We start from the raw sequence: 72,089 nt of genomic DNA, 5'->3' as shown, positions 1-72,089 counted from the left end.
TTTTCCCTCTAGAAAATTATACAAGTTCCTCTTGTTGATGTATGTTTAACAATTTCCTGCTTGTAGATCATACCCGAAAAGTTCATGAGTCGATTTAGGGAAACTTTATCTGAAGTCATCAGCTTGAAGGGGCCTAGTGGTAAAATATGGCAAGTAGGAAGGGTGAAGAGGGCAGGAAGACATTTCCTTCAGTGTGGCTGGAAGGCATTTGCAGAAGCGCATAGCTTAGAGGACAATGATATCCTCATTTTTAAGTATGAAGGAGATTCATGTTTTAGTGTCCTGATCTTCGATTCCAACAATTGTGAGAGGGAGTCTACGTATTTTGCCGAGAATGATCACAGTGTGGAACAAGTCGATAAAGAGGACTCCTCTCAGAAAACTCTAGAACCAAGTGCAGAAGCAGATGATGATGACTTTGATTGTAGTTTTACCAGTAGCCCTAATTGTCAGAGGGGAGACCCAAGCTGTTCCAGGAGGGAAACTAAAAAAAGTAAGCATTTTGATCTTCTTTTTCTTTAAAATGAATAAAAATTGACAACTGCTCTTGAAAACTATTAGTGACATCTTTAACCCTACCTAAAATCTTGCCCACATCAAAGTACTTTGATTGTTGTTTATAATTTATATCTAGTCAAATGTTGTTTATATCTAGATTTCTTATGTTGCTTCTGTTAAATATTAATCAGGGAAAGATATTCCGTCTCCAAAACAGGAACAGTTTGGTGCAAGTTTGCATGGAAACTGTTCAGAAAACAGGAATCCAGCACGGAGGGCTGCAACTCGTGAAGAAAGGAGAGCTGCAGTGGAGCAGGCTAATACATTTGAGACTAATAGCCCATCGTTTTTAACGGTGATGAAAAGTTATAATGTCGGCAGTCAATTCCAATTGGTAAGTCCTACAGCAAATGCATGACCTTTCTAGTGAATTATTATGATGGGTGTCTAGGATTTCTATTTGTTACTTGATTTCTTCAGTACTATTTCTTTTGGACTATATTAGGTGAGCATAGACCTTAATGTTGATAGATAAACGACGTTAGCCAAGCAAATCCTGTATAACTTGTGCTTATTAATTTGAATCCTTATGTGAACATCTCCTTTGTGGTTTTATATTGAGAGTTGAGTAAAGCTTCATCCAAAAATTATAAGTTTACTATTTGACATACTAAAAAATGAACGAATGCACACTCGAACATACCCAACAGCTAAAATTTAATAAGAAATGCACAAACAACTCTAATCTGTATTATGAATTCACATTGTTACCTATTTTCTATATATCTCAAAACAGAAAAGATCCAATTTTGTGAAATGTGGATAATTTTGAAATGCAAGTCTCATTTCTGCGTCTATCATTTTCGTCCAATTTCGCGAAATGTGGATAATTGAGAAACATGGATGTCATTGCCACATCTTTCATTTTCTGGAATCTGTCACAATTAACCATAACTTCAATGTGCAGACAAGAATCCTCCAAGCAATTGCAATCGTAGGGATTATATATCAAGTTTAACAGTGTGATTTACTAACTTAGATAGCCTGTTATTATGATCGTTTTGTTTCAGGCGTACTTGATATCATACCCTACTTATTTTAGCTTTCTTTTGACCAATAGTGGTCTCGAATTAACTGATTCATGTAAAGATGCTCGCAAAGTCCTTTGTTTCTTGTCCTGAAATTACTGATTCGTGTAAATTTTATTATGACTCTATGAGAAAGAAAGAGTGAGCATAGATCACATGGGGGATAACTTGTACAGAGAGGTATGCGAGAAACCAAATTTCAGGAAGTCATACCGAGTTTTGGATAATTTTTGTTGAACGCCAACTTTTAGTTCGTTGAAGATTCTATTTATGAGATTGCAATTGATTTATGACATCTATGCCTGTATGCAGTTAATGCCCCCAGATTTTGCTATGGAGTTTCTCCCTCGAGAAAACCAAGAGATCATTCTCCGTATCCCAGGGATGAAGAAAGAGTGGAAGGTTAACTACTGTGTCACTGAAACTTCATCCCGTATCATTGGAAGGTGGCGGAATTTTGTCCGCGACAATAGTTTGGACGAGGGAGATGCGTGTGTCTTCGAGCTTCTAAAGGACAGAAAAAGGATAGCAATGAAAGTTCATATCTTTCGAGCAGCGAACAGAGGGGCATCATCCTTATCAGCCTAGGTTTCTATGGCTTGTTTAGTGAAGTGAAGAAGAAACTGAATAGATGACAGCGAGGAGATATGGCTTGTTTAGTGAAAGTGAAGAAACTGAATAGATGATTGTGAGGAGATATTATTGTAGGACAATCTCTCATAAACAGTTTAGATATGTAATTGTGCTCTGCTTGCTTTCTGGATGACTTTAATTTTCTATGCTTGTTTTGTGATTGAGGTGATGAGTGTCAAACAGTCATTTTATCTATCAATTTGCTAAAATTTTAAGAATAGGACAGGGTTAAAATGTTGATTTCATCATAATTTCAAGGAAATTCGTAATTATGATGATTGCCAAATGATACATCTTTTACTGATTGAAGCTTCACGTATCAAACTTCCTACACATTATTCACAAAAATAATTCTTGTTTACAAAACCTTGTAAACAATGCTACTAGACAATTTTAAAAAATCATATAAAAATACCAAAAGAAATCTATTGTTGTCTACAATTCGATTTAAAATAAATCTAAAACTCTTTTGCGATTTTTTATCCCTAAAAGAAAACTAATTTCAAAATTATTATATAGCCACGTCCATATGAAAATTCCATCACTAGCATATGTTACAAAACACTTTCCAATTTGAACTCTATATACGTCTGATCATTCCCATAAATTGCAAGCAACACCCTTCTCGTCCACGAGTTGAGAGGAGCCAAGTGGTAATAAATGATCCGAGGGTATGTAGTATAATTGAAATATAGAGAAGTGGGTAATGAGTAATTTACTCTATTCTATATTAATTTTTTCTTTCCTGTGCATAATTTCCCGTAATTTCTTCTCTTTTTTTTCGTTTTTCCCCCCTGATTTGATCTCTAATGGAAGACCAAGAATCAGTGAGATTAATGGAGGTACAGATGTCTTGAGTTGTTCCGACGATTCCGCTTCTTCTTATTAGAGTAGAAAATAGGAAGGAAAATGAGCAATTCACTTAAAATCATATCCCTCCTCTTCTAATTCGTCCACTTTAGGAAGGCTAAGAAAGTGAAGAAATTTACAATTTTTTTAACTCTCTCAATACTTCCCCCTCACTTATTAAAAGAATCTAAACGACCACAATTTTAGGATGGTTAGGATAGTAACCTCCCCAATCCTTCCCCCTCACTTACTAAACTGTATTTGCTCCTCACGGATAGTTGTAGAGAAGATAAGTATTTCTAAAACTCAAAGTCCTCTTGGAAGGGGGATGGAGTTTGTTGGCCTCGACTAAAAGGACAAGAGTAATGTAGCGCGGAAGTGATAACCTCGGAATCCACCAATGAGTGTTCTCTGAACCCACAAAGAACAATCTCCAAATCCACGAAGAATTTCAAAACCACGAAGAAAATATTAAAAGAGAAATTTTATTAATAAAAAGTTATGCTTCTAGGGCTTACAATACTATGCTTAAATAGAAAATAAACAAGACTCCTATTATGACTCAAATTTTATCAAAAATAAAAATAACAAAACTCTTCCTAAAAGACTCCTTAGGATTAGGGAAGTAAATCTGTTAACTTTAGAATCAAACTGGATTCGCTTCCTAATCAAAACAGACTCCTAAAATATTACCTAAAATAGTAAAAAAACTGATAAAAATACTAATATCTCTCAATCCGGAGGAAATTTGGCGAAACAGATGGTGACAAACCAAACATCAGTTGGTTTGATTGACCCCATCTCGAAAAATATGTGATTTACATATATAATTCGTCTAATTCCAACTTACGGTTTGAGAGATATGACCCGTTCTTCGTTGCAAGTTATTTTCCTTGACCGAGTTTGTGTTTGGGCTTGTGTCAGTCCTACTTCTCCATAAATATATCCGTAGTGTGTTCTACATCAGTCTTCCCTGCTTAATAAGAGCTCAACCCCGAGCTTATATTTGCATGAAGAGTTGTTCCTTCTGGCGGGTAATACTCAAACAAATCTGCAACATTGAAACTAGGAGAAATAGCTAAATTTGTTAGAAGGTCAATGACATAAGCATTGTCGCTAATCTTCTTTAGTATTTTGCATAGGCCATGCTTTTTATTCTTTAGCTTGTTATAGGTTCCCACTAGAAAATGCTCTTTTCGCAGAAACACCATCACCATGTCTCCCTCCTCAAACATCTTCTTCCTCCCGTGTCGATCAACATCCACCTTATATTTAGCATTAGTCTTCTCTATCTTCTCCACTTCCTGTTGGATAGCACGTATCTTCTCGGCCATGTGATCTGTAGGAATACTTTGTCCTGGAAGCTTAGGCTGTGGAACTAGATCAAGATAATGGTTCAGAAGCCTTCCATATATAATCACAAGCCTGTAGTTCAATTCTCTATACAATTATAAACAAATTCATTATGTGCCAGAGCAAGATCTCATTGTTTCCAATGATCGCCAAAGATGGACCTGAGAAGGTTACTATAAAACCCTGTAAATTTGAATATTTTGTGATAAATAATGATAAATATGTTATATGGTAAAAATAATATATTTTAATGTTTGAGTATGATAAGAATTGATTTGAGATCAATTTAATATATATTTGTAAAAATATGAGTGTAAATGCACAAAACATGCACAAAGGCCAAAAGAGTGAAAATCTGAGAATAATGACCAGTTGAGAGTTTCTACGTTTTACATATCGATGCAGTCAGAATCTAAAAAAGTATAAAAGACCAAAGTTGTAGGTCTCTTCAATATCTTTTCAACAAATCTTAGATCACCTCGTTTAGAGATCGGATGAGAAAGTTAGTCTTTTTACCAAACCCTAGTCTGAGCACGGCCCAGAAACCTGCGCAGTGGACCGCTGGGCGAATCTGTTTCTGCCAGGTTTGTTTTGGGTTGGGTTTTGTTTATACCGAACCCAGTTATTAACCTATATATATACTCATTTTAAAACTCTTTTAACCCTCTTTCATGTGAGATTAACAAACCCTAATCCTAATTGTGAATTTTGGGAAAGATCTCGGGGTGTTTGTCGAAGGAAAGGCAAGGAATTGTGTTGTTTGGCGTCCAGAGATCATTTGTTGTTCGTTTCAGAGGTTTGTTACGTGAAAAGACAAGATCACTTGCATACAAACCCATCCCCATAGTTAAATAACTAGCTTAGAAGTTTAATTTGTGTTTACATGCTTAAATCTTAATCTAATGTGAAAAAGATTAGATTTTTATTGTTAGATCTGAAACAAATGTTAGATCTATATATTTTTCTTGTTGTTTATAATAGAAACATGATCATGATCATTAGGGTTCTTTAAATTTTTATTTTTATCTTGTTAATCATGTTCTAATCATGTTTAAGCCCTAATTTGATATTTAATTAAGTTTGTATGTGGATTAAAGATGAGAAAACCTTAGGTTTGTGATACCTAAGTGTTAAAAATATGATTAAATGAATGTTTATCTTTTCTAAGTTGTTTGATAATCATGTTTATGTTTAATATGTTAAAAGTTCATGCTTTAGATTGAAGAATTTGGTTAATTAGGTTGAGTAACCCTAATTTGATTAACACAATAGTTTATTTTATGTTTTATGCAAGTTTAAGGGTAAGTATGTTTCTTGTTGCAAATAATCATGTTAAATATGTGATATGATTCCTAGAGATGATGATTTGATGTTTACAACATTTTATATATGTTTCAGTATGGGTTGAACAAGTTTGAATCCTAAATTACAACACGAACTGAACACTATGCAGAATCCTGCACGTTCTGAAATTTTCGGGCACGGTCAACCGCGATGTGAGCGGCGGTCGACCGCGTGCAGGATAGAGGCCTGGGTAGGCCCTGGAACCCATCGCGGTCGACCGCCTCGACCGCCGTACATGTGCGGTCGACCGCCACTCAGTCTTTAGCCTGTACATGTTTGTTTGGATTTGTTTTGATTTTCGAGAGAGTTTCTCGATCTTGTATTGATATATTATGATGCTTAAGTGTTGTTTAACATCTGGGATGATGGTGAACACCAGTTATGGATACGCACACCAAGATATGTGTACGTGCACTTAGTTTATGTGTGTTAACATGCACTGTTGAGATTTTTGATACACGTTGAGTTGATGAAAGTATAATAACATATAATAAAGTATTGTTCATCAGTTATGGATGCTCGGTATGGATATTTTCCCACAATGAGACCATGGCTGTACCACACTAGGAGTATTGGATGTTTCCCGCAATGACTGCGGCTGTACCAATACTTGAAGATGATCGGGGTTTTTCCGAATTTGGCTGATATGTCTATACTCCGCTGTACGATCATCTAGATGCATCCTTCGAAAATAGGGAGATAAAACATATTTGCCACAGAACGATTGAGTAATAGTATTACAATAGTATCGTTATTCATGTATTAGAATAGGAAGATAAAACCTATTTTCTCAGAATGATTGAATAAGAGTATTATAAAAGTATCGTCATTTCATGTATCCGGAATAGGAAGACAAAATCTATTACCGCAGAGCGATTGAGTAAGAATATTACAAGAGTATCGCTATAGCACAAGGAGATGAAAACATATATATATTATTAGTTGTAGTTACTCCTATGTTAGATTACCCATGAGTAGGGTACATTCTTTGGCTTGTGGCATACATGATATGGCCTATGGTGATTTTTGTATTGAATGATATTCTCTTATAATTACACCAACTACTTGAGAAGTAGTTCAAGATTGTGATATTGGTTCTATATGGTTGAGGCTTGGAGTATTTCTTTTGAGTACTGTTTTTATTCATAGAGTTGGAATTGGTATTTAGGGATTTATAGTTTGAGACATATGGTATATATATGAGGGTTTTCTTATTTGAATTATTTCGCTCGACGTACTATGTCTCATCTTATAGGTGTCTAAATATTAACTCTATTAGATACGGAAAAATGATATAGGTAGACTATGCTTAATAGATAGAGCTTCCACTTTATCTAGCAGCCCTTCCCTCGGGGCGGATGGAGGTAATCTTACTGTAGCGCTCTGACGCTCTTGTTGTTATTCTTTTTATTTAAATTGTCTTTTTCAGGCTGATCAGAGTTTCGAAGAGCCGTGGGATGACGAAGTTCTAGCATAGTCGTCATCGTACAGTCTTAGTAGCTGAAGCTCCACTGTATAGTTATATTTATTGTTCAGACTTTAGAGTTATATTTATTTTGTAGAGGCTGAGTGCACTAGTGAGGTTTCATTTGACTCATTGTATTGAGATGTATTTTATACTCAGAGATATTTTTATTCTATTTCAGTTGGGCTCATTTATTAATATATTTCTTCTGTGCATATTTGATTTTGTACTACTTCTATTATTTGCCTATTTTGTACCATGACATATTTGTTGATTTTACTAGAGAGATAGTAATTGTGATGATGAAACATGTCATAGCATGGTGTTTGGTGTTTGGCAGGTTTGATAATCCAGGTTTTACCTTAGACTGTAGCCTTGTGTGAACCATGGGGCGTCACAGTTACCGCGAGTGCGATTTACCATTTTAGTTTAGCCATCCATTTGAGGGTGGTAAGCAGTACTGAGTTTAAGTGATGTGTTGAATCGTTGCCGGGAGGTCTTCCGAAAGTGGGATAAGAACTTAGAATCACGATCATAGGTGATGGACTTTGGCACACCATGAAGAAGTACTATCTCCTGGAAGAAAAGGCTGGCAACGTTGCTAGCATCTGCTATTTTGTTACATGGAATAAAATGTGACATCTTTAAAAATCTGTCAACCGCAACAAAAACAAAATCTAAACCTCGTTGGGTTCTAGGGAGTCCTAACACAAAATCCATTGAAATATCATGTTATGGCATATCAGGAATAAGTAAGGGTGTATACAATCCCGTATTTTAGGACTGTCGCTTATCAACTTAACAAATTGGACAACACCACACATATTTTTTTATCCATTTCTTCAGCTTAGGCTAGTAATATCTCTCTTCAATGGAAGCAATCATCTTATCATGCCCCAAATGTCCTCCAAACCCGCAAGCATGAAGGTCTTGTATTATATGCTCTCTTAGTGAACTCTGGGATATGCACAACTGATTTCCATGAAATAAATAAGCATCTTGGATATGAAAGCCTCTGACTAGCTGATTTTATTGGCAATCATTCCAAATCTCTTGGAAGTCTTCGTCTTTCGCATATAGCCCTTTTAGATATTCAAATCCAGTCACTTTTGCCTGTAAAGTCACCAATAGACTAGCTCTTCGACTGAGTGCATCTGCAACCTTATTCTGTTATCCAGACTTGTGCTTCAAAACAAAGGTGAAACATTGTAGAAACATGATCTAATGAGCATTCATACGATTGATGGTAGTCTGGCTATTGATGGATTTCAAAGCCTGATGGTTAGTATTAAGCAGAAACTCTCACAAGATCAAATAGTGTTCCCAATGCTTCAAAGAATGGACTATGACATACAACTCTAGCTTATACGTGGTCCACTTCTGTCGAGCTTTGTTGAGTTTCTTGCTATAGAAAGCAACTGAACACCCTTCTTGGGATAGAACTGATAATCACATTTTATTATAATTTTATACCCTCATTATCTATTTTATATGAATAAATATACCATTAATAATTGTTTTTTATCTTTAAATGTAGGTTAATAAAGAATAAATCTCAAACTCCTATCTCTCAACAAAGGCCCCTTGATTTAATGAAGAAAAGCTCAAGCCCAAAAGCCAAAAGAGGAATTGCAAAATTATCCAAAAGCCCAAGCTAATAAAAGAAGAAGAAAAGCCAAAAAGAGCCCAAGCCCAAGAGAAGAAGAGAAGCCCGGACAACAAAAGGAAAGCAGCTCACATCGATAGGTATATCAATGGGTGCATCGATGGATGCATCGATGCACTTATTGATGCCCTTATCGATAAGTCTATTGATGCCATTATCGATAGCTCCGGCATGTAGTTACGAATCTAAGACTAAAATTTGATATTTTTGGATAAGATTTCAATCTAATGGCTCTCATTCACTGATATTTACTATAAATAGGGATAGAGAGTGAAGGGTTAAAGGTGTAAAAATTTTTGTAACTCTATTTGGAGAGGAGGGTTACTCTTAATTGAGAAGACCTTCCAAATTTATAACTTTTATTGTAATTAATAAAAGAATTTTTCTCCACTTTAAATTTTTCTTTTCTTCTCTTTGTTGGATGATGAAGATGAAGATGAAGAGCAATTTGAAGGTTTGCTTTTCTTTTATTTCTCTCTTTTATTTCTTTTTACTAATTTTTTTATTATTGCTTATTAGTTAGATTTACATTCATGCTTGTAGTATAAATTTATTTTCTTATCTTTTTATTTCTTTTTACACTTTAATTTGTAGAGTAGATTTTTTTTTTTTTTTTGCATTTTAATTTTTACAATTTAATTTGTAGTTTAGATTTTAATTCTTTGTAGTTAGATTTATTTCTTGTTCATAGTTTAGATTTTTATTTTTTTTATTTTTATAATTAGTTATTTTTCTTCTTGCTTTTATTTTTTAAGATGTGAAATTAATTCTCGTAGTAATCTTAGAATTGTATGAAACTAGTCTAATTTCCTTTATATTGTACGAATTATTCTCTTACACTTAAAATGATCATGTTTAGGATAACCAACTAGAGAACTAATTGATAGAAGAAGAATTTGATAATCTATGATTATCTTAAATGGTTTGATAGGTTATACTTATGAATTCTAGGATTACTATCTTGTTGTTGTTCTTATCATGATTTTTATTTTGACTTAGATGATAATTTGATAGGTTATATTTTTCTTAAATGGTTTGATAGTCTATACTTAATAAATCTAAATTGAAATATGACAAAAAGAGAATAGTTTGTACTTAATAATTGAGATTATCTAGTAGATTCAATTCTAGATTTCTCATATCTTTAATTGAACCATCTATCTTTTGTTTTCTTAATTTTTCTCTTTCTTGCTTTTTATTCTATTCTTTGATTCTTACTTCTCTTTGCTCAAATTCAATTTATTGTTACTTGTATATATTCAAAACAATCACTCTCATTCATCATAACTCTCACACTTATTCTTTAATTCTATTTTGTCACGCACACAATATAAGAATCAATTCTAATAATCTCTTAAAATCACCTTCCTCGTAGGATCGATAACTTTTTTTACTATAACTTGATCAATTGTGCACTTGTAATTTTGGTACATAATTATGACGCATCAAGTTTTTGGCGTTGTTGCCGGGGAACGGTGCTACGTAGGATTTTATTATTTTAATTCTTTAACTTGTGTGTTTTTATATGAAGGAACCGCTTGGAGCTTGAAAATCTTGGATTGAAGATCAAGAACTTGGAGAATTGCTTTTAGGTAACTCTTCTTTCTAGCGTTTTCAATTCCATCCTTTTTAGTTAGCTTCACAATTAGAGACAATTAGGATTTTTTAAAAAAAAATCATTTTTGTTGACCATAATAAAATCCACCTTCCATTTGAACAAATACTAACAAGATAATAAATTCAAACAATAGATATCTTCTCACATTTGATTGTTGTTAACCATAATTAAAAAAAGTTTTTTTTCATCCTTTTTAGTTGCTTTTAATTCATAGGGTTGCATTGCATATAGTTAGTGGGAATTCACCAAAATGATTTGAGCATCTTGGTTTGACACACACTTAAAAATATTTTTAAGGGCAAAACCCCATAATCAAGATAATGTGAGTGATTTCATCACCATTTCCTTAGCCCAAAATCATTAATTCCTCACTACACAAACCCAAGCCTTCTTAAAACTCATTAGACGTTAGCCCCTAAGGACTCGAGCTCAATAAGGAACAAGAAATCATTAAGTAAACCTGTTCAAGTTTTCTTGGATTAGTTGGTGTCTAAGGCAAGTTTTAGGGGTTACGTAAAGCGCTCCGTAAGGAACGAGATACTTAATTAATCTTTGATCACCCTCTAGTACTATTCTTACCTGGCTAACTACCCGGGTAAAACTTTAACCTTTTTACTTTAGGAGTTTTTGGTTAGGAGCTGGTCTAGTTGAGTTAGGCTAAACCCTAGAATTAGAGTGATTGAAAAGTGATTGCTTTGATTTGTTTTAGTTAGTATTTTTCTTTATCCTTTTCTTCTCATAAAAAAAACTAATTTTCTTTCTTTCCTTTAAAAAAATTATTATAAAAAAAAGTTGTTTTGGTGTATGCAAACGTGGGTTAGGGATAATTCTCATTGTTTAATCCGTATTGCAGCAATCCAAGAAATGACAAATCAACCCGTTCTTCAGGATATGTGTTACCCCACCAGAAATGCAATTCCATCTTACATAAGGCTCCCCGAAGCAAATGGACCAAATTTTAAGCTTAGACTGAATTACATAAACATGCTTCCCAAATTCCTTGGAAATAAAACTAAAGATGCATATATTTTTATCTCGGAATTTGAGGAAGTGTGTATTATAATTAAAATGAGAGAATTAACCGAAGATATGATCAAGCTCAGATTTATTCTATTTGCTCTTAAGGATAAAGCTAAAAAATGGTTGTACAACTTATCAATAAATTCTATCTTAACTTGGGAGGAATTTGTCACCGTTTTTCTCAAAAAAAATCCAATTCATAAAACGGTAAAGCTTAGGAACAGTATTCAAAACTTCAAAATTATCCCAGGGGAGCCATTCTGAAAATATTTTGACCGATTTAAAGATCTTCCTGCACGTTGAGAAAATCCTCGAAACGTTTAAATAGGTCAAGATCAACATCCCTCTCCTAGATGCAATTGAACAAATCCCCTCTTATGCAAAGTTCTATAGGTCAAGATCAACATCCCTCTCCTAGATGCAATTGAACAAATCCCCTCTTATGCAAAGTTCTTGAAAGACTTATGCACTAAGAAAAGAACCACCAATGTCCCCAAAAAAGTCTTCTTAGCTGCCAACCTCAGTGAATTTTTTTCGAAACACATGTTGTTAAAATATAAGGACCCTAGTTGTCCCATAATTCCATGCGTTATAGGTAACACTCACATTGATAAGACACTTCTAGACTTGGGAGCATGTGTCAACCTCCTTCCTTATTCAGTCTATCAACAACTAGGTGTAGGAGAACTTAAAATGACAAGATGCACTCTATAATTAGCTGATAGATCCGTAAAAAATCCCAAAGGAGAGGTAGAGGATGTTTTGATCAAGGTTGAAGAGTTCATTTTCCCTATTGATTTTATTGTATTAGAAACGCAGCCCGTTTTGAATCTCAAAAGTCAAATCCCAGTCATTCTAGGAAGACCATTCTTAGCCACCTCAAATACTCTGATCAATTATAGAACCAGGCAAATGAAACTATCTTTTGGGAACATGACTGTTGACCTTAATATTTTCAACCTAAGGAGGCAGCCTAGTGATCCATTTGATCAACCCATGAAAGTGAATTTCATTAAGGGAATATCCAGTGAGCAACAAGAGGGAGAGTGTGAGTCAGATTCAAGTGCATCTGACTTAATGTTTGTGGAGTCTTCTGATAACGAACTAGAGTTAGATCCGTTAGTCAATCATGTTTCTACTGTTGGCTGGCAACGAGAACCTTTGGAGATAGAACCACGAATCTAGCTTCGCCCATCTGTGGAGGAATCCCCTAAGTTAGAGCTCAAACCTCTACCTGAAAATCTAGAGTATGCCTACTTAGGGGAGAACGAGTCTTTACCAGTCATTATTTCTTATGACTTAACTACCAGTCAAAAGGAAGCTCTCTTAGATGTTTTAAGAGAGAATAGGGAAGCCATTGGATGGACCATGGCTGATATCAAAGGGATTAGTCCAACCATTATTCAACACCGAATCCATTTGATAGATGACGCCAAACCTACTAGAGATCCTCAACGTAGGTTAAACCCAGTGATGAAAGAAGCTGTTAGGAAAGACATTCTAAAATATCTCGATCATAGGATCATTTATCCTATTTCTGATAGTTCATGGGTGAGTCCGGTCCAAGTTGTTCCAAAGAAATTCGGGATCACCGTGATCCAAAATGAGGGTAATGAGCTGATTCCCACTTGGATCCAAACTGGATGGCGAGTTTGCATTGACTATCGAAAACTCAACTTAGCCACTCGGAAAGATCACTTGGATGGCGAGTTTGCATTGACTATCGAAAACTCAACTTAGCCACTCGGAAAGATCACTTCCCTCTTCCATTCATTGACCAAATGTTAGAGCGCTAGATCACTTCCCTCTTCCATTCATTGACCAAATGTTAGAGCGCTTAGCAGGACATGAGTTCTATTGTTTTCTGGATGGATATTCAGGTTACAATCAAATCCTTATCGCTCCAGAAGATTAGGAGAAAACTACCTTCACTTGCCCGTATGGAACATTCGCATATCGACGCATGCCTTTTGGGCTGTGTAACGCACCGGCTACATTCTAACGTTACATGATCAATATTTTTTCCGACATGGTAGAGAGATTCAACCCCGTCTATTTTAACTATCTTCTAACTAAAAGGTGTTGCAAACACGAATTAACTAGAAAACAATGTTCTTCTAAAAAGTGACCCAATTTTAACTAACTCAACTGACGTGGCTGAAATTAGATCGAATTTTGTAAATAAAAATGGGTTAGGCCGATTTTTAGAAATAAATTGTCAAATGCATCTATTTTAAAAATTTCTCCTTTCTTTTACTCATTGAAGGTTCACACACCAAGCTTCTTACAAACAATTCACAAAAATAATTCTTGTTTACGAAAACCTTCTAACAATGTTATTAAATAATTTTCAAAATTCATACACAAAAATGAAAGCATTCTAATGTTGTTTACAATTCTATTTAAAAAAAAAATCCAAAAGTCTTTTACATTTTTATCCCTAAAATAAAAATAAATTTCAAGGTTTATAATATAGCCACATTTATATCTATACTACTTATAAAAGAGGATTGGGGTGTTAAAACTTTTGTTGCCTCTTTTATCTTTCCAAAATTTAATTCCCAATAATGTCTCAAAATTTATTTAATTCATTATATTTACTACACTATAATTATTCTTGCAATAAACATGAGAACTAATATTAAAAACTAAATATATATTATACATTTTAATCATATTCCTTAAATTTTATCCAAGTCATTCTATTTATTGTACTATAATTATTCTTGCACTAAACATAAGAACTAATATATATTATAAATTTTAACCATATTAGTTTTGCGTTAAATAAGATAAATATTCCACTTTACAATATTAGATATTATACAATAAATATAAAATTTTAATATATAAGATAATAATATCATAACTTATATTTATAAATTATATCATAATTTAAGATAATCTAATATCTAATTAAAAAACTAGCATCTAATCTAATACTATAATATATTGATATGTGCATCTGATGTATAAAAACATATCAATGGAGAGGAATACTAATATAAATGTTAACCTCTTGGTGTCGTCTAGAAAAAGCATATAAATTATCATAATATATGTTAATAACTATTGCAATATACTCATCATAGTATTTGGATACAGGGTAACTTTAAGCATGCTAAATTCCAAGAGGTGTGTGAAGTTATTACATTTGCTCTTGACACTAGATGTGGGAAGGTAATTTTTGAAGAAGATGTAGAGGCAGTAACTAGAGATATCCATAATGGAGTGGAGTAACGCTATGACTTTTGGACACTTTTGTGGATGATGTTCAGCATTGTAGCACATGACTCTAGGAATGAGATTTTTAGGTATTTCGTCAAATGAAAAATATAATGGCTCACGTGTTGGTCTGAAGAACTAAGGAAATTAATGATTTTATGGTATGGCTCGAAGACCCACAATCAAGTTTACACAGTGTTTTGTAGTCTAATAAGAAACATTGTTAATCCACATTCTTTTGTTGTGCTTCGGGATTTTTAGTTTAGTTTGGATGTGTCTTAACATTTTTAATTAAAAAACTAATGCAATATAATAATTAAATCCCAGCTAACAAAGTAATTTATGATATCTCCCCTTCTGAACCTACTAATAATGTATTAATATGTTAGTGAGATAACGAACCCATAATTAAAGCATTCATGTATCTTCTCTTACTGACTAATCAAATTCTCTTTATTAATTATGCACTAATTATTTCACGACTAATCTACTTCCAGAAACAATCCGCTTGGATCTTAATAGTTGCATAAAATCATGCTATAATAACCATGATACCTCGCAGGCAATAAGATTTAACAGGCGATAATTAAGAGACAAGAGTGCATTGCTTTTCTTTGGAGAAATGAACAAGTCTATGATCAATTTCACCTTTAATTTACGAAAAAACATCAATCTATTAGTTGTACAAGTATGAAAATTCATGGAGAGAAAAACTAATATAAATGTTAATAAATTCATAGCGAGTGGGTGGCTCAGGGCTTTGTTTGAGTCCTCGTCGTTGTTCTAAAAAAGAAGTCATGACGAGTGCAATGTTAGATGACCTTCGAATGTTTTAGTCTTATATCATTACTTAATATGCAAAGCACATGTTACATATTAGTTATATAAAATTTCCATTTTGAATATATGCTAAAACACACTTTTCAATTTGAACTTTGTATATGACCTTTTTTTCATGAGTTGAGGGGAGGAAAAATTTTCAAAATAGCCTCATTCCCAAATTTAATTCTAAAAATCGACCCAATCTACGATTATTTATTGAAACTGACATAGTTTCTGGTCACGTCAGCATCGTGGCCAGAAACTGGGTCGTTTTTAAAAAAATAAAACTTTTAATTAGTCGAGGTTGGCAACCTCGAGTAATTAGAAGCTTTTCCAATATGAACGGGTTTAGCAAAGATAAACCCCCACCAAAGTGATCGGGGTTGCCAACTCTGACCAAAATGGTCGCGGTTGTCAACCCCGTTCATTTGGGAGCTCAATGAAGAGCTTGCATTAGCAAATCACTTCATATTATTGGGATTAACAAACGTACATATTATTGAAAATGTACATATTACTAGGAAAGGACGAATAACATGAATCTTGAGCTAACTTCCAAGCAAGATTAAAATAAGTTTACAAATAAATATGATAAATACTTGGGCATAATTTATTCAGAATTTCTCACAAAATTAAAGTTGGAAGTGACCGTAGAGAAAAGAGCCTCCTCATCATTCATGAATGAAAATAAAAATTAACTCAAAAGTATCTTTTGAAAGGTTAATGCCAAGCTCTTCATGGAGCTCCTGCTTGAGAAAGCATTGAATTATTAAGTAAAAGCTTAAGAGAAAGGAAATAATTTGTTAGCTCTTCATGGTTGCCAAATGAACGGGGTTGGCAACCCGACCATTTTGGTTGAGGTTGGCAACCCTGATCACTTTGGTCGGGGTTTAGCTTTGCGAATGCCGCTCGTAGTGGAAGAGCTTCTAATTAGTCGGGATTGCTAACCCTGACTAATTAGAAGTTTGATTTTTTTAAAAGACCCAGTTTCTGGCCATGCTATTGACGTGGCCAGAAACTGGGTCGGTTTCACTAAATAACCTAGATTGGATCGATTTTTAGAATTAAATTTGGGAATGAGGGTATTTTAAAAATTTCTCCGTGAGGGGAGCTGAGTGCCAATAATGAGTTGATGGTGTTTAGTGCAATTAAAGGTTAAGTTGAGGAGGTTATGTGTAATTTACTCCATTTTATGTTGCTTACACGTGCTACCAACTATGCATTGTGTCCTTTTTATTTCTTTTGTTCTTTCCTGTTCTCAATTTCTCGTAAAATTTCTCCCTTTTTCAATTAATCTCTAGTATGGGAGACGAAGAAGCAGTGAGATCGGAGGAGTTCGTGAATGGAGGTACGGATGTCTTGAGTTCTTCGAGACATTCCGCTTCTTCTTCTGATCATCTCGTTGTCATGGTCCACGGGATTCTTGGGAGGTAACAAATTTGAGATTTTCTACGATTTAAATTGCTAAATTTTATGGGGGGTATTGAAGTTCAGGATGATTAGGGATTGAATTTGAGATGGATTTTGGGTATTGGGGTTTAGTTCTTAATTGGAACGTAAATTGCCAGAAGATTAGATTTCATTAAGGAAATGGCATTGTATGAGAGTATCTACATTGTTGCGTTGTTTGTGAAACTCAGAATGTAGCTTAATCTTTATTTATTTAGATTTTTATAATATCACTGAAACGGCTGGATTTAGTGGCATGAGTTGTTGATATCTATTTGCTGGATTACTTGGTATTGTGGTTTTTGGATTGTGTATGAGACTTAGGGAACAAAAATCTCTTAAAACCCAAAATTAACAATATGGGACTAAATGGATCCAAACATTTGATCTTTCAAAAGATCGGAAATTTCTGATAAAAAATTGAGGTTTTAGTTGTGAGACTATGATTCCGTTTGGTATCTCATGTCAGCTGGAATAATAATTAACCATTAAAATATATTATTCTATAAAAAATAGTTAAATCATCATAAATTTCCTGTTTCTCAGAATGTTAGTTAAGACCCCCATTTAGCTAGCATATTACCCATCCCTTTACTTTATATAAACAGCTTTATTTCATACGGACACATGTAGAAGTTTTAACTCGAGAAATGTTGTTGAGGTCTATGATACCTAATTGTTAATTCGAAAATGATTTCCTCAGTAGTATTACTCTATGCCTCCATTATTTTTCTAAGGATTTCAAGTGCGATTCCTCTAGAACTCATCCTTTGAACCTACATGAAAACTGTAATGTTGTTGCTTGCAAGTTCTTTTTGCATATACTAAGTTGCTTGCTCCTCATTGTTTGATGTTCTTACCTTTACTGATTTTAAGTTCTATATATGTCATCCTCCTTGTTGCAGTACTGCTGACTGGCAATATGGAGCTGACCAGTTTGTTAAAGCACTTCCTGACAAAGTGATAATCCATTGTAAGTTATGCTCAAGATATCAATTTAATTCTTCTCCTGCTTATTGATTCACCTTCTTCCTGTATTATTTTCTGCCTCCCTGGTGATATGCTTTTAGAGTGTTAGTACATTAATGCTGTTTTTTTTATGACCAATGTTTTAAAAAGTTGAAGCCCAAGGCGAAGAGTCAGACCCTTTAATGAAGCAAGGCTTAGGGTTCAAAGCGTCAGGTGGCTGCCTCACAACTTGATACGAGTTGCCGTGCGAGCACTCTTGATCGCGGAATTATCAAGAGTGGGTAAAGAAGAAGAACGACAGAAGAACACAAGAGTTGAATTAGGGCGAAGGAAAATACCTTCTCTAGATTATGAGAATCAATTGGATTTTACAAATCTCTCTCTCACAATCTCTCTAGATCAAAGAACAACCTCCCTGATCTCTTTTCTGATTACAAACTGAGTTCTCCACCCTAGAAAAGTCGTGTTTCTATTTATACTAAACAGAAATCCCAACTGGAGCAGGAAACAGACCCAGGCCCGGATCCGCGACGCGGTCGACCGCAGTGCCCAAGTCGGTCGACCGGTCAGAACGACGAAATCTGGAAAATCGATTACAGGGTTCTCCGGTCGACCGCAGTGCCACCATCGGTCGACCGATCTCAGTCCCGAGACACAGTTGGGGTCCGTGCACGATGCGGTCGACCGCCGTGACCACGCCGGTCGACCGGACAGAGCCCAACTGTAATTTCTGCAGTTTTGATGAATCCTTTCGACTTCGTTGCTTCCAATGGCCTCGTCCACGACTCCTCTACTCTATTCTCAAGATACCATGAGAATCATCTATCCTCAAGCTCCCATGAGGATCGCTAAGCTTTCGAAGAGAAGATACACCCGTATCATGGGTCCCCCCTTTAGGAACTTGAAGTCTCATTCAAGTTAGAACTTCAGCTGAGGGAACTCGCGAGCCCCTCCTTCTCTGTTGAACCACTTGGCCTTGCTAGGTACCTGACCTTGACGTCCAATGAGAAACGACTCCTTCGTCCCCCGCCTCGTCGTGGTCGTCTTCCGTCCCAAAATGCAATCTTCCTTCAGTGGCTCCTCTCTATCAAACCACAAGTCTTCAACATGCGGTAAGATCAACTTGTCATCACCTTCATCATCCAATAACGGAGGTTCAAACAACTTCAAGTACTCGGCATTGATCACCGAATACATGCCTAAGTAAGGTGGTAAATCTAAACGAAAAGCGTTGTCACCAATCTGATCGATAATCCGAAACGGACCATAACGAATAGGCTTCAACTTCTTCCCTTCTCCTTTGAGCCTCTCCTTACTCAATTTTAGCCATACCATATCGCCTTTACCAAAGTTACAAGGAACCCGATGTTGATCATGCTTCGCCTTGTACTTAGCTTGCGATTTCTTCAATTGAGCTTCAACCGTGGCATGAATATTTGCAATCTTCTCAAGAAATCGCTGAGCACGTTGTCTCTCACTCCCCTCCTTGCCGTCCACTGTGGCTTCACTTGAAAACACAAGATCGAACGGGCTCGGCGGTAAAAATCCATAACAAGTCTCAAACGGTGACTTCCCTGAAGATCCATGAATCGCCCGATTGAAAGCAAACTGCAAATATGGTAAACTCTCATCCCAAGTCTTAGGATGCCTAGAATTATACCCCCGCAACATGTGCACCATAGTCCGGTTGACTACCTCCGTTTGTCCGTCTGTTTGTGGGTGAAATGCCGTGCTCTTCTTCAATTTGGTGTCCATCAAACTCCACAAAGAATCCCAAAAATGCCCGAGAAAACGGCTATCCCGATCCGAAATAATCGAACTCGGCAACCCAAAGTGCTTCCACACATGTTCGAAGAACAATTGTGCTGCACCCGCTCCCGTCACGGTCTTCTTACAAGGAATCAATATCACCATCTTGCTGAATCGGTCCACCACAACGTACAAATAGTCATGCCCGCGCTTCGTAGTTGGCAACCCTCCTAGAAAATCCATAGAAATGCTCTCCCACGGCCTAGAAGGAACCGGTAATGGTAGGTACAATCCCCTCTTTCTGTTAGAAGGCTTCGAAATACAACATAACTTACACCCTCCAACATACTTGGTCACATCATCAAGCATCCGTGGCCAAAACACATGTCGCCGTAGATTGAGAAGCGTTTTCTGAATGCCAAAATGCCCTTGCACACGCGAGGTATGTGCTTCCCGAATCCACTGCAACCTATCACCATCCTCCGGAATGCATAGTGATGCCCCACGATACAATAAGCCATCATCTCCAAGTGCATACTCCCCCCTTCGACCAGCCTTCGCCTGCTCAAACACACTACCGAAGTCTCTACTGGATGCATACAACTGAACATACTCAAAAGGAACCAAGGGCTGAATACGCGTCGCCACCAACAACGACCTTATCGGTGGGCGAGATAACATATCGGCCAACTTGTTCGTCGCCCCCTTCTTGTACCTAATAATGATGTTGAAAGCCATCAAATAAGACATCCACTTCATGTGCCGCGCCTGCTGTAGCTTCGTCTGGGCATGTAAGAACTCCAACGGCTTATGATCCGAATGCACGACCACCTCCTTCCCTAACAAGTACACCCTCCAATGCTTAATTGCTTGATATAGCGCATAGAACTCCTTGTCGTAGGTTGGGTAGTTCGCAACAGCACCCGAAAACTTCTCAGAATAGTATTCCACCGGTTTCCCATCCTGAATCAACACCGCGCCCATCGCATAATTAGACGCGTCGGTCTCTACCTCGAAAGTCCGCTGCAAATTCGGCAACGCCAACACTGGTGCCTCCGAGATCTTCCTTTTTAGCAACTGAAAAGCCTCCTCATGCGTCTTTCCCCACTCAAACTGAACTTTAGCCTTTGTGAGGCCATGTAACGGTGCCGCATAAGTCGAAAAATGTCGAATGAACTTGCGCAAATACTGGCAAGCTCCCATGAAGCTCCTCACCTCAGTCACTGTCTTCGGCGTCGGCCACTTTGTGATCACCTCCACCTTGCCTGGATCTATCCTCCGCTGGCCCTTCCCTACGATGAAGCCGAGATACACCAACTCGTCCTTCCCGAACTCGCACTTTTTCCCGTTGAGCTTCAGCTGTCCGTCCTGCAACACTTCAAATACCTTCTCAACATGAACAAGATGCTCCTCCCAGGTCCTGCTGTACACCAAGATATCATCAAGGTAAACTATCACAAAATCCTCTATAAATGGTCGCAACAAATCATTCATAAGCCTCATAAAGGTAGCCGGAGCATTGCACAATCCAAACGGCATCACCAACCACTCGAACAAGCCTTGCTTGGTCTTGAACGCAGTCTTACAAGTGTCTTCCTCCCGAATCCTCACTTGATGGTAACCAGACTTCAAATCCAGCTTCGTGAAAAACCTCGCTCCCTCCAACTGGTCCATAAGATCATCGATCCGCGGTAATGGGTAGCGATTCTTGATTGTGATCTTGTTGAGTGCCCGATAATCTACGCACATGCGCCAACCTCCATCCTTTTTGGGCACCAACAACACTGGTGACCCGCAAGGCGAACAACTTGGCACAATCACTCCTGTCTCCAAGAGCTCCTGAACTTGCTTCTTGATCTCCTCGGACTCTAGTACTGATGTGCGGTATAGGCCTATGTTAGGTAAGGAACTCTCCCCTGTCAACATAATCTCATGCTCTACACCTCGACGTGGTGGTAGTCCCGTGATCTCCGAAAACAAGTCCGCATACTTTGCTTTTAACCTTTCAAGATCTCCCTCCTGAAGCTTGCTCAAGACGGACAAGCACATCCTACTCAGTTGCTCTTCATACAGCCGAATGAACAATAAAACGAACTTCCTGCCCGCATTCACCAACCTCTTAGCCTGAGTCACTGTCACCAAGCTCGTCTCCTGTGGAAGAGACGCCGAACGAAAAACGAATTGCTCGCCATCCTTGGTGAACGTATACTTTTGGGCTCGCCGATCATATACTGCGTATCTATCCCACAAATAAGGATTGCCCAAAATAACTTGGCAAACATCTAACGGAACCACGTCGCATGTGACCTCGTCAATATACGACTCGTGGAGTGCAAATCTGAATGAACACTGGTTCACTACACTCAATCCCGCCTCCTTCTGAATCCACCCTAATGGATAGGGCTTTGGATGCTTCACCGTCTTCAATCCCAGCTTCTGTACTAATGCCTCAGATATCAGATTTTTCTGACTCCCTGGATCTACAATAGCATCCACTAAGCTGGTCTTGACCTGCAATTTCAGAACAAAGAGCTGCTCCCTCGGGTCGTCATCTTCCTTGGTAGCCTGCTTCCCCGCCATAAGGTTGAGACTGCTATTGGGTTCGGTCATCCCGGGAACCTCCTTCGGACCCTGTGCTATCACGTACGCCTTCTTCTCCTCCTTCTTCTTCAATCCTTTTGGCTTCAGATGAGGATACTTATCCCAGCAACGATCGGCCACATGCCCTGTCTGTTTGCAGTGATTGCATGTCAATCCTGCTTTCCCCGAGTCAACCTTCTTCTTCTCATCCTTAGACTGAGAGCCACCCGTCTTGCTCCCCGATGGTTTGGAATCCCCCTTTGTCTCATTGCCCTTCTTCTGCCTGCCCTCAATGGCAATGGCCTTCACGCTCGCCTCTGCGATTGTCTCCACTGAAAACAGCTTCATCTCCTTCCGGATGTATTCATTCAGACCCGTCATGTACTTCATGAAGATGGGATACTCGTCTGTTGCGATGTTTAGAACCATCGCCTGCTGCTGGAACTCCGTCGTATACTCCTGAACGGTCTGATTAAACTTTTGGCGCAAGCCATACCACTTGTACCAACGCTCCTCAAGGAACCCTACTGGATAGAACTGTTTACGAAGTAGTTCCTTGAACTTGTTCCACGACGCCGCTTTCCTCTCCTGTTTGCAATAGGATTTCCACTACGTCAACGCGTGCCCGGAAAGCTTCAGTGTCGCGAACACTATCTTCTCCTTGGACGAATATCCGTAGAGAGTGAAGTACATCTCCATACGTTCGATCCAATCATCAAGCTTCTCCACGTTGATACTCCCATCATAAACAGGAATCTCAACCTTGAAGTCAATCTTCAGATTTTGGTAATTGTTCTTACCCCTTTGATGTCCAGCAGTCTTGACAATCTCAGTCTCCCCCTCTGAATCAGATTCCTCGCTCTCTTCGTCGGATTCGACGAGTTTCTTCTTACCCTTCGAAGAAGATTCCTCCTTTTTGTCACCTCCGTTGATTAGACCCACGAGTTGGGTAAGAGTCGTCCCGATCGTCTCAATCTGTCTCTCCATGGCATCAAGTCTCGCTGAATTATCTGCTTCAGTCATCTTCTCCTTCCTTAATTTCTGGATTCCTTTTAAAGAAATAAGGATCTCGCCAAGCTTCTTGTATTGTGAGCGAGTAAGGACCATACACAGGTTCCCCCTTCACAGGATCTAGGTGCTCTGATACCAACTTGATACGAGTTGCCGTGCGAGCACTCTTGATCGCGGAATTATCAAGAGTGGGTAAAGAAGAAGAACGACAGAAGAACACAAGAGTTGAATTAGGGCGAAGAAAAATACCTTCTCTAGATTATGAGAATCAATTGGATTTTACAAATCTCTCTCTCACAATCTCTCTAGATCAAAGAACAACCTCCCTGATCTCTTTTCTGATTACAAACTGAGTTCTCCACCCTAGAAAAGTCGTGTTTCTATTTATACTAAACAGAAATCCCAACTAGAGCAGGAAACAGACCCAGGCCCGGATCCGCGACGCGGTCGACCGCAGTGCCCAAGTCGGTCGACCGGTCAGAACGACGAAATCTGGAAAATCGATTACAGGGTTCTCCGGTCGACCGCAGTGCCACCATCGGTCGACCGATCTCAGTCCCGAGACACAGTTGGGGTCCGTGCACGATGCGGGCGACCGCCGTGACCACGCCGGTCGACCGGACAGAGTCCAACTGTAATTTCTGCAGTTTTGATGAATCCTTTCGACTTCGTTGCTTCCAATGGTCTCGTCCACGACTCCTCTACTCTATTCTCAAGATACCATGAGAATCATCTATCCTCAAGCTCCCATGAGGATCGCTAAGCTCGCGAAGAGAAGATACACCCGTATCACAACTTTAAGCATTTTAATTTTAAAATCTGTAAAACTTATGAACATACAATATGTAGTGGTATAATAATTTACAATTAGATACAATCATGTCTTGGTTAGTAAACAAGAATTAAATATGTGAAGTATAGGTGCAAATCACGATAAATTAAGCTACATATCTACATACATATGTACGTTATTTATACTCACATGGTCATATTAAAGATACATAGAGGCACTTTAATGTTAGTCAAAAATACTTTTATATCCTCTTGTCGTGTTTAAAGCACGCGCTTTAAAAGAGAAGTGCTTTATGAAGCACGAAGAGCTCACTTCAGCTATGCTTTAAGCTTTGAGGCATAAGCTTCAAGGGAACAAATAGCTTCACTCTTTGAGTTTTGAAGCATTTATCCTTCAAAAAGGTTTGAAGCGAATTTTGAAATGAGTTTCAAAAAAGCTTTTTCAAACATTGTTTATGACCTATCGCGATTTATGTCCTTTAAAATATCTCATGCATTAGAAGTATCTGTACTTGTACTTTCCTTATTAAGAAATGTTGCAACAAGCTCCATTAGTTTGAAAAGGAACCATCTCTACCACTTCTCTAAATATAAGAGTACACATGTAAACTACTGTGTCTTTTTCATTTTAAGATTTTATCACTAACATTTACCAATATGGATAGGACTTGACACTAACCATGTCTTAGGAAAGCTACCATACACTTCTACCTCCCTTTTTTGGAGCTTATAATTATCCAGGACTTTTGTCACTCTTATAATTCCCTAAAGATATTCGGTATATTTATTTCCTCTACACATATTAGTTAGCAATCCAGAGTATCTTAAAGGTCTTAGTATCATCATAAAACAATTGTGCTGACACTTCTCTAGAAAATAATGTGCTTACCAGTTAAAAGTTTAAATACTTTGGATAAATACCCTGCCAGATCTCGTCTTTCATGATCCCAACCACTATAACGAAGAAAGTCTCATCCTTCATTTCTTTACAGGGCTCGTAACATAAAATATGTTCCCTAAATTTGACACTATCTTGAAAGATGATGTCCAGATAATTGGTGAGCAACAGTACATAACCTAGATCATTAGATTGATTCATATCAAAGTAGATTCTCTAAAATCACCTGTCACTCATCCATACGTATTTCGATTTGTGAAGCAAATCTGGATGGTTTCTAATAGTTCCCACAAATAGCTCATGAACCTGGAGATGATATATTACAACTAGATGTAAATTTTGTGAAGTTCCTATGGAGTTTTCTCATTGGAGCATTTCATACCCAATCTCATTTAAGTGAGGAAAGGCTCGGATGATAATGAAGATCGACTGTCCTCATGTCACTTCTCAGGAATGTCTTATTAGCTCACATATAAAACCTAATATGTGAGATATTTATTGCTTCATTTATCTTTTCCCTAAGATCTGTATAAAATTATTTAATTTACATCATTTATTATTTCCCTTTAGTCTCTTTCATTTCAAAATGTTGTATATTTCTTATACTATAAGAGTAGTAACACGATTTTGATGCTACTTTAAACCATATGGCCATTAACATATGTGATGCTTTTAGGTAGTGAATGCAACGGGTACACACTGACATTGGATGGTGTTGATGTTATGGGTGAGCGCTTGGCAGAAGAGGTAGATTAATCATCAGATAATCTGTCCAGTTATAAGAAATGACAATTTTTCTTCCTTTTGGTTTTTGGTGGTAGATTCGTCTCCCACTGTTGGCCATCTATTTTTTATTTTCTTGCCCATTGGCATATATTGACAGGTCATTGGAGTCATCAACAGAAGACCCGGGCTGAAAAAAATTTCTTTCATTGCGCACTCTATGGGTGGACTTGCTGCAAGATATGCAATTGGTCGACTTTACAGAACTTCAAGTGGAAAACTCGTAGGGAACCCATCAGATGGCGTCTGTGCTGGTGACAATACCACAGGAACCATATATGGTCTAGAAGCAATGAATTTTATTACTGTAGCTACACCTCATCTTGGTTCGAGAGGTAATGGGCAGGTATTGTTCTTTTTGTCTTTCTTTGTTTTTAGCTGAAAGGTATTCTTGTTTAGAACTAGCAAAAATTTTGAAGTTAAGTATACGTTTAGTATGACCTAATATATAATAAATTAGAGCCTGTTTTCTTTCTTCTGTTTCAGCTTCTTCTTCCTTTCTTACTGTTTCTTAAAATTGAGATTTCATGTATGCATACAATTATTGTTTTTTTCATTTTTGTTCATGTTACTTTCATTAGACTGTTCACCAAGGCAGTGGATAGAGTTGGAGACGAGAACTGAGAGATTTTGAAGATTTTCAAATATTCAGAAAGAAAACTCTTATAATAGGATCTAGTGGATTGTAGAAAAGAAACAAGTATCTATAGTTATATAGATGTACTTAAATGTACATATGATGAAGTCCTAGTATGAAGACAATAGGAAGGGGGCTGTTTTTGGCATATTGAATCAAAAGGGAAGTTAAAGAAAGTTAGGGAAATCTTCACCTGAATTTGCATAGTTTCCATATTCACATGGAATTTGGAAAAATGGTTGAAAATATAAATTTCCAAAGGATCAAGATGCTCATTGGACAGCTTTCGAGAAAACAGCTTTTCGCCTCAAGAGGAGGAAAGTCTACAAAGAAGGATCTCGATATTACTTAATTATTTGGTTAGGTTTTCTCACACATTTTTGGCTGAATCCAGGAGAGAATAATTACATTCAGTGTCAAATGCTTTTGCAAACATCAACTTTCTCCTTTAAGTTCGTATGCCAATGAAAGAAAGTAGTATGAGATTTTCACTTTTCTAGTTCCCGTAACCAGGAGAGGATAATCTCTACCTTCTCTGTCATGCCCCAAGTTAGTCTTCTTTTGTAGAATCTAGTCCGGGGATCAAGTCAGTGCAATTTCAAATGAAGATGACTCAACATAGACGACCAGCTCCTTTACACTGCTGTTTTACGTACATATTATACTTACATGTTATTATTTGTCAAGTACATTTAAAAGACACATTTTCAACTACTCTCTGCAGATCATTCTTTCTAAGTTTCCTCTTGATCTAAAAAGGTTGATTAATAAACAAATGAGCTACATATTGGTGAAATCACTAGCGCAGTGAGATCAACAGTATCTGTGTTGTGTATTTATCGTGTAATAAAATAACATAATCAGTAATGAAGGCAATAAAATCATTTGATCGTTCAATAGTACGAATAGTTACGATGCGTGAAATACAATTTCCTTAGCGACCACTTTACATGCCGATATCACTTTATGTCTCTGTCCACGATAAACGATAATGATTATAACTTTAGGCTCGAGGCCTTGTATAATTCAGATATATGCCAATAGATCAATTAATAAATGCAATTAACAGTAAAGGTTCCTTTGGTATTGAGGTTGTATGCTGTTTGTATCTACAAACGAAAGAAATAGTATAATAAAATCAGGTAGCAATTTGATCAACATGTATTATACAGATAATACAGGCAATAATATCAACATGTATTATGGCAAAAACTGAGTTTATTTTAGACTTAAATGCACTTGAATACCCTATAGTTTTCCCTACTTTGCACTTATATAGCCTAACTTGTTTTTGGCAGCACTTGTATACCCTAAAGTCTTTGAAAATTTCACTTTAATACCTCATTTATGCAAACATGAGAATTTTCCCAAAAAATTCGCATGCGACACACATGCTAATTTTAGAACATTTTAAAGCTTAAATGTTTATAAAATTTTCTGTTAAACCTATCAAAATTCTATTTTAAAATAAAATTAAGGAGGTTTGAAATAGAATTATTGTAGTTTTAACTGTAAGTTTAACAAAAGTTAAGGGTTAAGAGCTCTAAAATTAGCATGTGAGTGTCCCATGAGAATTTGTAGAAGGAAATTCTCACGTTTGCATAAATGATGGTATTTAAGAGCAAGTTTTAAGGGTATATAAGTGCTGCCAAAAACAAGTTAGGGTATATTAGTGCAAAGTAGGGGAAAATATAGGGTATCTAAATGCAATTAAGCCTTTATTTTATCATTGTAGAAATGAATGTAATTAAGACCTAAGATTTTAATCTCAGTAACTTATAACATGATAAAGTTAGCTAATCAAAATATTGCTTGTGTTGCACCAAATGTAATTATAATCGGTATGGGTCATCTCAGATTCAATATTATAACTATCTATACAAGTAGCTTATGTAAGTTAGCTAGAATTTTTCAAGTTGTTAGTTAGAACACAAATATTTCTGTGTGTGCGTGTGTATATGATTCTAAGGAGCCATCTTAGATTGAATCTGCTTATAATAACAACTCTCAAGCTACTATTAGAATTGTACCTTTCGAAACATTGTATGGTCAGAGATGCAAGTCACCTATTTAGTGGGATAAAGTAAGTGACAGAAAAGAGTTAAAAGCCGCATCTTTTTCCTATGCTTGAAGAAGCAATTGTAAATGTTTATACCTTTAGAAAGAATGTTAGCAGCTCAGAGCTAACTAAAGATATCGGTTGACAAGCGACGAAAGGATTTGGAATTTCAAGTGCATGATAATGTATCGTTTGCGAAGGGAAGTAGTCAATTACGGAGAAGGCAATAAACACGGTCCAAGGTACATTGGACCCTTTGAAATTTCAGAGAGAATAAGAAATGTGGCCTATAGGCTTGATTTACGGCCTAGCTTAGATAACTGATATATTCCACATTTTACTGCTTAAGGAAGACCTTCTAGACTCTTCGCATATGCTCTACTACAAACTTTTGAAATTGAGAGCAATTATCTGTATGAAGAAAGGCTAGCGCGAATCTTAGACTAGAAAGTTCACGAACTGCAAAATAGGAGTATTTCGCTTGTTAAAGTGTTATGGGATCACCACGACATGGAATAAGCAATTTGGAAAAATAAAGATGGAATGCAACAACAATATGTATTTCTATTTCATGATCCATAAAAATTTCGAGGAGGAAATTTTTATAAGGGGATAGAGTGACACTACACATATATTCTTTAAATTAATTTTTGTAACATTAGATTACATAATTAAAAATTAAACGATAAGACTTTTTGACCTGATGTTTCCTATGATTTGGCCTTACTTTTATTTAATATTTATAAAGGAAGTAGTATGTTTAGCACATACGCATTGTTAAAATAAATTGCTAAATAGACAACAAACATGTGAGCTCAGGGAAACAAAAGATTAAGGAGATATTACGAAAGTATACCATTGTCTAGACTTAAGCACATGTTGGCTAAAAATATGTCAACAAAACACATAGCTCACTAGGTAGAGTCATGAAGTTCTATCCATAAAATAAGTTATATCGTTTTTAGCCAATAGAATGAAAAATTAAGACTACAAGTTTCTTCAGTATATGGGAGAAACATCTATGAATTCTAACTCACAACTTGCACTTAAAATCCTCAAGCTAGTTTATGTAAATTAACTTGTAAACATAGTTATTTAAGAACTCTAGAAGGGATGAATAGGGTTATTGGGAGTATGAGGATAATTTTTAAAATTTTGCCTGAGATATGGAATAATAAGTTTAACTTGAAGGGTCTTTCTATTTTTAAATTGTTTGCAGAGAAGATAATAAGCAAGCAGCTCCAGCACAATATATATATATATGGTGGTTCACCCTTCAATCAAGCTAAATCCACCTACCAAGCATCACAACTAGGATTTCCAAGAACTATTAAGGAACTTCAGGCGAAAGCTCCTATTAGATTACAACACACTCAGTCTTACTTGACAACCTCAAGCAGGCAAGAGTTGACTTGTCTTCCCATTTGAAGTGTTCATAGCTTACAATCACATAATAGAGTTGTTGTCACAACACAATAGTTACGTGAGAACTCATATTTGACTACGTATACCAACAAGCTTTCTTGATTACAAAGTGAGGCTCTAATAGCTTATTAAACTTAAGGTAAGCACAAGTTAGTGACACAAGCATGGATTGGGATTTGAAGAATGCTTTGGAGAGGAGGATGAATATTTTCAATCTTAGCAATAAAGAATCTTATTAGATAGGTGGTTGATTTCAGATAAATTTTCAATAACGAGCTCTCAATAGAGAATGGATCATCTCAAACAACGGTTACAAAACAACTCCGCTTGAGGTCTAGAGGCTAGTCATGAATAAAGTTTGATTAAGGGACAAAGAGTTGATAGAATATATAAAAGGCATAAGGCAACATTTTACTTGCAAAGATCTGAGAAGAGCATAGTCTTTCTAGGAGATAAGGAGTTGTAGATGAAATATTTTAGGTCCAGTGAAAAGCTCTATTGTTGATAGATCAAGAGGATAAAATTATTCTTTTCGGCGTCGTTTGACAAGAGGATAAAGTTATTCTTTTTGCCGTCGTTTGACACGGGGTTAAGGAAGGTCAAGTAGAAAGATTAAAATTTAAGAGGCATGACGAGTTGGGTATTGCATTCTTAAAATATGTTTCTGATGAAACACTATTAAAATATTAAAATAGCTACCCTTATCAAACACTGACTCTTACAATTAATAATTAAAATATTAAATTAGACATTACACACTACTCTAGCTTATATAGCTATGGTGAATCAAAAATATTAACATAACTACTCAGCGCACAAACTATAGAGCAACTATTGATAGCTCCTACACTTTATAACTAAGGTAATAAATGAGACACTACCCTTGACTGAGAGATGGGGTTAAGTATTGAACCGTATTAATTGGCAGAATTGTAAATCCGTCAAAATGATGGGTTTTGATAGGTTAAGTGTTCTTAACCACTTATCAAGGGTTAACAAACCCCTTATCAATAAATTAGTGTTTCACAGTTTAGTGAAGGTTTAAACTCCTTATACCCTCCACTAACCTTTTGCCAAACGCAACCTTCAAATTCAATGTCAAAGATATCGTTTTGGACAAAAAATAACACTTTACGTAAAATAGATGTAAAATTAGCTAACTAAGAAAGAAAATTGCGACCGAATCTACGTGGACGGTGGATCTATTAAGATCCTTGAGAATAATCAATCCTCAATTGGTGGCGGTAATGTTACATTAAACGTTAGGCGCTTCTAGACGTCGGACTTGGCGCCCAACGCTTAGTCGTCTAGGCGGACGTCTAAGCAGTTTCTTGGCGTTCTTTTTATTTTTTATTTTTTTAATTGTGATACTTGAAGATAAATATATATATATATATATATATTCAATCAAAGATGCATAAATACTAAAATACCAACATATATGCTATCTAAAACTATAATAGTCAATCAACGATGCATATATATATATACTCAATCAAAAATACATAAATACTAAAATACCAACACTATTAACTAAATTGTTTGGTTTACCAATTACAATAGCTCTTTGTATGTTTATACTCCTCAACTCAAATTTTAAGTTCATCTCAACAGTGAAAAACTCATTATCAACTCAAATTACTGTTAACTTGTAAGTTATTGTTAAGTTTAAGTTAACAATAGATTTAAACTTAAGTTTACTGTTAACTAAAATATTATTAACTTAAGTTTACTGTTTACTTAAACTTAAGTTTACTGTTTACTTAAACTTAAGGTTACCATCAACAAAAAACTTAATATTAACTTAAACTTAAACTTAAACTTAAGTTTACTGTTAGCTTAAACTTAAGTTTAACTTAAACTTAAGTTTACTGTTAACTTACACTTCTTAAGTTTAAGTTACTGCTGTTAACTAACTTAAATAGATATTTAAGAAATATTCTTTACCTTGTTAGTAGTTACAGAGATCGAAGGAGTTCGATAATTTTACAGAATGTGCTAGATAGACTAGACGTTTGAGCGAGCGCCTAGCGCCTAGACCCCTAGGCGTATGCCTAGGCAACGCCTTGGCATTTGACTATTTTTAAAATATTTAATTATAATAATTGATAAAAATATATATTAAATTTATTTAAATTTTTAAAAAAAGATAGCAATCTTAGTTTCGTAATAAACCATGCGTACTTAGATACTAAATAGCCAAAATAATAATTAACAAGGCTAGAACCTAAGATGTTTTCTTTTTTTATTTTTAGTTACAATAATTGATAGTTAATGTTTATGTTATAGAAAGCTTAGATGCTGGACTGATGTCTAGGCGGATTTCTTTCTTCATTTAAGTGGTGATCGATGAGGTTTTGCTGAAGGTCGGAGGAGATAGTAGAGGTGCTCATATTTGGAGGTTAATGGAGTTTGGAGGACGTGTAGGCTATAACACATAAAACACAACCAAAGCCTACATGGTGCAATCCACGTAAGCAGACAATGCTCCCCTAAATGCTTGTAAAATCTAGACGGGTAGCTTAAATACCGCTTAGACGCTAGGCGCTAGTTAGGCGGCCTAGGTACCGCCTAGGTCTAGGTGTATGCCTAAGCGGACTAGACGGAGGTTTTTTAAAACAGTGGGTGCGAGTGCAACTTTCAATTAAAAATGTTCTCTAGTAGGTAGAGAAGCAGAGAGATCGGAAGATTGAAGGAAAGTTCTAATGGGAATTTCCAGAACTGAGACATAACTATTCATATCTAAGATTGTTATTTATCTTTCTTTATGTTTAGTAAACTTTACAAAATATTATCTGCATTGTTTTAAATATCGGCCGATAATCGATATTATCGGCCGAGTTATCGGATTTGGGAGCTCTCCTCTAGGATAAATTGAATTTTTAATCGGTTATCGTTTTTGTAGGTTTATCGGCGATTTATCGACGTTATCGACACTTATCGGCCGATAAGTAAGACTTTTTTATCGGGATTATCGGGATTATCGGCCCATTTTGACTAACATTATATTTTTTCAAGGCTATGATGCAAGTTTCGCTTTCTACAATTTGTTAGTGATTCTAAACATGATGATTTATATTTTTGTATGTTTATATTTCATTAAACATGATTAGATTACATTTTTTAATTGTTATATTATATATACACATCATCCAGTATATCACTCCGATAAATACTACTTATCCCCGATATATCCTCGATTTTCGCTATCTGATAAGGATTTTGGCTGTCCGATAAATCCTGGATAACCGATATTTAAAACCTTGATTATCTGACTCAGAGACACCAAAACCGCAAGCTCCAACTCCATTCGAAATCTTTTAAAGCTTCGTGTTAGTCATTGGGTCTTTAAATCCAATTCAGCATTTGAAACAATGCTTTGCTTGCTTTCTTCTTATAGTTGATTTCTCTAGCTTGATTTTGCAATTCATGATTTAAGAGCTTCATTATGTACTCTATGAAACATACATAATCCAAGACCAGATATTAATTCAATTTCATTGGTCAGTAACTTAGGATTCACAGTTTCCCTCTTTTTAATAATGACAACTAACTAATTATGATGATAATCATATACTTTGAGAAGATAACAAATAGAGAAAAATTACCAATATTCCGCCTTAATAAGAGCCTAGATATTTACAATTTGCTTTTCCTGATTTTATACTTAGGAAGTTTCTAGGAAGAAGCCAGGAAAGTTCCAAGAACTAGCTGTAAAGTCCTATGGGAAGACAAATCAAAGCTAATAGGAATTTCCTTCAAAGATCCATATTAGATCAGATTACCCAACGAATTAGTACCATATTTCTTCCCTTTCGGAACTATAAAAAAGAATGTAGGGAAGATTCTAAGAACCCGCTTGATTAGTGAAATATACATCATATATTTAAAGAAGCCAAAGCAAGATCCTATCGACATATATGAACACCACATAGGATTTAATACAAAATATTAGCAAAAGCACATAGTTAACCTACTTAAGCAGGGTTTGAAACTAGCAACAAAAGATGGATGTGTGAATCCTGTATTTTGACTAATGAAACTAAGTTAATGCATACTAATATTATGTTTGTCGCACTCGGATAATACGTAGATGACAAATAAATGCCCATGAGACCCACAATGCAAAATCAATCTTGGAACAAAATTATAAAGCAAGAAAGCAAATGTTTACCTAAGTTCAAGATCAAGAAATCTTGCATGAAGTCTTAGAATATGAGCTGGAGTAGAAGCTAATAAAGTCTCTTGGTCTTTCCATTATTCTTTAGACTGAACATTCCCCTGACCTTTCCATTGATCTTCCCACAAAGCTTCACGTAGGTTCTCCTATAGGTCTTTCTTTTGCAAAATCTATTTACACGCAATAATTGACCAAACAATCTTTAGATTCAAATCTGTAAACAACTTTTGTGAGAGAATTTTTTATTTAAAAATCTACGACCCACATGGGTTTTGTTGCAGCTCTTTAAATAAATTATTTGATTGAAATAGTTGTTTTTCCACATTCAACTCGTTTTATCTCTTGATTGAAACTATTGTAGAAAAAACACGTTTCCAAACCCGTTTTAAACTGTTTCAACACCTAACAGAACAAAAGTGTTATAAAACTCAGGGAGAGTCCATGTTGCATTTAATGCAGAAAATAACACAACATAAAAAAAGCGTTTTATCCGCATTACGTTAACCGTTTTAACCTTGTTAAATCTATACTACTATAAAAAGAGGATTGAAGTGTTAAAACTTTTAATTTTCTTTTTTGACCTCTCAAATTTAGATAAATTCTAACTATACGATTATCTCTAGTTTATTTATCATTGAATAAATACAACCCCTTATTAATAATGAACCTCCTCAAGTTCCTAAATAATTATAATTATCAATAAAAATATAAGTATTAATTGTTTAAAACTAATATAATAAAATAATTTATAAAATAAGTATACACAATTATTAGTAGTAACCAATTAAATTATTATAATAACTATTTATGAAATATAATAAAACAATTAAAATAATAGTATAAATAGAATAACATTTTACTAAATACTACTAAGAATTATATTGTAATTCTATGATCAATAAAATAAATATAATAAATATTTAACCGCATAAATAGTGCAATTATTTTAGTGATATCATATAAATTATGAATTACACTATTTATTTAGTATTATATTATTACATAAATCGAGTAAATAATTTAATATTATTTTTTAAGTATTTACTCAAAGATTATTACATGATACTGAATAATCTATACTTGGTAATGATTGAAAATTAATCTTTAAAAAGAATTATTTAATATTAATAATAGTACTATTAATTATTAATGGTAATATAATAAAAATATATAAAATATTTATAGTAATAAATTATTTAAGTGCATAATTAAAAAAATTAAATTAGATAAATATTTTATAGCATAAAAATAGTATACTTATTTTAGTAATATTACTTGAACTAAGAATTATAATATTAAATAAGGTAAATTACAATAAACCCCATAAACTTTCGATATTTTGTAGTAAATAGACCCTATGAACTTTCAAAATCACACTAAACCCATAATAACTTTGTGGAAAGCTCCCAATATCTTTTAGATAAATTACGCCAAACCACCAATAACTCTCAAAATGCCTTTTTATGCCATTTTTTTGTTCTAATTCATGGGGGTTATTTGCAAATTTTAGAAAGTTATTAGGGGGTTTTCTTTGAAACAGAAAAGTAGTTAGGGGTTTAGTATGATTTTGATAGTTCATAGGGGCTAAAAGTTCATAAAGGCTTAATATAATTTACTCTATTAAATAATTATAATGAGAAGTAATTACTGCAATATGTTAAAGGTATTAAGTTTATTATATAGGAAACATCATGAAAAAGCTAGCAAGATTAATGTAGTTTAGTTAATTCAGAATTAAGTTAATTTTCAAGTTGGAGGGACGTATTTAAGAGAACTTATAAAATTGGCATTATATAAGAATAATATTAGATTTGGGGGACTTATTTAAAAAAAGTTAGCATTGGGCGAATCATGATAAGAAAAAAAGTTAATTATAATAATTACACAATAATAATTAATTCATACATTTTTTAAAGCAATCTTATTATAAAAATTTATTTATTAACACAGTTTAATTATTCAATAAAATTTTAAAACTTAAAACATGTACGTTCATGTGCAAAGCACGTGCATTATACTAATTGAGTTAAATTGATGATCATATTTGGATGCATGGCGATGTCTTCACTATCCAAATTAGTATCACGGTAACCAAAGTAAGTTCCCAATTGAATTCCCCAACCCCAATTTCATTCACATGAAAAACCCAAGTGATCCTCTGGCCCCATCTCCAGTGCCTCCCTCATTTCCTCTTCCTCCACCTCAAACCTTTAACAAAGAAACCTCTCGATCTCTTCTTACTCTCGCGCCTTCAATGAAGATGAAGCCTCTCGCTGACGACAAGGCTCTTCTCATCCTCTTTCATCGCCGACGACAAGACTACTTTGTGGTCCCTTCTTGGCTCCCATATCTCCTCTCATTGACGAAGAAAATCCTAATCGTATCTTCACCTCCGACGCCTCTCCAGCTTCTAGATCCTAACTCCTTTGACGAAGATGAAGCCTTCTAAATCCTTACTTCTGTAACTCTTTCAGTTCTCCTTCATGTTTGAAATTTTTGATTATATTAATTATTAAAGTCATTATGAATAGTTTGTATTTATAAAATATCTAAATAATTAATAAGCAAAATAACCTACATTGTGCGTTACCTTTTTTCCTTTTTTTGCATTTTACCCTTAACCCTTAATAGAATGTAGAGTGTTACATAATGCGTAGTTACATAATGCATTACCGTTATTTTCAACATTGGTTGAAACTTTGGCAAAATGTAAAATTTCATCTTGTCACTTTCGTATCATATCTTCATCAAAAGAGTTCATGATCATTATGTTGGATCTCACATTTTATTACATCCTTTATCAGCCAATGCATGAGCCCCATATATACTACTTTATTGTATGAAGTATTATATTCCAAAAAAAGCTTTGTTTCCTACTCTCACTGCACAAGCTCTTCTCCTCTTGGAACATTTTATTCCAATGGATTTGTTTATTCTAATAGATAGTGGCCTTTCTTATGGTGTGAACTTAAAAGACCTTTGAGCAAATCTTGTAAACATTGTTTATTCTAGATTGTGCTCATTTTTCCATTTGTGGTGGCTCTGGCTGCTCAAAATTTAATCAAGATAAATGATAGCTCTTATCTTCTTTCGACTACATTTCATTTCATGTCCTTGACAGCGATATCCTATTGCAGATCACTCTAACAAACTTGTCTAGGTCTCGTTAGAGAATTTGGCTATTTAAAGTCATTTCATTGTCATGTTCAAGCATTCCAACAATATTGCATAGCCATTGCAAATAAGCCTATCATTTTATTCTATCTGCAAAGCAATCTCTTCCTATGCTAAGTATCTTAAGTACCACTAAATCACATCTTACTTTAAACTTAACAACCTATTAGAGCCTCAAACTGTAATCGAGTGAGCTTGCTATGCTATTAACCGTATTTGAGTTCTCAATTGTTGTATTGAGAATACATCTGGAAGCCCTTTTGTAACAGAGTAAACTCTTCAGGGTGTGAAGAGTGGTGTTGCCAGTTTGTGGTGTCAAGTGCGGCAGTGTGTTGTAGTTCAGGAACTTCAGATGGAAGTTCGCATATAGTGGATTTGAAAAATCATATTTGAGGTACTAGGTAGGTGGACCTAGCCCAATTAAGAGGTGAACCACCTTATATATCTTGTTTATGCTCTATGTGATGTTTACTCTTGTAGTGATCCTTGGAACTTCTCTATTATCTTTCCAGATCTATCTTAGTGTAAATCTTTGATATCCTGTATTAAGACATTCCTTGGAAGTTGGAACATTCCACCAGCCACCTTCGAAAAGATCTATCCTTGTCACTGTATATGCTATATTCCCATTAACCTTCCTATTCATCTGTTTAGCTATCTCTCCAAACGAAACATCTTCAAGCCTTAACTGTGCTTCATATCTATGAGAAAATTTTAAAAAATACCCATTTACCTCCATAACTCTACCCCTCGCCCCCCCCCTCCAAAAAAAAAAAACCCGTGGTTCTTACAGAATGATGTTGAGAGTAAGAGATGATAAATTCAAAAGAAATGAGGAATGAGGAAGGAAAGGATGACTCAGTTAAGTCCAGTGGTCCTCCTTGAGGGATCCTTCACTTTGGTCACAACTTCTTTAGTGTTCCTTGACTTTATCAACAGGCTGAGGGGTCCATTATTCTTCTCAGGCTCTTCTGCAGCAATCTCCTTGTTCTTGGCAATCTTATGCTGATCCTACATGCCACTTGGTGCTTCATTTGTGCCAACTGCAACCCTACAATAATAGGAGTGTAGATAATGAGAGCTTTTTTTTACCTTAGGAGTAGTATCGGTGGTAGGTTCCTTTGTTCTTCTATTTCTTGCCATCTAAGTTGCATGGAAATGAGTATGAGTACCGGCACGGTGTGGGTACTGACAGAGACGAGTCTAGGATTGTTCGGCTGGTGAGGGTGCAACACGAATGAGCAAATAAGTGCATACTTGTTTATCAAATGAAAAATCATTGTTTCATTTTATTGATTTCGAAAAGATTGTCCTATAAATTTGATAATACAAATGCTGTTATGTAACCCAATGCAACTATTCCAATGAGTTAAGAACAATTTCAAAGCTAATTAGTTAAAAACAACTAATTTAAAAGCTAGCAAGTTAGCAAATAATTAATCAAAAGATATGGAGACTCTAATACTAAGGGTGTGTTTGGTAATCAATGTGATTTTCTTCTTGTGTTTTTGTAGAAAAACACCTTGCCACGGTATTTTTTTCAAGTGTGTTAAAAACAACATTTTGAAAGTTATTCGTCAAGCTAGTTTGACCATTTATGTAGCACATGATACCAATCAACAAGTATTAGACACACCCAACCACTGACCTTACTCTCGCCCGTTGCAGCTCCTCGTCGTTGGCCACCTGCCGACAGTCAATCATCACCGGTCACCGTTGGCAACCGTCGGCCGACAACCAACCACCATTCGGGAGCTTTTTTTTAATGCCTATAATTTAAAATTTAAATTTTTTTTAATATGCCACCATCATCATGAAACAATGATGAATAATTGTTTAACATATCCTAATGACATTGATAATACATATGCATCAGGCTCAAAAGGTATTTTAGTGATATTACAATATAATACACATCAATTTCAAAACACATTCCATTGATATTGCGCACCACGATCATTCCTCATCCTTTGGGCCAAACAATCTTGAAACCTTGACATTTGACGAAGGTGCTCTGGGCCAACATTGACCGGTATGATATGTTGTTCTTGTGCAGTCATGTCATCTTCTTCAAGCTCCACATCTTCATTTTCGAACTCGATAAATAATGGATCTCCAGAATCATGCATTCGAATCACATTATCAAGAACGCAACTTGCTAATGCAATATATTTTTGTTTTCTTCCTAGTATTTTCTCCCATCGAGGTTAAAGCTTCAACCATTGTTAATTGGACTTGCTGGTTCAATGGTACACGTTTGTTCGTGACTTTTGTCTTTTTCTTAGCTCGAGATGATTCAACCTCTTCCTTATCTTCATCTTCTTCTTCCTTATCATCTTCACTTATGGTAGGACTTCTAGTAGAGGGATGAGCATGATCACCAATAGCAGTTATATCACCAAAAATGATGCACAACTTATCATAACATTTGCACCTTTTTCTTCTAAAATATCTTGTATAATTGTTCGTCTTTGTAAAACAAAAAGAAAGAGTGAATCCAAACTCACATAAGGTATCTAATAAAAATTGTAATTAATCATCAAGTATTACCACATATAACTTAGTCCACACATCCTCCGTTGCATATATTTGACCGGTGCTCACAGTATACCCAACAACCGTATCCGTCAATAGACTTTTCAAATTTCTCCATCTTTATTTTAATTGGTTTAACTTATTTTTCATTTGGTCATGAGTGTATTCTCTCCCAATCTTCTTTTTGAGCTCATGCTCCATGAATTTCCAAGTGATTCCAGTAAACGTAGTTTTATGTCTATTGCCCTTTTTCACTTCTTCCTCCATCAAATCTATGAAATAAAGCTCCACTTTTTTTGGCCAAGTTCTTGCTCCTTGTGAAGGGAAAATCTCCACCACTTAGTTGACATCAGGATTTTTGCTTGACATCTATTATATTCACAAGAATCACAACAACATGAAACCAAAAAGGCAAATCAAATAGGGGAGTAACCATGCTTAACCAAAGATTTTTATTAACAACTACACATTTTGCCAAAAGTTTACAATTGCATAATCAAAGAAGCATAATTATAGTTAAATAGTCTTCATATTTACCATCACCAAAAATTCATTTGATAATATTTTTGCATAGAAAGTTAACAAATGCATGTAACAACTTGATGAATCCATCATGATTCCTAAATTGATATATTGAAAGATCAAAATTTTTTAACTGTTAATTTTTTAACTGTCATTCATTATAACCAGACTCGAATCACATATGAGATCAAATTTCATTGTCTAACATTCACATATTTTGCCAAAAGTTTACAATTGCATAATCAAAGAAGCATAATTATAGTTAAATAAGAGTCTTCATATTTACCATCACCAAAAATTCATTTGATAATATTTTTGCATAGAAAGTTAACAAATGCATGTAACAAATTGATGAATCCATCATGATTCCTAAATTGATATATTGAAAGATCAAAATTTTTTAACTGTCATTCATTATAACCAGACTCGAAATTCATTATAACCAGACTCGAATCACATATGAGATCAAATTTCATTGTCTAACATTCACATACTTTGCAAAATCAATTTTTATCTGGGTAGAATATGTGTTTTTTAAATCCTGGTACATGGTTTAATATGCAGTAAGCTTGTACCAAACTCGCAGCCTTCAAATCTTTAGGGCCTGTTTCAAAGAGATGTACAGAAGAAATTTTGGATGCAGGAATTGTGTGTGATACCTATTTTTTGAAGAGTTTGTTTCTTTTATGATTGTCATGTATCATATTTTCTTTAGTTTGCTTTCACGTTTTTAGGTGGTGACTATGGTTCCTGAATTTTCTTATAATATGTTTAATAAAAGTATGCATAGGATTTGAAGATTCCATAGACAGATTGAATGCATCATCAAGTGTATCTTAAATGAATATTATGACATTCGAGATAAATTGAATAAAGAAAGCACTGCAAATGAAATCTCTAAACGTGATATAATAAAAATAAGAATTACTATCATAAATTAATTGAAATGACAATTTTAGGATAAAATTAGAAAAAATTACAGAAGAAAACTCTAGAATAGAGCAGGATGTGAGGGAAGGAATAAAATTAGGGCAAAGATGAAATTGTTACAAATTAGGGCAAAAGTAAAATCAACAAAATTAGGGCAAAAATCAAATGAAAATATATGGATTATAGTGATAAAACAATGCAAAGTTGAGAAGGGAGTGAGAGGAAGAAGAAAGTCTGTTAGAAGATAAAGTGAGACAAAGATCAGAGTGTTGAAGAAAATAGATGGATACCTTGATTGAAGATCTGGATGGAAGTTGGACGAGAACAACTTTCCCGACGGTGGCGGCAAGTCAAAAAGTGGTGGTGGCGAGTTGGAGGCATTGTTTTAAATATCGGCCGATAATCGATATTATCGGCCGAGTTATCGGATTTTTGAGCTCTCCGTTAGGATAAGTTGGTTTTGTAATCGGTTATCGTTTTGGAGAGATTATCGGCGAGTTATCAGCATTATCGCCCGATAAGTAAGGCTAAATTATCGGGATTATCGGGATTATCGGCCAAGCATTTCGAGTTGAGTTGTTGAGTTTTTAAAACCCGACCCGTTTTGTTAATAATATGAAACTTAAAACCCGAAACTTTGTGAATCCAACCTTCAAACCCTAACTTCGTCTCTGGCGCCTGCTCCTTTTCTTGTTGGGCGCTTCCTCCATTATCTCCATCTCATGTTCTCTACGCCTCTTCGTCACTCGCCTTCGTGAACTTCAACCTTGAACTTCGTCGCTCGCCTACCCTCTGTCAACCATGTTTTTTTTGTCCGGAAACATGGCTATATACATATGTTGCGAGCTTTCCTTCTCTTGTAATTCCTTCACGCACACACTTTCTCTTTTGAGTAATATCAGTTCTATAACTATTCTTTTATCATACTTTTCTTTTTTGTTTTTCCTGTAACAGAGACTTATATAAGAAATTAGTGAATAAACTGTACATACTTTGCTTTTCTGTTTTGGTATGTTTATATTTCATTAAGCACGGTTAGATTACATTTTTTAGTTGTTATATTATATATATACACCATCCAGTATATTGCTCCGATAAATACTAATTATCCCCGATATATCCCCGATTTTCGCTATCCGATAAAGATTTTGGCCATCCGATAAATCCCCGATAACCGATATTTAAAACCTTGGTTGGAGGTAGAAGTGGAGTTGTTAGGGAGAAAGTTTGAGATCGATTTGGGGAAAAAAAGACCATGGTGAACTCGAAACACCTTTTTGGTGTGTCTCGAGAAACCCGTTTATTTTTGGGCTTTTTGATGGGCCAGCCAAAAAAAAACATCTCCCAAACACGTTTTTTTTTCGAAAAAATGGAAAAGCTAAAAACGCTCCAGTTGCCAAACGTTTCTTAAGTTAAAAGCTAAGAAGTTGAGAAAACCCATTCAAATGTTACAATAACATAATATATTATTAACTAAAGATAATATCTAAATATCATATGAAGTTTTTCACATATGTATTAATTACATGGATGCATGAATAAACATTTTAACTGAAACGTCTAGTGAATAGTGTGCAGTTTTAACTAAATTAATTGGAGGGTCTATTTTGACTATTTTGTAACACATATAACTGACGTGTGTGTGTGTTTGTGTGTGTGTGTGTATAAATTAAGGATTTTTCTACATTAGCCCCTTTCATATTTTGAAATTAGTCCCTCAAATAATTGAAATTGCTATAGGGTTCCCCATTTCTCATAATTTGTTTCAAGGTAATCTCTCCAGTAATTGCCACTTCTACTCTTGATTAAAGAGACTAATTTTATATAAATTAAGAATTAAGGAAACCGTAGGCAATTTAACGATTTGAGGGACTACTTCAAAATATAAAAGATTTAAGGACTAGTATTAATAAAGGTAAACATATAGCACACCATGCTGTCCTTGAGATTACTTGGGCTTGGGCTTAGTGCATATTGTGCCGTCCTTGAGATCAATTGGGCTTAGTGTATTAGGCGAATAACTTTTGAATACATCAAAAACTTAGATGTAGGAGATATATATATTGAACTGCTGCCTAGGTATCATTTGTCAAAGCCATTTGAATTTAATTTCCTATCATAGTTTTAAGTTTCTTTTATTATGTTGGTTATTATAAATTGGAAAGTGCTCGTTTTTCAACTAGATGCTCAAACCACCCTTTTAAGTCATAGTTTTTAACTTGGACATGGATGAAACAACCATACCCATGTCTACGAGTTTTAAAAAAATTGACATTTAAGTGTAGGATATACGTCCAATAAGTGTACGATAAGTATTTTAAATTAAAACATATGTCGTATAATTGACCACATGTCTGGGTAAATGTATGCATACATCCAATTAACGTAGCTTGTCATCCTTCTTTTCTTTTTGCTCAGACATGTCTGGGTAAATGTATGCATATAAGTGTCCATGAAGTTTGGGTATGGATAAGTGCCAGGTACGTGTCGGGTACGGGTTAGGCTTCATGATAGTCATAGAACTACCCAAGTAACATAGCTTGTCATCCTTCTTTTCTTCTCTCTTTCGCTTCACAGCAGAGGGTTGCTTGTTTGCTGAGAGGGGAATTTTGTTGGGGTTTCATAGTGGAAGTGTCTGTACTGTTCTCCATTTCTTTTTGCTCAGACTGTGGAACTTCCTGCCAGAAGATTTTTGCATGTCATTCTCTGTAAATTTCTGGTGATGTTCCCCTTGAACTGTCTTCTCTTTCTCCTTCAGCCCTTTCAAGACCGAAGTGCAGTTATGCATATGATGGTGGATAATTTGTCTTTCTTCAACAATGGTTTTCTCAGCACTTGGCTTCTCTCCTTGGTCACCGGTGGTGTACTTTCTTTTTTCTCCTTTCCTACCCTGCTTCAGTCTGATTCAGTCATCAAAAGACCAACTCTTTCATTCTGTTCACATGTTCTTTGTAAAATGAGACTTCATCATGAGCTTTGTTCAAGGTTAGAGGCTATGGCATGCTTCTCTTTCCCAATCTTGAATTCAACCGTGGGATCAGCCACCTTCTCTAGGACAGTTACTCTATAGTTAATTATCTTTGAAAACAAGTGGGAAATTCCAGGGGAAGGTCTAGAAGCCCCAATGCCCGATGTTGCAGTCTTTCTTTTGGATCGAAGGATCCTCTTGAAAGAGGTCATCCCAATTTTGTCATTTATCACTAGTTTTCTCTCTCCTTCTGGAGCAACTCCATTCTCTGAAAAAAAATTGGTAAGAAGGCAGGATAACCTGACAAGGGCTTTTAGGTTCCTCAAATTGATTTAGGAAGAGATGGGTGACATTTATGGTGTTGTTCTTCCATAGGGTGTACATGATGAGGCATGTTTCCACCTTGATCTTGCTGAAGTGGCTTCCTTGTGGAACCACATTGAAAATAGATATCTTGGAGAGGACTGTGAAGTAATCTGTTGGATCTTCATAGCTTAGACTGCCTTCAGCATAAGGATATGCTCTTCCAAAGAGAATTGGCATGAACTCTTTTTTATTCTAACCCTACATGTCAGTAGTAGAGTTAGTGATGCGGGCTACCTCATTTATAGTCCCTATTATCTTGATCAACAACTCAGTGGAGATTCAAATCTTGATCCCCTTGACTTCGGTTGGATGAAGTCTTTTTGCTTCCATTCGACATGGAGTCTTCTTTCTTCTTCCTTCGGATGGTTGGAGTCTTCTTTCCTACATGTCAGAAGTATTGCAGTCTGCAGTTGGATGTTGTCTCTAATAATTAAGGGAAAGGTTTTTTCCCCCACCTGTCAACCAAACACTATGTTTGTAGTTGACGGATTAGGTTATATCAGGTACTTGTCGCCTTGATAGTAGGTGAGATAAGATGTCTTTATTTGATTTAGTGTCTATTTTGGGACATCCTCCCAAAGAGGCAAAACTGTATGTGTATGAGCACATTCATGCCCGTGTTTCTTTTTTTTGTGTGTGTGTGTGTTCTTGCATGCTAAAGAATGTCAGCATGACTGGAATGGAGCAATAGCCATTTACATGAATGAGAAAAAGGTTCATATACTGCATGCTTTATTGCCTTCGCATAATGATTCTATAATCAAGTTTTGTCATGATGTGAGTTCATCTAACTGGGTTAGTTTATCAATTTATCTAAACATGATACTGAGAAACCAGTTAATCTGCATACAGTAATTGGAACTATTTTTGAGCCTTTATATTCACATATTCAATCCTTTTCCGATAATGATGGGTTCATCAATTAAGATGCCAGCTGTGGTGCATGCTCTGAAGTCATCTGAGCTCCACCAGTGAACCCATGAAGTTTTCGAAACTCTGTTAGCGTGACATTGACCTCTAGCATTTGGTGTGAATATTCTCGGCTGAGCTATTATGAGTAAGAACTCTGTGTATTATCTGGGTGGTTGGTTAGAGGGACTAACTACACTCTTAAGTTGTACGCTGCTTTATGAAGCATGGACATGTCTCATACACATGTAATTGCTCCTTTCCTAGGTTTGTTCTTGTGATCTACTCTTAGTTTGACATGATGAAATCGATTGTTTATCATGGCTTCTTTTCCGGTTTCATGATAAATATTATTGTGTCATTTTCAAAGATTTAATCACCTCCCTCAAAAAAATTCTTTTGTTGATATATTAAACAGACACTAGGCTGGCTAAATTTTGCTAATTCAATACCTGTAACACCATACCAATATGCTTAGCTATAGAATTTTATATGCAGGTTCCATTGTTTTTTGGTGTCACTGCTCTTGAGAAGGTTGCAGCTTCCGTAAGTCATTGGATTTTTAAAAGAACCGGAAAACATCTATTTCTTACTGATAATGATGAAGGAGAAACCCCACTTTTGCAGCGCATGGTGAATGATCATGGGAACATATATTTCATGTGTGCTTAAACTTTTGACTTCATATCTATTGATTTAGCTAAACGTATAAATTACTTTTTTCCCTCTCATAGTATTGTTTGCATAATGTTCTGGCGGGGAACACTTTGCTGCAGGTCTGCACTGGGAGCATTCAAACGCCGAGTAGCATATGCAAACGTTGGTTATGATCGTATCCTATTGAACTAGTTTGGGTTATCTACCATTTTTGTTTATAACTAGTCTAAAATATCTTGCTTTCCTTAATTTAAATGCTATGAAGATATTGTAGGATGGAGAACATCATCTATACGACATAATTCTGAACTGGCAGTGGTAGTCTTGCAACTTTCATATATTTTCACCATTACTAACATATCTTTCTTTACATAGAATCTAGATATTTTATTTTGATATAACCAGAGCAAACAATATGCTTTAAAATTTGTAGATATCTGTATATATACCTAATATGAATCTGTGTATTCTTCTAATTCAGTGGGAGGATTCTTCAAGTAAAGAATATCCACATATTGTACGTGTAGAACATTCAAAAGCAGTCAATGCTGATAAATGTCACGAAGCCTCAGATGTGAGCTGTTACTCTGACGTTTTAGAAGGTAATGATTTTACTGTTATTTCAAGGTGTGTTTACTTTTGGAGGATGTTATCCTTCCTCAATACTGTTCTGAAATTACTCCTGTTATTCAGGACTTTGTTTCATCGTAAATCGTTCCTTTTGCTTTTAAATAATGTGTTTTGGCTCTATCGTTGTTGTTCCTTTCCCCTTTAAAAAAAGTAAGGTACTATTGCTATCTATATTGCATTGGTACGGCTGCAGGTACAGGACGCGGCTATATAAATATTTATGTACACATATTATAAATTGAGATTAGTAACTTATATGAGAAATTAAGGATGGGAACTAAAATTCTGATTACATTTCTATGTTTCTTTTATTATGTGGATTATAAATTAGAAAATCAATGGTTTTTGAACTGGACATCCAAATGACCCTTGAAAATAATAACTCAGAACTTGACCTATGTACAACGAGTTTCAAGAAGTGGATGCGAAGCGTAGGATATATGTCTAGAAAATGTATCACAAGTGTTTTAAATTAAAAAATGTACAACGAGTTTCAAGAAGTGGATGCGAAGTGTAGGATATATGTTCAGAAAATGTATAACAAGTGTTTTAAATTAAAAAATGTATTGTATAATTGTGCCAATACCCAAATAAATATATGCATATATGCAAGCAGCGTCTAAGGTGTATGGGTATGAGTACCTAGGTAACATAGATTGCTATTGTCTAAAATATGTCGAGGTGTACAATATGATGCAGGACGTGGACAGTCAATCAAAAGATTTTAAGATCTATTAGAATAATTTTTATTTTAGTAATACTTGAGTTGTCCATGTAATCATTTATTTTAGTTAGGATTTATTTAGGATTTGATTTTAAGATCTCTTTCTAGTTTAGTTAAGGCTTTATTTGATTACATCTTTTAGTTTTGTTAGGTTTTGGTTTGATTAGGATTTTTACTTGCTTCCTTAAGTGTTTAGCTACTTTTATTTTTTATAAATAAGAGATGTAATCCTCCATGAGGAATAGACATTGATGAATAAAATTTTGAGTTTGAGAAATTCTCTAAGCATGTGATTTGTTTGTTCTTCGGCATGTGAATGTCATTTTAGGGTGTGAAGCCCTTGCATGTGAGATCCCTAGGTGTGAGATCTAGTATATATTAAAACTCTCATTTCAATTATCCTTCTCAATCAATCACTCTAAAAGAATCCACAGCATCCAACTCAAGCCAATATACATGAATAAATCCTAAAACCCCATAGTCGGAGTACTGTTCAGGAGTGAACAGCAACCATCCACTGTGAGGCCGCATAAGCACTATTTCTTACTATTCATCATGGGTTAGGACATCATTTCACCAAGCCATCAACGATTTTCCACCTCCAGACAGAAGCCCTCCGCTCGGTCCCCATCATTTGGTTAAAAAGATTTGGTATATGAACTGAAAGATCTACAGTTATAAGGGGTAAATATCACTATCTCCTTCATCGTCACAAGGGTATGATTTTAATCCACTTAAATTTGGTACCCTAGCCTATTTTTATGGATTTGATAGATATGAGCAGCCTTACGAATTTAAAGTCTGGATTTTTAGTATAGAAATGTTTTTTTTTTCCTATGATATATCAGAACTGGAAATGTATTTATATGTTAACTGTAGGTTAAAGAGAGGCTAAAAAAATAATGGTATAGAAATTATTATCATTCAATTCTCTGTTCATCGGAATTTATGAAAGCTCTATAGAAATTATTATCATTCAACTCTCTGTTCATGGGAATTTATGAAAGCTCTTATGGAAGGAGGTACTCTTGTAGTTCATCTAGAAGATATTGTCTCTCTTTACAACCTAAATCAAAGTCAACATGAGCTTCAACTGCAACTAGATATGGACTCACAGACGAAACTTGAATTCAATCTAGAGTCAAAGTTTTAACTAAAACCAGAAGAACCAAATAAGAAAATTAACTAAGAGTTCAAGCTTGAGCTGGAAGAAGAATCGGAACAAAATATTGAAGTAGAGCTAGACCCTGAGCAAGAGACGCAACTTGAGCTTGAGCCAAAAGCTGAACCACATCTAAGAACTAATTCAAAGTTCGAGCCCGAACAAACCTGAATGAGAGCCAAAACTTATGCTAGAACCGAAAGTTGAGCCAAATGTTGATCTAGATCCACAACTTGAATCAACTTTAGAGCCCAAAATCAAATCAAGCCTAGAACTCGAATTTATGATCGACATGCAGTGCAAACTCCCCGCCTAGGCTACTCTAATTATGAAGTTCGTTATTCCATACGTTCTACCATCAACTTAATGTCAAGTTTTACTGCTCATCTTGAAGATCCTGCAATCTACGAAGGAACTCTTCTCAACAATCAAGTTAAACATTACACTCTCCCACCATAAAACTTGAGTTCAAGTTTTCTCTAACAATGGGAGGTTTGATGCAGAACAATTGTGAACCATTCATCAAAAGATTTTAAGATCTATTAGAATAATTTTATTTTAGTAATATTTAATTTTGATTCCACGTAATCTTTTTGGGTTAGGATTTATGTAAGATTTGATTTTGAGATCTCTTTCTAGTTTAGCTAGTATTATATTTGATTGCATCTTTTAGTTTTGTTAGGTTTTGATTTGATTAAGATTTTTATTTGCTTTCTTAAGTGTTTAGTTGATTTTATTTTCTATAGATAACAGATGTAATCCTCCATAAGGAATGTTGAGTTTGAGAAATTTCTCGAAGCATGTGATTTGCTTGTCCTTTGGCATGTGAATTGCCCTTTTGGGGAGTGAAGTCCTTGTGTATGAGACCCCTAGGTGTGAGGCCTAGTATCTAACAAAACCGTCTCATTTCAATTATCTTTCTTGATCAATCCCTCTAAAAGAATCAACAACATCCAACCCAAACCAAAATACTTGAAGAAACCCTAAAACCCGTGCACTGTTCATCATATGAACAGTGACCTTCCTAGTGTTCATCATGGATTAAGACATCATTCTGCTAAGCCATCGATAATTCCTTGCCTCCAGATAAAAACCTTCCACCTGGTCCCCGTCACAATAGCTAAAAGTTCTGCAGAATATCTGTTCCGAAATATTGCCGGCTTTCTTCTTTGGCAAGTCAGGTGTTTATTTCTTTCTTTTGAGTAAGTATGCGACTACTTCAGAAGTCAGCAGTATAGTAATCATGCCTATGTTTCACATCTGAAGCTCTTAATGCTTAGCCAGCCCATCCAGATTTCAGTAAACAATTGAATTCATCAGTAGTACTTCAAAGATCTACCGCAACAAGTAATAATGGATTCCACCCAATATGATTAGTCATTCATGTTACTATTGAAATATTATATTCATATCTAGAGCTTTGACAACTTCTACAATCATCAGCTTACAGTTTAAGCTAGCTGCTATAGAAGCCATTGACTCGTCCCTATTATCGTGTGACATTTCTGTTATACGATGTTCATTGCTGTTTTTCCCAGTCTGTTCCTGTTGAATGGGACAGAGAAGTATATTTTGTTTTTGGGACAAATAAATAATCAAAGTGCCCATTAGTTTTGGAAGAGCAATCCCGGTAAAAGTTTCGTATAGTTGCTTAGTTGTTGTCGAAGGAAGTTTGGCCGTACTACTTCTAGTAACGTGTTATCATATTATGGAAGGACATGTATCATGGAAGAAGGCCAGTATGAATAGTCGTTAAAGAAAGCATAGGGGACTACAGAATAATGGGATTCTGCATATGCCTGAACATAATGTAATTATACTGATTGGATAATGCTTTAAGGTTTATCTATTCTTTCTTGAGCTTTTTTTTTCTTTAACCAACGCGGCCATAAATACCTCTGCCTTTACATTTCAATTTTCATTTTTTATTAATATCCAAAATGAATTTAAGCATTTCAAGGATCGCTTCATCATTTTATTGAATGGATAGAGAACCAATCTTCTGATTCAAATCTTGTAGCACTGGCCATTATGTTTGGCTGAAGCTTTATATGTATATCAATGTTTTGGTCTTTTCATCAAATGTTTTGCATTATCCTCTTCCTAGTTTGTGAATGGAATCATTTTCTGCTTTATAAATATTGGCCAGCAAGCCCTGCATATTGGCAAATGTGTTGGTTTTGAGGAAGGCTGTAAGCAGGAGATAGAGATACCTTTTGTACAATTTCAAGCCAGTATGGCCGTTATCCACATTTGACCTCTCATGTATCACTCGCTTATTGTACAAATTATCACCAGACATGCAGTGATATGGCTTAAGTAATAGTTTTGTCATTGTTAGCTTATTTGGTCTCATTTTTAACTTCTTGTCTAAGTTGACAGCAGCAAAGATTTGGAGTGAGAATAAAAAGGCTTTGCTGTGTTTGTTCTTATATTCTGCATAACTTATAATAAATTATGTACTGATATGCCTCATCAGATATAATATGTTGTCCCAATGATGAATTTTGTGTGGCATTCTGTACCCCCATATTTAGCTTAAACTATTTTTCATTAGGTAGATGGTGTATAAGGTAGCGTTAATTGCAGATAGAAGCCCTTTACTATAGCGGTGCAGCCCTAAACTTTTTTTATTGGCACTTACAGCCCCTGAATCTTAGAAAGCCTTACTTTTGCCCTCAATTTCGAGCTTAATTTAGTCTATTTTCCAGTGAAACTAAGTGCAAAAGGTAATTTATCATCACATGATTCCTATGTGACGTCTAAACCCAACTTGGAAACTATTATCGCCTGAAAGTCATGGGGGTGTAAATGCTAATAAAATAATTTAGGTGGTATAAGTGGCTATACGGCTATACCTTCACAACGTGGGTTTTATCTGCAATTAATTCTTTAAAATATCATAATTAGATTGGCTTTATCAATGTTGCAAATATATGATTTGTATCTTTGCTCATTTTAATTTTGTAGAGGAGCTGGTGACAGGCCTTTCAAGGGTGTCATGGGAAAAAGTAGATGTTAGCTTCCAGAGCAGTATACAGAGATTTGTTGCTCACAATGCCATTCAGGTCATTTTTTAAATACTACTGGATAATGATACATGTGATGTGATGAATGCCATTAATCAATCAATACCATTGTGTTTCCATCTGCAGGTTCAATATGCTTTTATGCATTCAGAAGGTGCAGATGTTATACAACACATGATTGATCATTTTATTACATGAGGTAGCTCGCATTTAATTATGTACGCCAAGCAAGCCTTCTGAGCTCAAAAATTTGTCAAAAGAATGCCTGGACTTCAGAATTTTTTTCCGATTCTTTGTTGTTGTATTATATATGGTTGAGTGTGATATATGTGAAATTGATGAATTACTTGGGAAGAGATGAAGATGTTCGTCTCTTTTGACGCCATGTTATTTACGGTCATAAAGAACTTACCCTCTGTACAAATAGGCCAGCCTAGTTACAATGTTTCACCATAGATCACGAACAAGAAAAGGCTAGCCGCTAACCTGTTCTTGCAAAACTATCACATGGGTCCGAATCTGTTGTTTCATCAACAACGGAAGAGAGCTATGACGATTATGGGAATTAACGCCGGCGTCTGCTATCTGCACCGAGTACCGAGCCTTCAACTTCCGGAGAAAAACCGGTGAGGCTTGCAGAAGTTTACCCTTACAGAAATCATACTCGCATGAACTTCTTACGGTTTCTCTTTTTATTTGCTGGTCCCAAATAATCCCTTCCAAACACATTTTCAGGAAAGGAATTTCCCTCCAAAAAACCAACCACAAAAAGGAGGGAATCACGCTACATAAAGTGGTCCTTGATGAAGGGATCGGAAGGTGAAAGAGGAAAAACATACCACACAAAGCATTCGTGTTTAGTAGTTTCATAAAACGAGACGGGAACAAGTACGCTTGGTGTAAAATTTAGCAGACGGTTCCAGATGCTCTGGAGAACGCCTCCCTGCTTCAACCTGAATATTTTCTGGTAGAAGACGATCGCAAAGTGAACCTGCTTCGTACAAAAAAAGAAAAGCTTGTATTACATAATCTGCCAAGAGTCCCATTGGGATATGAGAAAATACATACTGACAGGCATGCTTGCCTATTTTAGCAAAGAGCCTATTCGATAATGATCGAGCAGGGGGCAGCTTTTCGGTTCCACCTCGAAAACCTCGCTGGGCTGGGGGTGCTCGTCCGCTCCGAAGCCATATTCGATAATGATCGAGCTTCGGTCTAGATTGAATCAAATGGAAACAATCCCCGACGAGGAAAGACCTTGGCTACATAAACGAAGCCTTGGCTGATCGTAAGGAACACGGGTCGTTTCTTTATTTAATTTTTTTAGAGTGCGTCCTGGGAATAATAAGTATCCCCGAGCGGGGCGGAGGCAACTAATAATAATAACCTGGTGCCGTCCGCCAGCTAGCAACAAATTAAAGTAGCACGCACTAGCCTGTGACCCGTCAATGACGCTGCTAGGGCCAATTTTTAAGATTTATCTTTAGTCGGCCAAGCCTTAATTGGCCCAACCCCGAGAACTCGTGTATGTATCAAATAGTCAACATCCATTGGTGTATTTGCGTATTATAAGTTAGCATTGACATTAGATCAATTTACAATTAGATACCTCATAGTCTCACTAACTTTGCACTCGTATGCCCTCAATTTTTTTTCCTAGCATTAATTTATATGCCCTACGCTGTGTAAAATTGGCACGCTAGTACCCTCTGTTGTGCAAACGTGAGAATTTCCATCTAAATATTCCCATGTAACATCAGCAATGCTAAGTTTATAACTTCCTAACCGTCGTTGCTTTGTTGCATATGATGTTAAATTTATTCAAATTCTGTTTTTAAAATAGAATCGGAATACCCTTGAATTAGAATTTGGGAAGGGTTAATCGTAAGTTTAACAAATATTAATGGTTAAAAAGCTCTACACCTAACATGTGTGAGTGTTACTAGGGAGTAATCGGATGGAAATTTTAACATGTGCGTAATAGAGGGTGCTAACATGCCCAATCTTAAAGAATTGTTTGCCAAATCGAATGTCAGTTGAAGAGTGACGACTTAGTAACTTACGTTCTTGAGAAAGATGTATTTAGTTCGGACACCCAGCCACATATTTCATTGCATGTATCTTCTCGTCACTGATGCACGGGAAATGGTGCCAAGGAATTAACGTCCGAACGCAAATCCGCCCGCAGCTTCCGCATGACTTTTTCCCGTTGCATCTCCTTTAGAGCCCCCGCATTACAGGCAGCACTCAAGGTTTGCCTCTTCATGGCTCGACAACTACGTACGTGTTTACCTCCATACAACCTCTCTTTCCTCCACCTGCTCTTGTAAGCTGCCAACAAGTTTCTAATATGCACTGTATCTTTTGATGTTTTACATAATGTAGCTATTTATGTTGCTTTTTTACAATTTTGTCATCAAAATAAAGACCATATTAATTAACATCTGAAACCCAAAGGTCCCTTCGAGGTTATTCGTTTTCATGTTTTTAGCATCATCAACTCAACTCTCACTTTAGACTTCAATTAACAAGCTACAACAAAAGTTGTAAGTTATGATACATTTTTTTATCTCAATGCGATACTTTTTTGTGTCGCACAAATAGAGCGCGACACATATTAAAAGTGTGGCTAGAGCATGTGTCGAGAGCTTCTTTCTACACATGTGAGAATGTGTCACAAAACTTATGACACTTATATATGCCGAGAGTGGTGACACATACATGTGTCACGAAACCCGTGACACATATATGTGTCATGGCTAGTGACACATGGTAGCGTTTAGAACATAAACATATAAAGAATATCATCATTCAAGACTATAATCTCTCAGAAGGTCACCCATCCTAGAATTACTTTACTATGAAGTTTTTTAGCTTATACACTATCATAAATATCTAATTATCGTCATAATTAAAATCTAAGATTTATTATTTAAGCCCACATAATTCATGTTAGACTATTAGGTTTTTTCAATCATATTTAATTGTATATCTAGTGACACAAATATGAGTCATGAATTGATACGCTTTTTATTTATTTCACTATTGTTTAATCCTTTGCAAATAAAATGACACTTCTATATGTGTCATGAAATAAGTGCAGACATGTGCAACTTTTGTTGTAGTGACATATCAAACCTAATGAACCCATTTGTTTGAAAAAATTAGTTTCTTTGGCTCCAACTAAGCGCTTTTCTAGGATCTCTACCAGAATCTTAACCGCTTATACAGCAAAAATTTAACTTGTCCAAAAATATTAACGCTACTCTACATAATGAATACCTTCCTGAGGGTCCTTTTGACAACCTAAACCATACGGGTTTCTTTCCTTCAAACAAGAGAGTATAATGAGAAGAGTTCCCTTTAAAGCATTCTAAACTTTGAGCATGTTGCCACACGAGTGCAAGAATTGTAGGGCCCCAAAAAGGTAGTAAACAATTATACCAACACCCACAAGATCAACACAAGACAACCAATCTTCAAGACCCAAGTTATATCTGATAACTTTCACCAAGCATTACGAAATAGGCAGAGAAATAAAAGCATGCAAACAACACACGATTTATACGTGGAAAACCTCTTCAATGTGAAGAGTAAAAACCACGGGACTGGAGGAGTCCACCACTTCTTCTCTTATTATGATAAGTTGAGGGTAAAAGAAACCCAAATCAGTCTTACAAAGTTTCACAACCCACCAACAGGCACATACATAAGAGATTCATCATTTGAGGAACAAAAGTGAGAAATATCACCAAAACGCAGAGGTTCTGTCCAGTTGCAATACTCGACGAATCAGAGCTCACATCGACGATCCAACAGTTCAGATTGAAGCCCTATGTGTCCCTAACAAGCTGACCAAGTTTCAGCAAAATCAGACCATGATTGCACCTTGATCGGACAACTTGATTAAGACTGGTCCTAAGAATCCGAAAAGAGGCAGCCACTCTCCAACTCTCTAGTTTCCTCTCTTTTTTGTGTGTGTGGAAGATGATCAGTCCCCAACAACCTTTTTCTGACTTATTGGGATATAGCTCACCCTCCCACAAAGCTTCTCCAAGAAGCTACAAACATTACCCATAAAATGGGCCAAAACAGATAAGTAAGTTTTGGGCTAACCAAAAATTACAAATAAAACACTTGCAAATTAATATTTGCCACAAAGTGGGCTGGACCCACAACAATCTCCCCCTCCAGCCCATCACGGGGAAGACACGATCACCTCGATGATCACTTGAACTTCATCCCCGCAAGCTTACTACAAAGCACAAGCTTGCTTCCAGGAACTACCTTTGTCAACATATCTGCACCATTCTTGTCAGTGTGAACTTTCTTCAGCTTCATTTGCTTTTTTTTCAATCACATCTCGCAACCAATGATATCTAACATTAATATACTTGGTACGAGCATGATACATTGCATTCTTGCTCAGACCCATGGCACTCTGATTATCACAGAATACTACATACTCACCTTGCTTCAAACCCAACTCTCGAAGGAACCTCTTAAGCCACAACATCTCTTTGCTTGCTTCCACAGCTGCAATATACTCCGCCTCAGTGGTTGACAATGCTACACATTTTTGTAGCTTGGATTGCCAAGAAATGGCTCCCCCTAAAAAAGTAAACACATAACCTGAGCTAGATTTTCTGTTATCAAGATCACCTGCCATGTTTGTATCAGTATATCCTTCAAGAATAGGCTTGCCACCTCCATAACACAAATTCAATTTGGAAGTGCCTCGCAAGTATCTGAAGATCCATTTCACTGCTTCTCAGTGAACCTTACCCAGGTTGGATAAGTACCTGCTCACTAAACCGACAGCATGTGCAATATCTGGCCTCGTACATATCATAGCATACATCAAAGAACCAACAGTAGAAGAGTAAGGAATAGATGACATAAATTCCTTCTCCTTCTCTGTTGTAGGACAAGCTTTCTTGCTTGGCTTGAAATGTGTTGCTAGTGGTGTACTTATAGGCTTGGCATGCTTCATATTGAACCTTTCAAGCACCCGTTAAATATATTTTTCTTGTGATAACCAAAATTTTCCAGCTTTCCTATCACGAGCAATCTCCATGCCTAAGATTTGCTTTGCAGGGCCCAAGTCTTTCATGTCAAATGACTTGGACAAGTCTTTCTTCAAATTTCGAATCATCTTTGCATATTGTCCAACTATCAGCATATCATCTATATATAAAAGAAGGATAGTGAAATTACCACCTGGGAACTTTCTGAAATACACACAAGGATCGGCAGAAGTTCGTTTATAACCATTGCTTGTCATAAATGAATCAAATTTCCGGTACCATTGCCTTGGTGCTTGTTTAAGCCCATAAAGACTCTTCTTCAACTTGCAAACAAGTTTCTCATTCCCTTTTTCTTCAAATCCTTCAGGTTGCTCCATGTAGATCTCTTCGTGCAGGTCACCATGCAGGAAAGCAGTTTTTACATCAAGCTGCTCCAACTCCAAATCAAGACTTGCAGCTAAACCCAAAACGGTTCTGATAGAGGTCATCTTGACAACGAGAGAGAAGATCTCATCAAAGTCGATGCCCTTTTTCTGGTTGCATCCCTTAACCACCAATCTCGCTTTTCGCTTCACTATCTTCTCACCATCTTTCTTGTTCTTGAACACCCATCTATTTTTCAAGACTTTCTTGCCCTTGGGAGGCTTTACTAGCTCATATGTTTCATTCTTTTGCAAGGAGTCCATCTCCTCCTTCATAGCATCGAGCCAAAGATTTTTCTCTTCAAGAGACAAGACTTCTTGATAGTTCTCCGGCTCCCCTTCATCGGTGACTAGAACAAACTCTGAACTTGGATATTTTTTTGAAGGTTTGCGCTCTCTGGTTGACCTTCGAACCTGTGTACCCTCCACTTGAGGGGTATGTTGCTCCCCCTGCTCATGAACCTCTTCACCATGAATTTCTTCCTCCACTTGAGGGGTATGTTGCTCCCCCTGCTCATGAACCTCTTCACCATGAATTTCTTCCTCATGATGCTCTTCTTCATGAATTTCTTCATCATCTCATGAACCTCTTCACCATGAATTTCTTCCTCATGATGCTCTTCTTCATGAATTTCTTCATCATCTGATGAAGACCCAACAAGATCATCATCTTCATCATTTTCTGGTACATTACCATCTGGTTGTGCCTCACCCTCATCACCATCAGGTGTCGCCTCAATAACATCATTTGTTGGCTGGTCAATAGAAGGTGCAGAGGAAGAAACATCAGTAGTATTAAAGGACAACTCCGGAGTAGAAGTGTACCTGGTACTCAGAAGATCTGCACTCATCTCGTGCTCAAAAAATACTACATCTCTGCTTCTTACTACCTTCTTCTTTTCTGGATCGTATAGTCTAAAACCCGTGCTCAAAAAATACTACATCTCTGCTTCTTACTACCTTCTTCTTTTCTGGATCGTATAGTCTAAAACCATACTCTTCATCACCATACCCAACAAATACGTATAGTCTAAAACCATACTCTTCATCACCATACCCAACAAATACACACGGATTAGTCTTGGAATCAAGATTTGATCTTTGCTCTTTCGGTACATGCATGTATGCCTTGCATCCAAAGACTCTCAGATGTGAATAAGTGGGATTACATCCCTTCTATGCTCTCTCTGGAATGTCAAGACCAAGAGGAATCGATGGAGCTCGGTTGATCAAATACACAGCACATTGGACTGCTTCACCCCAGAATGTCTTTGTAAGATTAGACATTCTGAGTATACATCTCACCTTCTCCACAATGGTTCTGTTCATTCTCTCTGCAACTCCATTATGTTGTGGTGTGTCGGGTTCCGTCTTCTCATGTCTTATGCCATGTTGTGAACAATAACTCTTGAATTCATTCGAGGTATACTTACCTCCATTGTCAGTTCGAAGACGCTTCAACTTTCTTTTTGTCTCCCTTTCTACCACGGCATGAAATTTCTGGAAGATCTTGAACACTTGGCTTTTTGTCTTCAACATGTAGACCCAAGTTCTTCGAGTAGTATCATCAATAAAAGTGACAAAATATTTGTTGCCACCAAGAGACTGCACTTCAATGGGACCACAAACATCAGAGTGTACTAACTCCACTTTCTCTTGCTTTTTGGTAGACTTCCTAGAAAAGGAAGCTCTATGTTGCTTTCTTGCCAAACAATGATCACAAGGGTCAAGAGAAACAATTTTATCAACAAGAATAAGAGATTTACCTGCTAATAATTTTATCCCCTTGTCACTCATGTGTCCCAATCTTCGATGCCACAGGTTAGGAGAATTCTTTTCTTCAACTACATTCAGCTCACCAGAACAAACATTCAAATATGTTTTATACAAAGAGCAACACAATTCGTCTAGAGCAACTGTCATCGAACCCTTGGAGAGTTTCCAATTACCATCACCAAAGGTATGTCGAAAGCCTTCTTGATCAAGAACATTTGCAAATAACAAGTTAAGGCGTAAATCAGGAATATGGCGCACATTCTTCAATGTAAGCATGCACCCAACACTTGTCTTCACAAGAATATCACCTAACCCAACAATGCTTGCTGAGCTCTGGTTTCCCATCTTAACACTACCAAAGTCTCCAGCTTTGTAGTTCATGAAGTACTCCCTTTTGGGAACACAATGATATAAAGCTCCTGTATCTACAAGCCACTCTGTGTCTGAACCATCAACATGATGACATTCACTAGTTGCACAAAAAGCTCCTGTATCTACAAGCCACTCTGTGTCTGAACCATCAACATGATGACATTCACTAGTTGCACAAATCAAAGTGACCTCATCATCACTTTTAGAGGCGGTTGCTGCAGTATTTTTGTCATCTCCCTCCTTATGTGAGTCTTGCTTCTTACCTTGTTCTTTCTTCCAACGATAGCAAAACTTCTTGATATGACCAGATTTGTTGCAATAATGACATGTCCTAGTCTCCTTCCTTTCTCTGGACTTGAACCTTCCCTTTGAGTAAGCACGGCCTTTGGGATCTCTACTCTTGCCTCTTCCTCTGTTCTCAACAACAAGAGCTTGTGAATTGTTAACTCCCATCTCCTTTCTTCTTATTTCTTCATTAAACATGCTTTCTTTAATCACATCCAAAGATAGCACACCATCCGGAGCAGAGTTACTAATAGTCACAACCAAGGTTTCCCAACTATCTGGCAAAGAGCTCAACAAGAACAAAGCCTGCAATTCATCATCAAGAACAATCTTCATAGTAGTCAACTTGTTAATGATATCTTGGAAGTCACTAAGATGTTCTGACACGGACTTCCCACCTTTCAATTTCAAATTAACAAGTCTCTTGATTAATGAAGCTTTGTTATGTGCGGTCTTTCTTTCATAAATACCTTCCAATTTCTTCCACAAATCATATGGGTCGGACTCTTGAGAGACATAATTGAAAATGCTAATATCAACGGATCAACCCATTGTCTAATAGTCCCCAAAGTTTTTCTTTTCAACTTTGCCCATTCCTTTTCTTCCATTTTTTCTGGTTTTTCAGGTTTAGAAGTACTACTATCTTGCTTTGTGATTGCTTCTATTGGGTCATACAAATCTTTGCAATATAACAAGTCCTCCATCATCGGCCTCCACATGGAATAGTTGGTTGAAGTCAATTTAACCATGAAACTATTACTACTAGACTCCATGTTTATAAACTTGCTCTGATACCACTTGTAGGGCCACAAAAAGGTAGTAAACAATTACACCAACACCCACAAGATCAACACAAGACAACCAATCTTTAAGACCCAAGTTATATCTGATAATTTTCACCAAGCATTACGAAATAGGCAGAGAAATAAAAGCATGCAAACAACACATGATTTATACGTGGAAAACCTCTTCAATGTGAAGAGTAAAAACCACGGGACTGGAGGAGTCCACCACTTCTTCTCTTATTATGATAAGTTGAGGGTAAAAGAAACCCAAATCAGTCTCACAAAGTTTCACAACCCACCAACAGGAACATACATAAGAGATTCATCATTTGAGGAACAAAAGTGAGAAATATCACCAAAACACAGAGGTTCTGTCCAGCTGCAATACTCGACGATCCGGAGCTCACATCGACGATCCAACCGTTCAGATTGAAGCCCTATGTTTCTTTTTTTTTTTTTTGTGTGGAAGATGATCAGTCCCCAACAACCTTTTTCTAACTTATTGGGATACAGCTCACCCTCCCACAAAGCTTCTCCAAGAAGCTACAAACATTACCCATAAAATGGGCCAAAACAGATAAGTAAGTTTTGGGCTAACCAAAAATTACAAACAAAACACTTGCAAATTAATATTTGCCACAAAGTGGGCTGGACCCACAACTAGAATAACTCATCGATCTGCAAAATTTAAGGTCAATTTTAACCTCGTATGTGAATAAAAAGTTGATCTAATTAAATGGGATCCTCAGCATGCTGAAATTCTAATCAATAGGTTCATTTCCTTATAATACTAATTAAACAAATGTTCTATTTTTATCATCCTGATTACTTAGATTGAAAAACTCGCTTGATGACTTCATACATTTTTTTAATCTACTGCAAGAGTAGTGGCCCTACAGGCTCATGCGTCTGGGAATGAAATTTTAATTTTGAGTGAGAGGTGCACAAACTTTCTCTAACTATAGCAGTAGAGCGTGTTATGAATACAAATTTTTCTTTTACATCCTGACATGTTAAGTACAATAATTCCACCTCACATTTTCTTTCGCCTCATTTCCATGCAATATGGAATCCAAAGAGTCAAGCAAACGAAAAAAAAAACGTCAACAAGTGAAATATTCTCTATAGTTTATTAGGTGCAGGCCTAATTACGCCAATCTGTATTTTTTTCCAATCTTTTTATCAATTTCCGCACCCCCAAAAAAATCATACTATTTGCATTAAAATGTTAGTTTATTACACGAACAAAACAACCAATGAACATCTAAACACAAGAATGAATGCGTGAATATAAAAAAGAAAATAAATATTTTTACTTTGGACCCACAGTGAAAGACCCCGAAGCCAAACCACTAGAGATAATTGTTAACAGGCATCAGATCGTAAATACTTTAATATACATTATGCATCCTGCTCTTTTCCTTGATTTCTCCTGTCATCGGTTCCTTATTATCCGAAGAAAGATTCTGGAATAACCCATGTCATCTTTTCCCCAAATAGTCCTCCAAAATCGCTCACGGATTCAGGGATGCAGACCGAATTCGAGGCCTCAGGCGAGCGAATTCTAGATGGAATTGGAGAGCAGAGCAAGGGATTATACACATTTCTAAGGGGGACACCAAAACAACTACTTTTATTTATACCCATAGCAAAATCTCAAGAAGAGCTATAGCTGATACAATAAAATTTTTAACTTTTTCATGTTTTCTCGCCGGTTATTTTTTTTTCTTCTAATTACCAAGTTTTATCTCATCTTTAAAAATCAAAAACACCCCTTTCTCTCTGAAACCCTTCTCAAGATTCTCCCTTCTCTCTATCTTAACTCAGAAACCCCCTCCCTCCTTCCCTTCTCACTCCAACTCTCTAAATCAAAATCCCCTCTCTCTAAACTCATTTTCTTTCCTCTCAATTCCACAATGGAAACACAACAAGATCAAAAAAAAAAAGTGAAAATTATCATTTTCCCTCTAAACCCTAATCTCTTTTTTTGGGTAAAATAAAAAAAAGGCCTGAATCATCAATTTTTTCTGTCTAAAACGCTTGAAGGTGAGGGTTTTCCCTCTCTCTTCTTTCTATTCTTCTTTTCTTAATTTTTATGGGAATTTTTTTCTTGGGTTTCTTCCTCTTTTTCTTTCACAGGATTTTGAGTCTAAAGAGCTCGACGATAAATGCAAATCTCACCTCATTTTCCAATTACTTCTGAATTCTTCTACATCAAATTGTTTATGGATCCTCAAAAGTAGTGATGGCCTTTGACCCGCCCAAATTCGTCCCGTGAACCTGCACGAACCAGAGTCAAATAGATACGTGATGGGTATAGACCCAACTCATATATGAGACGAGTTAACCCGACTCGTCTAGTGAATAATAAATGTGATGAGTCTAACCCGTCTCATCACGAGTCACGAGACAAGTTGTGACGGGGTAAATTTGCTGCCAACCCCCGATAGTTTTTTTTTTTGAAAAAGCTCTTCTACATAAGTATTGCTTAGATAAGAAAATTGACGGTCAACCCAAAAGACTAAAAGAGAGAGAGAGAGAGAGAGAGAGAGAGAGAGAGAGAGAAAGAGAGACTGCCAAATTAATAGGAAGTCCAAAACCTTTTTAAGACCCCTAACTGCTTGAAAAAGAGTCATTACTGTCACAATTGAACCATTTGGGGGTAGGGGGTGTTGCTCAACCACTAGTGGGCGGGGACAACTAAATAAATAAATAAATAAAAGTTGCCCCCAACCCCATCCCCTAATCATATGAATATCCCCATGGCCTAAATCCCTTTCATTCTTCACAACACAAACTCTAATATTCTACTACAATATCAACTCTCATTTTTTTCTCCCTCTAGTATTTACAACATCTCACATTATGGAACACTATAACTCTTCTTCTAGGTGTTTTTCTGGAGTCTCCGACAGTTCATCGGGAGCTTACACTTATTCTCCCTTATAAATCAACTATTATATGCAGATTGGTCTACATACTATTTTGGGAGAAATATTATGAGGAGGAACAAATTTCTTCATACCTTTCTTATAAGGTAGGACTTGCTCTCACTTTGTCCAATACTATCCAACTTCTATATAAATTTTTTACCCCAACCTCCAAAAATTACCATATTCTTAACTTTGGGATAATCATAGGAAAAGTAGGAAAGTTTTGGAGCACTCATTTATTAAATATCTAATATATGTTAATTGTATTATAATATATAACATATCTTAATTATATTATATGACAAAATTTTACAATGATGCAAGATAATAGAATATTATATAATATTATCTAATATAACATTATTTAATATCATCGTTACATATTTTCTAATAATATTTTATATATTATAATATTAGTATTATATTATTATAATATTACTTTATATTATTTAATATATATTTTATTAGTTGAAATAAAATATTACTATAGAGTTTGTATGATATAAAATATTGTATTGTAATTTAGTATTATATATTTAATACAATAATCTATTGATTATATTATACTTTATTATATTAATTAATAGTCCTAAATATATTATCAATATTATGGCATTTATAATATTAAATAATATTTTATTGTAAGAATAAAAATAAAAATAACTACTATATATCAAAATATGATATTATAGATAATTTAATATATTAATTAATAATATTGAAAATATTAATAGTATATTACGGTTATTATATTTTAATAAAGATCCACATTATTCCACTTAAATTATAGTAATTATTATATAATATAATATTATATTTTAATAATAATATAATGTTTAAAATAATATTATATTCAATAAAACATAAATATTATAATATTCATTAGTGCATTATAACTAGGCTGAGCACGGTTCGGTTCGGTTCGATTGTTCAGTTCTAACCAATTCAATCCAATTCAATGTAGACTACTTCATAATGTAAAAAATTAACTTACTTCATGTAAAAAAGGAAGCAACATTTGCATGATTTTATGTTTACCTCAGCTTGGTTTTGCAAGGATTGTACATAATTGATAATTTCATCCAAAACAAGGCCTTTCCAATAACCTGATCATCAAATATTTACAGAAATGAAAATTGGACGAAAAGCATATAATTATAATTACATAAAATAAAAAAACAATTGCCGGATACAGAACTGAATCTTACTTCATGAGAATGTCATAGTACTCCGGATCCAAGGTCGAGAACATCCCATCCACATCCTTTATCGCCATCATCGCCCGATGCACCACGATCCAATTCGCCGACTGCAACAATAACCAAATCCAGAATCCCAATTACAGATATTTCACTTCTATAAAACCAAAATCTAATTTCTCAAACCAAATAAAAAAGAACCCCAAACCTTACACCTCTCTTCCTTGATGCTCGTCAACGATCCCTTAAGCGTTGTCTTCAAAGCTTCGACATGCTTAAATCTAACAAAAAAAAAAAAGAAAAAAAAAACAAATTTTCATTAAGAGTTAAGGATAGTCTCTTCGAATTAGGGTTTTAGAATCCAGAGAGTTTAACTGTTTGAGCAAGGTCTCGACTTTGCGAGACTTCTGCTCGATCCTCGTGGCCATCACCTCCAGATTTTCCGCTTCCAGATAATTTCCCACCGAGCGCGGAAGGCGGAGCGCCAAGCACGGAAGTGTTGGCCTCTTTGTTTTGATGATGTTTAATAAACAATTTACTACTAATATTGTTTGTCTAGTATTTGTGTTTTGTATCTATTCTAGACAAACAACGAGTTGGAGGATGGATGGAATCGAGCATTCACGATCATAACCAATGGAGGTTGGCGGAATAGTGGAGTAAAGCAATGTACATTCAAGTTAAAGATACAAGTTCAAGCTTCTTCCGCAAGTTTACCAAGTTGAGCTACAATGAAGATCAAAATCAAGCTTGGGTAATAGTTAGTTTAGGTTTATATTATGTGTGTTAGTACTTTAAGCTCAATATTATATACACACATTTATTGGTTTCCATGTATATATATAGTTATATATATACATATATGTTTTGGTTTGATAGTTTTCAAGTTTTACTTTGAAACAATTAAATATAATTAGAAAACATATTTTTGTTTCATACTTATATGCATATATATGATTTCATCAATATCAATTTTATTTAGTTCAATAAAATCATGTTTTAGTGCATTATATGTGTATTTTGATAAAATACTACATTCATTGTTTATAGACTTCATAATAATAGTTTATATCTTTCTTCAAGTCTATAAAATCATTTTGTAAAGTTTCAAAATATGGTTTAGGCAAAATGTCAAAATTCATATGTTTACATTTCTATGTTTTGGACCTCCTTACAAAATAATGATATTTTACATTTTACATTTGCAAAATGTCAAAATTCATATGTTTATTATCATGTCTACAATCATTCCCCAAAGTTTTATATTTTTCTGAATTTATTTGATATTTTTAAACAGTATTTTAAAATCAGCAAACTGCTTTCAAACCTGAATTTTTCATATGTCAGTTTGCGATCGAATGCCACGGTCGACCGCGCCTATGTCTTTTCCTGAGTGGGCAAAAGAAACTTTCACGGTCGACCGTCAGCTCGAAAATTCCCACCGTCGACGCTGGCTCGCAGTCGACCGTGAGTTTTCCACGGTCGACCGCCGTATGCCCAACGGCTCTTTTTGTACATAATCTGAAAAATCTTTTTCTAGGTTTTTGTGAGATTTGGTTGGGGGTTTTTGCTGTTGTTTCTCTTCCTATATAAACCCTCAAACCCCCTTCTATCTCAGGAACCCAATGGATAGTTTTAAAGAAGTTTAAAAGAGTTTTGAAAAGGGTTTTAGTTGGGTTCAATGTCTGTTTGGTTTGTGAAGATTGTTTTACAAGTGGAGAAGATCATCTACAGTGTTTGAACTTCATTTTAATCCTCCTCTCCAACTTGATTTTCAGAGAAGAATTCCTAAAATCTATTTCTAGCTATTTATTATTTTGTTCATAATTTCTATATGCTAGATTTTAATTGAGTTTAGTTGTTTTGATTTTCTCATTGCTTACACACACAACCTTTGAGCTTATTGTATTTACATACATTGTATAATTAGGTTGTGAGGAGTTGTAACAATTGAGAGTGAGCATAATTGTGTTCTCATCTTTTGTAGAGAACAAATTTATTATTTGTTATAATTGTGAGATTATAAAGTTTTCGGTTAGCTAGAAAACCGAGTGTGAGGAGTGTACGTTGATCGGTGAACGTTGAAAACCGACATTGTGAGTGTGAGTGTATACGTTGATCGGTGATCGTTGAAAACTGATATAGTGTGGTTGTAAACGTTATTCGGGTGAGCATAGAAAACCCGGTTGTGATAGTAGATTTCTCCCCGGGAGTGAGGAGCGGAGAAGTAGGACGGAAGGTCCGAACTCCGTGATCATTTGAGTGTGTTTGAGTTTGTCTTTGACGCATTTGCTTATGCATTTATCTTATATCGCCAATTGCCTTTACTCTTGTATATTTTGCCCTATCACATTTGTAGTTTGATTATGTCACCCTTGTGTTAGTTTATATATCCTTGCATATATTTTATCATATACCTCTTTGCTAGGATATATCTCTTTGTTCATATTGTATATTCTTGCTCATATCATATTGTATATCTATCTTGCAAGAATAATATTTGAATTAGTTTTAATTGACATAAAATCGGATTAGATTAGCATAAGACCCTAATCACCCCCCCTAGGGTCTAATAGAAAGGCAGATCTACTGAGCGCCGAGTGCGGAAGGAGGATTTGCAGACATGGAGTGAGATTTAGGGTTAAAAATTGAAGAGGAACTGAGGATTGAGGAAGAGGAGCCGAGGAGGTGCGACTGGATAAGATTTAGGGCTTGTTTGGATTGAGGGGAATAAGGGTGAAGGGAAGTTAGGGAAACCATTCATCTTGTTTGGGAACATTTAGGAGGTGAAGTTATTCACCCTAGTTCCCCTTGGTTCACCCCCCTAATAGTATAAAATTTGTTACCCCCCAAATTAGGGTGTAACCAAGGGGAAGGGAACTCTCTTCCTTCCCTTCCATTCTCTCACATAGTTTTCCTTAATTTCCCTTAACCCCATTGAAATCCAAACACACCCTTAGGGTTTAGGATCTTTACCTTAAGGGAGCGGGTCAGGTTTGTAATGGGTATGAGTTAAAAACTAAGGGTTATTAGTTGCGGTCGGTTCGGGCGGTTCGGGTTGAAAAGTTTTCAACCCGACCCGAACCGATCTACAAATAAAACTAACCCAAACTGCTAATTTTGGGTCGGTTCAGTCGGTTTTTTCGGTTTGGACCAAACCATGCACACCCCTAATTATAACATATTATACTATATTCTGATATATTAAATTAAATATTATATTATTAAAATATTATATTTAATATATTATTCTTATATTATATTCATTATTTTATAATATACATATTATTATAATATGATATATTATATCAATTAATTAATATAGTTAGAATTATTAGTAATTATAGTATAACATATTATAGCTTACTATAAAGTAAAATAATGGATTATATTATAATAATATACTAAATAATATATTAAATCAATCTAATAGATTAATATAGACTTAATTAATAAATAAATATTATATTTTAATAAGGTGCTATATCATCAATTATCTCATATGAATCGTCAAATTAAATCTTCAAGTTATGTTATTCTCTTAAATTATCTCACTTTATTCCACTCAAAATATCTTAAAGAGTTAAATTGTTTGTAGGCGTCTAAAATTGCCTACAAGGTCCCGCACGCAGCTCGAAATGAAGAGTTGACGAATCGAGAAGGTTCACGTCAACCAGCTCGCGCGCGTCAATCAACACACGCGCGTCAATCAGTTCGCGCGCTTCGGTCAATGCGCGCACGTCAGTCAGTTCACACGCGTCAATCAGCTCGCACACATCAATCAGCTCGCAAGCGTCAATCAACACGCGTGTGTCGATCAACTTCAAGCGACCGAATGCACTCGTCAGTCAACTTGCGCTCGTTGGTCAGTTCCAAGTACCGTAAAAAAGCTAACGAGCGCATGAAGCAAGTTAGCAAATCGTACAAGTCAACAAGATGGTCAAATACGCAAAATAGTAGAAAATACAAGTCCCGGAAAAGTCGAAAAACACCAAACAGTTCAGCAAAAAGGCTGAACTACCCGCACCCGCGCGAGTTGAACCGCGCCGACCCGCGGCCGCGCGGGTCGAACCGCGCCGACCCGCGGGTCAGCGGGGTGTTTCGCGCAAGTTTGACCCTCGGACGTTTTTTTCGACAGGTTTGAGCGGTTTTCCCAGGATTTATCTGTTCCAGGGGTTCTTAACTGCCTAGATATCATCTACAAACATGGTTAGGCCATTATTGACTGAAGATAAGGCCAAATCACTCATTCTCATCCACATATCCGCATCCGAAGCCCTATAAATACAAGCATAGGGCCTCCTTTTAGGGGGGCGATTTATTATCAAGACGAGGAGGTGCCGTCGAACTCCAGAGCCAAGAGTCACGAATTTCAGCGAGGGTTAGTGAGATCCCGGCGAACTTCAGCATAAAGAATGAGCTATTCAAAGGATTTGAAGTCTGATCCTACCGTTCCTTGAGATTATGCTTGGTCTTAATCTCGAGAAGAGTACTGATTTCGCTTGGTCGATCTCAGTGCTTCAAATCAAATACTCCATCGGTGAAGGCGAAGCTCATCAACCGGATCCAGATCTAAGGCGGTCCACGGATATCAAAATCCCCGGCACAGGCAAAGATCCCACAAAGCAATAGGTGATAAACACCTGTTGCGTATTGTTTGAATGAGAATTGTAACTTTTATTTTCATTGTGTAAAGGTCTTATAAAAAGACCGATCTTTTTGAACTTGTTGTAACGATCGAAATTGTAATGAGTTATACAATGAAGAAAATAATTTTCTACCCAAACATGCTGGCGACCACAGTGGGAGCCAACAGCTTCGTTGCCGAAGCTGTCGTGTCTCAACCTCAGATCTGCATCCCGGTTGAAGAAGTGGTCGAATATGAGTTCGACCAACTAAAGTTCGAGGAGTATCTGTCGTTCTCCTCCATCAGATCCTCCGCCCCTCGTAAGCGCAGGAAGGTCAAGGCCCCTGTTGCTGCTGCCCTCTAGCTTTGCAACGCCCCTCTGGCTTCCAATGAGGCCGAATCTATAGATCTGAACTCCTCCTCAATCAAGGAGTTGAGTATTGAAGGCGCGCCAATCCTATCGAAGATGGCACGTCAAAGGCGACGTCAACGCCTCACGCGTTAGCTTGCTAAGGCTTTGGAGCCGATAAACGGGATCCGTTACGAGGTGGATCTGAAATTCAAGGAGCATCAAGTGACCTAACAGCGAGCAAACGCCCCCTCCTCCAAATCATCAATAAGTGAATGGATCCAAGTCAAAAGGGTCCGTTCAATTCTGGAGGAGTGAATCCAGAAGCGCCGCGTACTTGCGCACGCGCGAATTCTTGTGCAAAAGGCACAAAAGATGCAGAAGGACGTAGCCAAGAAACAAACAAGACTGCATAAAGTATGGAGGCCAAAGTTCAAGACGGCGGTCGAAAAGATCAAAAAACACGGGTCACTTCAATCTGACCCTCCTGCTCCCGGGTCACCTAGATCCGACCCTCCTACTCGCGGGTCACCCAGATCCGACTCTCCTGCTCGTGGGTCACCTAGATCCGACCCTCCTGCTCGCGGGTCACCCGGATCCGACCCTCCAACCCACGGGTCACTCAAATCCGACTCGAGCTAGGGTCAAGACAAAAGACGTTCTGCACCTGTTTCGTCGATCCCTTTGAGTTTCGCACCTCCGGTGGAGCACCGCGATAGTGTGGATTTGTATCGATTCAAGATGGAGATCACGGATCGTCTTGGTCCTTCGCACGCAGGTCGATGCAAAGCCCCGGTCAAAGAACGCTTGGGTCGGGTGACTAAACCCGAGCAATTACTCGAGCTGGGGGTCGCACACGAAAAACTCCCGTAATTGACCGCCTCAGACGGCGAATTAAAGTCCAAGAGCCCGTCAAGAGTTCACACACGAAAAACTCCCGTAATTGACCGCCTCAGACGGCGAATTAAAGTCCAAGAGCCCGTCAAGAGTTCACGCTTACAAATGCGTGACTCTAAACGCGTACAGACGGCGAATTAAAGTCCAAGAGCCCGTCAAGAGTTCACGCTTACAAATGCGTGACTCTAAACGCGTAACTCTTAATAACGCCAACAAGACGGCAAATCCCCTGAAAGAAACGTATTCATCTGACAATAACAACGTTATACCAGGGGAGTCGTGCCAACACACGATAGGTTGCTCCGGTCATCTGACCGATGAGTTGTACTATCGAGCTGGGGGTACGAACAAGTCTCAGAAGAGAAATACCCGGAAAACAAAATCTCACTGCCCGTGCGCCGAACTTATTAGGACAGTATTATCAACGTGTAGGTTCCCCAAGACCGTTTTACAGAGGGTCTCAGTATTCGAGAGGATCTCTAATAGAATGGCTAAGTCCAAACCAAAGCGCTTTCGCAAGAAATGATCGGCTGTTTGAGATGGCGAATTCCCGGAAGTTACCATCAATATGGTCAATAAGCGGAAGTCCCCGATTATTTCAAGTAATTCTAGCCCCGACTTTTCTCCAGGAAGAAAAGTTAACTCGGGAATAGCCCAACTGATGTCTCGACTCCAGCTGGAAGCGGTTGGACCTAAACAATCCGCAGTCATAGTTAATGTGGCTGATAAGGGAAAGTCGATTTGACCTTCTAGCTCTGACCCACTTATATCACATCGTCTAACCCGGTTACGATCGGAAACCATTAGACAAAGAGATTATCAGAGAATGCAGAGGGGATTATCCTCGGATGATGAAGCATCAGATGCTAACTCTGCAGTCGCTTCTGACAAAACGGTGTCCAACCCAGGACAATCCCGCGAAGTGTTTATGATTAACACCAAGGAAGTAGCCAAAATGGTTGAGGATGCATTGACCAAGCAACAAGAGAACTTCAAGTTCGAAATGGAAATGGCTATACGGTGGATGAGGAAAGAACATGACCAACAAATCCGAGCTTTATCGAATCAACTTGGTGAATCCAGCCGTCGTAACATTGCTAACCAAGCAAATAATGATTCAGATATGGATGAACGCCTCAATGCTGATAACCTTCCCGTTGAACAAAACACTGGGGGTGGTTCCACCGAAGATGACAATGACGGGGGTGGCCACGTTATTCCTCTTTCAAATCGTCCAAGGCCCGATACGAGCGAGGATGAGAAAATGAAAGATCTCGAGAGCAAAATCAACACTCTAATATCTGCTCAAGAAGTAAAAAGGACCGGCATTCCATATCCCTATCCAAGAGAATGGGATTCGATCCCGTATCTGACGAAGTTTAACTTGATTAACTTCACGCCGTTTGATGGGAAGGGTTCACCCACTCAACATCTGATCTACTTCAAGTCCTACTTGGGCAAGATCTCCGGCAATAAAGCATTGATGGTCCGGTCATTCGTTGGCATCCTTCACGGGCCCGCCTTCGATTGGTACCGTCGTCTCAAGCCTGTAAGCATCAATAATTAGGACGACCTGGAGAACCTATTTCTCGCTCACTTCTTTGACGATGACGTCGAAGTGTCAATCAGGACACTCTTCGATGAGAAGAAAGAAGACAACGAGACGGTCGACGACTTCATTAAATGCTTACGGAATAA

General features: G+C 36.4%; 3 protein-coding genes across 5 annotated transcripts in view; 2 read left to right on the top strand and 1 right to left on the bottom strand.

The window, feature by feature from the left end:
- Window positions 1-2,394, top strand: part of LOC109824950 (B3 domain-containing protein Os12g0592300-like) — an 8,404-nt gene extending 6,010 nt beyond the window's left edge. For both annotated transcript variants that reach the window (XM_020391587.1, XM_020391596.1), the window contains exons 3-5: window positions 67-493; window positions 690-892; window positions 1,899-2,394. In XM_020391587.1, coding sequence (XP_020247176.1) covers window positions 67-493; window positions 690-892; window positions 1,899-2,174 — 906 coding nt within the window. In that variant the 3' untranslated portion in view covers window positions 2,175-2,394. The remainder of the gene's footprint in view (window positions 1-66; window positions 494-689; window positions 893-1,898) is intronic.
- On the top strand, window positions 16,820-53,323 carry LOC109824937 (putative lipase C4A8.10). Of its 2 annotated transcripts, XM_020391579.1 has the most exons (12): window positions 16,820-17,011; window positions 17,936-18,003; window positions 25,706-25,776; window positions 25,913-26,147; window positions 32,839-32,884; window positions 46,016-46,063; window positions 46,294-46,349; window positions 46,440-46,492; window positions 46,656-46,776; window positions 51,661-51,758; window positions 51,846-52,345; window positions 52,455-53,323. In XM_020391579.1, the coding sequence occupies exons 1-11, from the start codon at window positions 16,884-16,886 to the stop codon at window positions 51,915-51,917; spliced, it is 996 nt and encodes a 331-aa protein (XP_020247168.1). In that variant the 5' UTR covers window positions 16,820-16,883; the 3' UTR covers window positions 51,918-52,345; window positions 52,455-53,323. The 2 variants fall into 2 exon arrangements, with proteins under 2 accessions (XP_020247168.1, XP_020247161.1); XM_020391572.1 differs by lacking the exon at window positions 32,839-32,884 and having other exon boundaries at window positions 16,821-17,011; window positions 25,913-26,158; window positions 46,016-46,179.
- LOC109834921 (actin-related protein 2/3 complex subunit 5A-like) overlaps window positions 64,524-72,089 on the bottom strand; it is a 60,862-nt gene continuing 53,296 nt past the window's right edge. Inside the window, exons 2-4 of the mRNA XM_020402937.1 lie at window positions 64,894-65,024; window positions 64,727-64,799; window positions 64,524-64,628 (exon numbers count right to left, since the gene is read on the bottom strand). Of these exons, the coding sequence (XP_020258526.1) occupies window positions 64,524-64,628; window positions 64,727-64,799; window positions 64,894-65,024 (309 nt within the window). The remainder of the gene's footprint in view (window positions 64,629-64,726; window positions 64,800-64,893; window positions 65,025-72,089) is intronic.

Source organism: Asparagus officinalis, chromosome 1, assembly GCF_001876935.1.
Source record: "Asparagus officinalis chromosome 1, Aspof.V1, whole genome shotgun sequence".
Lineage (NCBI taxonomy): Eukaryota > Viridiplantae > Streptophyta > Magnoliopsida > Asparagales > Asparagaceae > Asparagus > Asparagus officinalis.
This window is presented reverse-complemented; position numbering and strand designations above follow the sequence as displayed.

Coding starts and splice junctions, on each gene's coding strand:
- LOC109824937 (XM_020391572.1), top strand. CDS start 16,884: ATGGGAGACGAAGAAGCAGTGAGATCGGAGGAGTTCGTGAATGGAGGT. Junction 17,012..17,935: donor GTCCACGGGATTCTTGGGAG/GTAACAAATTTG, acceptor TCCTTGTTGCAG/TACTGCTGACTGGCAATATG. Junction 51,759..51,845: donor TTGCTCACAATGCCATTCAG/GTCATTTTTTAA, acceptor TTCCATCTGCAG/GTTCAATATGCTTTTATGCA.